The sequence below is a fragment of the Acyrthosiphon pisum genome, chromosome A1, assembly GCF_005508785.2.
Source record: "Acyrthosiphon pisum isolate AL4f chromosome A1, pea_aphid_22Mar2018_4r6ur, whole genome shotgun sequence".
Classification (NCBI taxonomy): domain Eukaryota; kingdom Metazoa; phylum Arthropoda; class Insecta; order Hemiptera; family Aphididae; genus Acyrthosiphon; species Acyrthosiphon pisum.
In genome coordinates, this window is record NC_042494.1 from 40,559,630 (window position 1) to 40,616,294 (window position 56,665).

The 56,665-nt window shown below is 31.2% G+C and overlaps 1 protein-coding gene across 1 annotated transcript; it reads left to right on the top strand.

The window, feature by feature from the left end:
• Positions 1-1,929: 1,929 nt before the first annotated feature.
• LOC100167481 lies at positions 1,930-48,786 on the top strand. Its single transcript, XM_008184939.3, has 6 exons — positions 1,930-2,390; positions 23,931-24,343; positions 36,683-36,790; positions 41,258-41,419; positions 46,567-46,826; positions 47,552-48,786. Exons 2-6 carry the CDS (start codon positions 24,003-24,005, stop codon positions 47,638-47,640), a joined length of 960 nt encoding a protein of 319 aa, XP_008183161.1. The 5' UTR covers positions 1,930-2,390; positions 23,931-24,002; the 3' UTR covers positions 47,641-48,786.
• The last annotated feature ends 7,879 nt before the right edge of the window (positions 48,787-56,665 follow it).

A 56,665-nucleotide genomic window follows, 5' to 3' on the forward strand; every position in this document is an offset into this window, starting at 1 on the left:
CATATAACAGAAAAATTCCGAAAACCTTAAATTTTTAGTTAGATCACATATTTTTTTTTTTTTTTTCAAATAATTTTAAACTTATTATCCTTTTCCTCATGAACGCGTAAACATAATATCACGTTGAAACTTATATTAAATACTTAAGTCTAATTGCCATTAAGCTGTGAAAATAAAACAAATTTCTAAGTTAACGCAAATGTACAACAATTTATACCTTATACTTTGAAACTCGCAACTATTCGCAAGTGAATCAAAACCAACATTTAGATTGATTAACTTATGATCCTCCAGCTTTCCATATTTTGATGTTATAAATTTCATTTTGCAATAAAAATACCATAACTATGACTCGATTGTCGTGATGGGTGAACTTTTACTTATATACCTACAGGTTTGTACGGAACCCTCGGTGCGCGAGTCCAACTCGCACTTGACCGGATTTTTTTTCAATATTTATGTATAAAAATGTTTCATATTAGGTATTGATATATTTAAAATGAAAATAATGTAAAAATATTTTTTTAATGTGGTAAAATAATAAGAATACCTTTATTTTTGTTAAGAAATTATTATTTTCTAATTATAAAAACCAATTAACTCTCGTACATCCATAGGGGTAAATGCCTACTGTACCAGTGTATACTTATTAAATGTGCTCTTGGCTAAAATGTAATATTTGTATAGGTACATAAAATATGTACTTATTAAATTAACAGTTCGTAGATACCTACAACACATTTATATCATAAAACATAAGCTATAATTTTTTTAGGTTTTAAAGTATGTCTTTTCTCATATCTTTTATGGTTTAATTACAAATACCTATGTTTAAAATATTAATATAAAACTTTAATATTTAAAAACTGTGTAATTATCATGTATTCTAGAGTTGTCTCGATGGATTGGCTACAATGGGCCTGAAAAACCAGTCTTTTCCCTCCCCGCGACAAAATTATTTGACTGGGAAATCATTTGAAATAATTTCTAGGGGAAGAGGTGGGCAAACTCGAATATATACTATGAAAATACAAAATATAATTATTAAGCCGTTTCGGTAGCAAAATAGAGACGCGGTACGGCACTATATAGACTACCAACTCGTATATCATGTAGTATAGTCGTTTCGGTGACCGAAGAGGCGAAGAACGGTGTTAAAATATGAGGATATAATAATAAGGGGCGGATCTAAATCTAAAACGATGGTGGAGGTGGGTGGGTGTTTGGCTACATTTTTCAGAAAAAATATAATTATTATTTTAGTACATGATATAAATAGACTATACCTAGATAAGATTTGATAACAACAATAACAATTTTTTTTATATTTTAAATTTATGGATTTTAGGAAGTATGAACTTTACTATTTATTATACAAATAAATATATAATATTATTATATAGCATTTCTTTCTAAACGGAGGGGCTAAATCTCCTCAGCCCACCTGGGTCCGCGCCATAATATGCATATAATATTCGTAGGTGGTAGGCGCCCAAACTGAAAGATAATATTATAAGTTCAGACTGGGCCACTGTGGTTACAATCTTCTGCAGACACCGCCGCACCAGTTCTTGCTTTTACATAGTAATAATAATATTTTGTATGCATATTACAGCAAACACATTACTATTATAAATGGATTGCGCAATAGTGGCGGTGAGGTGCCGAAAAAATAAATAACGTTTCGACTAAACCGCGTTTCGCAATCGGATCACGTATATGCGGCGGCTAAGATCTGCGCAGTGGGGCGGCGGCGGAGTCGCGGAGTAATAACACGGCTCGGCGCGAGCTTGAACTTGACCTCGTCGTTGTCGTCGTCCGTCAGCTGCCGGTCGTGGCGCTCGGCGTCGACGGCGGACGACCGAACCGACCGCCAGGCGGCGCCCCGGCGCAAGCTCGACGCCGCCGAGTTACGACCGCCACCGGGTGAAAGCTTACCGCCGCCCGGCAGACGTACCGCGCGTGCCCTGCCGACCGAACGTCTGATCGTGTCTCCGCCGCGACAGCTCCGCTTACCTGTGTGTCTGTGTATATGTGTGTGTGTGTGTGTGTGTGTGTGTGTGTGTATATTTAAATAAGCCCCGCCGTCGCACACTCGCTGGCCACAGGTTGTACCGTTGAAGATCTCCGACCGCGGGCACCAACTCCCGGAAATAACGTGCGGTAAACATCGCCGGCGATCATGTCTGTGCCGTCACCGTCGCCTGCGGCGTCAGCATCGCGATAGACGGTGGAAGCGTGAGCGTGACGAGGCTTGCCGACCGGGTCATTTGACGACGCATTGACTGACTACAGTGGTGCACACGTGACAGGGATGACGATGACAACGACGACGACGACGATGATGGTATCGTCGGAAAATGATTGAGTCGGCCGCTCTGTTACACGAGGTGAGCGCAATACCATCATGGTAGCGTCTTACGATTAATTATGTATTACGTTTACTGTTACGACTTGTATGATATTATGATGATGATGACGGTATAACATGATTGCGGTACTACGATGAGCGTGTACCGGTACGGTACGACCCGGGCGGTCGCGTTTGTTGTCTTTAGCCGGGACGCGCGAGCAATCGATCGCGTGCAGCCCTAATAATACCGCCCCCGCGGATACGGCGGCAGCCGCCCTCGTGTCGGCCACGTGACGGTTACGCAGCGGTGCTACGCGTGAGTTACGCGTACGGCGGTACACGCGCGTAGGTGCACGTAAAACGCGCGCCGCCGTCGCCATGGTAACCGCGTGTAGCCGGCCGGCAGTGGTGCCGATCTCGCAGATTTCTCGTGTTTTTTTGGGGTCGGTGCGTTATGGGGCGTTTCGAGGGGGTGATGTTTCGAATACAAACGGGGTCGTTTTTGCTCGGCGTACTGTGGTGATGACGAAACGCCCGGACAGCAGAAACACTGATTAGCATTATAAATTTAGTAATAATATCTTCGTCGTCATTTGCCCATTAAATCTTATCACCTAGATCTCACGTGCTATCATATTCTATATGTTTAAATGCATATTGTTACTTGCTTCATAGTACCCCTACCCCGAATGATTATGCCACCGGTGGTGAATAAAAATAAAAAATATTTAGGAAAAATAGATTTTGTTGTTGTACCTGTCGTTGATCGACACAAATTCGATGATAGCAAGACGTAAGAACTGCCACAAAATACTATTATATGATAAATGATAATATTGTAGTTGTACAACTCGCGTACGCCGATCGTACGTTTTACGTAACAACAATGACGAGTTGGGTTTCACGACACGTGCTATATAAATATATTGCGTGTGTGTTGTAGACGTATATTATTTAGTGTATACGATTTCTCGACGACAACGCCGAAAACCGGTGTCTGTGCTGGTAACGATCGCGACACAAACGGATACGATTAATAATAATATTCGTATTTAGCCCGCGATAGCGTGTTTGGATGGAATTATTATTATTCGTCGATTACCTATATAATATTATTATTCTATATTCCTGTTTCGCCGAAGCGAGACGCCGTTTATCGACGTCGTTATTGCACTGTCTGTGGTGTCTGTACGCGATCGCGTGCGTGGAGAGTCGTTCGACAGCTGCAGCCGGACAAGGCGATTAATTCGGATTGGACCGAAATCGGCGTTGGAAGTACAAAAGTCGACTACTAATAACTTGAAAACCGTCTGGTAACGGGTCGTTGTAACGGGCATGGGACGTGTTGGCGTGCCGCATACATATTTTGATTTCGCAACACTATAATATTATGCTCTAATCCGGTCGTCACATCTATAATAATAATAATGATGATAATAGCCGTCGAGGGACACATAATGATTATAATATTATATTAGTAGTTATTGTTCTCCTCGTTAATGTATGTACGATTTAATTTCGCCGGGAAACGATTTAAACGGACGTGAGTAGAAATTTAGAATACGGTTTGCTGCGTGTTGATCTTTGCAATTTTCTAATCGAGAAAAATAATTGAACCAATTCCGTGCACTTAAACGGTTGTTTATGTAGCACCGTTATTATTTCCGTCATTGCCAAACGTCTAAGCGTATATGTTTCAAGCCTTTTTTTCTTAAGTCGAATAAATGAATAATTGTTTACGTTCTGATGGCGACATTATTTTTATGGATGTTTTTCTCTCAAATCTGTGAGGTATTATTTATAGTATGAACAATAATTTATCATCATTGTTTACGCCGGTTGTCGTGTAATTTATTCCGAGGAATGTGGGCGGACAAAAGGTCACTACTGTTCACTATACCCTCACTACTGCCCACAAACGCTACAAAATGAAAATATATAATAACTCTAAGTATTAAGACAATGTAGGTAGGTAAAAACCCACTATTAGGGAACTGTATTAGAACTCACCTATTATGGGGGGAACTGTGAGATTAAGATTTCCTCGTTAGGAAGAAAAAATTTCCCAGCTCTCGAGGAAAAAAATATCCCCCCGAATACAATATAAGAACTCACACGGTATTTTTCAATGAGTGATTGAATATATATTTTTAAAACGTTAAATAAAATATTATGTTTATTTACAAATTAAATTAATAATTACCTATAAATACTTATATCAAATTAATATTGTGTTAGTTCAACGAATAATAATAATAAAAAATCAAGTTAATGAATCATTATTTAATGTAAAAAAGTAAGAAAAGTAAATAATGTTGAAAATAATGGAATTTACTTTTATTTAATAAACCTATACAACTATTTTATCATTTGCATATAATATTATCATTTTTAATCATAAACAATAATAACAACATTTTAATAATGTTTTGTATTGTATTACGATTTGTATAGTTCTATACAAAATTAAATCGAGTATATTATTAATAAAAAAAAAGAAATACTTTTCGATCTTATTATAAAATATAAATCATTAGTTGCAGTCTTAGATCATATTATACTGATTTATAAGTAGGTATACTATCTAAGGTTGAAGTTATATATATATTTAAATTATTTTTGAATATAGCTATTTAATGTCCTAATTTATCGAAATATTTTTTTTCTGGGTGATTTTTTTTCCTTTGAATTTTTATTCCGATTACTATAAAGGGGCGAAGCCCCTTCAAATCTTTTGTTTATCTAGATTTTAAATACCATAAGTTGTATGTTTAGTTAGTTCATACGACTACGTCTCGAGAACGATAAACACTGAGCGCGTTTTTAAAAATGTGTTGGCAATTAAATAAGTTTATTATTATTCCAGCGCCTGGATTAATGTTTCAGTGGTAAAAGGGGAAGAAGCAACACGATAATATTTTTAGATCATAATATAATATATAATACAACTGTAAAAAGATAATTAAGGCTACACGCTACGCACTTATCCGTTTACTTTAGGGAAAGCAGAAAGTACAACGACATAATTAGGCATTGTGACTTATGACGAGATCAATGTTGAATTTTTTAGTTAGTTCAATTCATAATAATCTTATTAATGGCACAAGCGATCCAGGTAGTTGTGTCCGTTTTTATAATACTCTTGTTGGAAACGGAAGTTGGATTTTATTTTCATATGAAAAACATACTAATGACTCAACATGTTTTTTGAATTTGTTGATTGCATTATTCATAAATAGTTTTAATTTTAGATAACTTTTTTAAAATGACCTAATTTAAAGTAGGTACATTGAGATAATTACTCCAATTAAAAATATTTTAACCATTGAACTCTGCTGTGGGAACTGTTAAAATTATTTATTGAATCGATGTGAAACCTTTTTCACGGCCTACACAAGTCAAAAGTTAATTGCATTACTTAATTATGACAATTATTACTTTATAGAAGTTGTTAAAAAATAAAATAATTTAAATACTATAGATGTACAATAACTATGGTAATTGTTATTATATATTTAAAAAAATATCTCCAAATTTTGAAACGTAAACTGTGTACCAATGTGTTTTATGTAGTGTCATCATTTTACTTTTATTGAATAACTTAGTTAAAAGTATAAAATACATTTAGGTTTAATAACCAGACAGATTAAAACTATACAGCACTTTTTGGTATTTTAAAATCCATCATCGTTTGGTTTGTTTATGATGAGAAAAAAGTCTAGTCTTTAACGGGATAAGAAGAGTTCAAAGCAAATATTTCTAAGCTATTGGTATCCGTTATCCAGTATACAACTGAACAAAGACATTTTTATACAAAACCTATTCGTCCTGGCTAATGTACATTAGACGGCATTTACATTATACTGCTTGTGGATTGTATATAAATAGTTTTGACCCTCTTTATTTGTACTACAGTCGAACATAAATAACACAGACGCTATAAACCAGTGTCTTTCAGAAAAATAAAAAAAAGTCGGTTAACTATCCGACAACCAAAGTCCTTCGAAATGCATAATGTCGTTGTGGTCGTACGATGTTGCGCGAGCAATATGACGTGCTGTTCATATCTCGAGACTTATTGTGTCTACGAGTTATCGCAACCGACAGACATAGACCATAGACTAAGTTAAGAGTTTAAGTCTACTTCAGTAAAAAGTGTTCCGTGCGCATTTTCTTTGACGTCTGCAGTTGCACTTTCCGTTCTAAACTGACTATAAACTACAATTTAAAACCGTTATTAATCAAAGTGTATTTGCAGAGGTATTTGTTTCGCATGGACACAATAGGTCGATGTAGCGCTATAATAATCTAGACGTTTTTAATAATACCTAATAATAAATTAATAATATAAAACTTGCTAATGTGCTGTTTTCAGGAATGTCTAAAAATAATAATAATATGTAGAACGTAGGTATACAACTTTACAAACTGTACGTAAGTACCTAACGTCAAGCTTGTACGTGATATAATTATGTTATTAATTGTTATAAATAAACCTGGCGATGAGTGAACGACGATCGCGTGGTTGTCGGACGATAAACATGTCTTTCGTCAAGTAGAAAAAAATTTAATTTCATCAATTGAGTATCTAAATTATAATACATCATATTATGCTAATCGTGTGAATAAAGCAACTACAATCATTTACAATTATTTCATGTCACAGCGGGGTGTAAACTGAGGTGTAATAAATAAATAATTATACGGAATAAAACGATATTTTCAGGCGAAAATGTGTAGATGTAATCAATATTCAACCATAGGTTATACCATCTAATAAAATGTTTGGGTATGATAAAAAATACGTCCATGTTATAAACAGTCGTGGGTATAGGGTTAAATGTTAATAGACGTCCGACAAATCTAGACGATTACTGATTATAGATAACACATTAGATTAAAATCGAATGATATTATTTTTTTTATTAAATGTCGGATAAATAATGCTTTGAAGTTATAAATATGTTTAATAGATAGGTATATCTAAATTTTATAGATCCAAAGGTACCTACTTGTATTCAATTAAAGTATTTTTGAATAAACCTATTTCCTATACTATCTTAGAATTTTAAATCCATTTATCTATAATTCTTTATAAACATTAAATACAACTTATTTACTTGTATAATTTAAGAGCCTGCATGGGAATATACCTTAGATTATTAATTGTACTTTTAAATGTAAATATTTATTATATTTTTAAATGTGAAATGATGCATAATCATTTGGGTTTTGTAGTAGGTACTTCTCTAGAGTTTATAACGTATTCAATAGCTTTCATGTGTTGTGTTTAAAATGCATTTTTTTTTTATAAAAAGAATAACAGTGGGGTTAAAAGTATACTTCAAAATACTTTTAAAATACTACAAAGTTAAATATATTCACAATAACTGAAATATAATTATGTGCTTTATTAAAGCTTTTTAATGAACCACTTATTATTAGTCAACTAATATATTAAATGTAATTTTTATTATGTTCATTAAAAGTTTCATAAAACTGAAGTATCGTAGATACTTAAACAACTTTAAACCCTTATAAAAGTATTATGAAAAACTAGTCATGTCACATAATTTGCTATTTTAACAAATTATTATAGTACTTTAAAAAAATCTCAATTACTAAAAAAATAAAGTGTTGTTGTTAAGAAATCATAAGAACTTTTATTGATTTTTAAATTATTTTAATTTTTAACATAAGTAACTAAAGTGTGATTTAAATTATTTTTTTGTTCTTTACAATTTACTATTTAGGTATAAAATGTATGAAATGTATAATTTATATATTATAATGTATAAATTTAGAACTGTAATTTACTTGATACTTAGTTCAACTAGAATCTTGAATCTATTTCACATTTCATCAAAAAATATTGCTTTTCGAATTAATAATGAAAATAAATATGTATTTAATTCATGTTTATAATTTTAAATCCAATAGTATGCTTGTGAAGGCTGTCCCAGTGTTTAGACTTTTAAACTATTGTTTTATTGATTAAATCTCTCGATCTACATATACCTTATCGTATTCATTTATATCAGTCATGAAATAAAAATAATAACTATTAAAAAAACTAAAATTGAAGGTGTACTGAATAAGTTATCTTTCTGCAAGTATCTTCAGTCTCCACACGTGTTTGATTTATTATTCGTGCCTAACTCTGTTTATTAACAAAATATAAGACGTATTAAAGTAGGTATATGATAATATAGTAGTGTTGCTCTTGACATTAAAAATATACCGACGGAATGTTTACATATCGCAGACCTATCAAAAATGTATGATGTGAAACAGTCGAACACTAGAATAACATATCGTATAAAGTGGATGGTTTTAACGTAATAATTTCCATATCGCTAATTATCTTTGCTCGTCTTCGTTCGATGTATTTATATCGTTTTGTTCCGTCCAACAGTCGTTTGAAATGATTTGCAATCGCTACAACACTTCACAGACGAAATCCGTAGCTTATCTGAGTTCACAGATCGCCAGATCACAGTAAAATATGTTCGACGAATGTGTTTATCAAGTAGGTAGGTACTCTCAGACACTTATTATTATGTACGTGTATACGATCGACAGTTTATTATTGGTACGCGTTGATTTTACTATCGACATTGCTCAGGTCGTTAAATTTCGAGTACTTTTCCCGACAAACGCTACAATATGATTATATTATTAATGCTGTTAATTTATCGCCACAGTTGATAACGACAATTACACATTAAAGTATTAAACACAATAATATTATATTTTTGCATGTTTAGATTATTGTTTTTTTTACGAATGCGATTTCGATTCGGATTGCGAGTGTAGAGTTGGCTGTGCAGTCGATAAGGGTCAACGGTGTTTCGTGTTTCACGATGGGTTTCGCGTGCGTTGTGTTAATCGTAACTACTTGTTAAATGCACCGCACACTTCCGCGTAGACAAAAGCACAATACAGATGAAGAAAGTAAGAGAGAGAGAAAGAGATTTAAGACACGATAATCTCATCGGTCCACCGTGTACGCCAAGAACAAAAGTATTATTATTGTTGTTATTATTATTACTATTATTATTATTTTTTTTTTACGATCCTGAGAAAACGAAATACACCGAGATGACCGTCAATTCGTCGACTCTTTTTTTTTGTTATAATACTATTCACATTGTGTACCAACTTAAATCGTCTCGGTATTACATAATATTATTATGCTTATGTACTCGTGTCTAAAAGCGTAAGGCGTAGGTTTATATATATTATTATACCGTTTGTCGTCACGTCGGAAACGATTTATTCGTCGGTTTAAAATATAAGTCTGACCATAATATATAACTGCAGACATTTGCAGTTGACGACGACGAGCGTTGGACTGAAAACGATCACAAATAATGTCCATAATTCAAAATGTGACGTATGCTATTATCACGTGCGCTTTTCTCGTCGTACTGTCGAGCCGTTTTATTTTCATCGGAAATGTTATTCATCGTTAGGTACTGGTTACATTTTGTCTCGGTAATAATAATGTACATAATTTAGTATTTTCCGTTTGTATTTGGTGGTTATCCATTTTTTATGAAAGCGTTAAACACTTTAAACAATGCCTTCCCGAGACTTGAAAGTATACTATATTTTATGCAACAGTCGCAGGTTAACGATGAAAAAAAATCTGATTTCACTGTTTAATAAAATTTAACGTTTTTATTATTTTTTGCAATGTACTCTACGTATTTTGTGCAGATGTGTCCACATCATGACACAATATGTCATATTGTATAACTACCATGGAGCCCACACAACATTTTAATATTTTCTAACTGGTAAAAATATTTTCAAGCCAATAATAGTATTATTATAGTTGTCAAAATATTTAAAAAAGTTGCGTAAATAATTAGGAAATATTTTAGTTATATTCGTTGTCCAAGAAATTCATATTTGGAAAATATTTTATAAAAAAGAATTGCAAAAAAAATTGAATCATATATTCAAAAAATATTTTCATAGAAGTTTTATATAAACATATTTAGTCAACATTTTTATGCAATCATATAGTTCAATATATTATGTTATCGTGAGAAGATAATATTTGTACAATATTATCAGCCAAATATTCGTTATTCAAGCACTTCAAAATATTATTATTTCCCAAATGCTGTGTGAAGAAGTCACATAATTGTGACCGGTTAAGGGGATTCGATACCGTGATTTTCTGTTTTCGTCTAACACACGCGTGACATAGTAATTTAGACGTGTTTTTTTCCAAACATGCCAATTGATCTAATGAAGCGATAAGAATTCTGAAAACAGATTTGAATTCGACATCAAGTCTACTTGAAATCGACTTTACCACATTTTTGATTTTTTGATTTTAGCTTCTCAAAAAATTGAAATACAAAAATATTCAAATATTCTTTTAGATTCTGAGTGGAACGATGAATGTATTGATTTTACAATGATGTGTGTTTTTTTTTTTTTATTTATTTTTTTATTTTTTTTTTTTTGTGTCTGTGTACACGATAAGTAGTCGAAATTATGCTACGATTTTCAACTTCAGTATCTTGTTCGATCAGAAAGTGAATATCGTTGGTGCATATTGGGGAGGTCAAAATTTAAATTTCCCAGTAGTTTTCAAAAGCGCCGGGAAAAACAAAAGAAAAATTAAGGAAAAACGGGAATTTTTACGCAAAATCGATTTTTCACAAAATTGAATTTGGTTTTTGGTGTAACTTTAAAAAAAATGACCGTAGATACATGAAATTTTGACTGAATGTTTATCTTAGCATTTTCTATACACCATAACATTTTCAAAATATTTTGATTTATTTTTGAGCTCTTTACGGACATTTTCATTTTCCATTTTTTTTTAGTTTTTTTTCTAAAAGTATCAATAAAATTTTATTTGTCGGATAAAAAAGCTTGAAAATTTAATAGACGGCTCCTAGTATATTGTTTCAAAGGCAGATGAAAAATATTAAAAATCGTTAGTCAAATTATTTTGTAGTTAAAAATTTATAAAATGTTCAATTTTTGTATCTAAGAATTTAAAATTTAAAACAAGATTCCACGTAAGTAATTAATTCTGTTACCAAAAAATCTAAAAAATACATTTACACAGTTTATTTTTATAGTAATTTTAAGTACAAATTTGGACGAAATTACATATTAAAAACCTTGGATAACTATTTTAGTTATTTTGTTGTGATTGTATAATATTATTCGTGGGTACTTGAAACTTCTAAAGTATACTATTATATATCTATGATAGTATCACGCTTTTTTGTTGCTGTATAACGCATTATATGTACCTAATAGATATTATGATATGATTAATTTGGAATTTATTATAGGTACCTATTATAGGTCAATTGTTTTAAATAATATAGACTATAATATAATATTATGTCGAGTATTATGTCTTATACCTAGACTGACATACCGTCTCCGCTCAGAATCGTTTTTCTTATACAATGATAGTATATCATTGAATTCAAATTTAATACCATCCATTATACAGTGACCCACTTATAACCTACTGTACAGCAGAGCGACATCCACTTACCTACCTTTTTTTATATGACTTTTTCTGGAATTTGGGAGATAATATCGAAAATTTGGGAAAGAAAATTATTATTATTATGTCTAAAACGTATAATGATATTATTTTTCGACAGTCCAATTTCTCGATTTGCATGGATTATTTTTGTGGTTAACAGCCAGTTGTGATTAGTGGTCGGATATTTTCACATGCTCTCCAAATACATACATATTATACCACTGAATAATGTATCTGCAGGCTGATATTATTATTATTATTATATACGGAATGTTTAAAACGAAAACGGCTGGCTATTATTTTTTTTGGAAATAATTCAGACACGTAGCTGGTATTATAAACGTCCAATGTTGTCGAAGACATATGTTTTGTATTAGTTAGTGTACCTACCTACCTATAATGTATTATGATTAATTTTGAATAAAACAAACCCCAAGACATGATAATTAAAAAAAAATCTTTATCCCTTGCTATATAATATAATATTATACCTAACTATAATGTATAAATTTATCACATTTTAAAAAGTATTGATTTATTTATTATGAGATTACGCAATATAATATGATAATATAGTGATACCAAGGAAAACTATTTTTTGGGATTCAGTTACTAAATTAATTAAGTTAAAGAATTTGTATTAGTTGTTTATCCATTTATTGTTTCAACGGATTCAACAAACTCAGTAGCCATTATAAACCTATACATTTGCCTATATAGGTAATAGGTACATATTACATATATATTATTTATTATAGGACTAAATTTAAGCAGTTTTAATGTAATTAAAGAATATGAGAATGAGTTTAATACTTTAATCATAACCCTATTAATCTGGACTTTATAGTGCTAGTCACGAGATTGTCTGTAAGTACTACGTTCAGGGCCGACGAAAGCTATAGGCGGCCTGGGCGACTGCACATGGCGCCAAACTTAATATTATTTCAATTTAATTTCTCTTTTGACACGCGTTATAATATCTTAATATCATAATCAATCTACACATTTTGCAATATTTATTCCCTAATTATTATCCAATTTAGTTTTGATTTAAGATACATCTGCTATATTATCTCATACGTCTTTATTGTATAATGAATAATAATTATTGTATGAATATAACGGTAGAGTTCTAATTCAACAATGCAGCGATACCGCTGATTTTGGTGTAAAAATAATGGCATGTAGGGCCTACATTATAGGCATATACCACCTCCTATTTATCCATTTCAATAAAATATATAGATGTTCATAATAATCGTAACCAAATTATAATATTTGAGACTTATGTATCCATATTTGTACAATTGCTTACATATTATACACTATAGATTTTGTATAAATTAATTACTTTTTTAGGACTATACATAAAACAATTAAATTTCTGTGTTTCACTATCTGAGACCATAAACATAAATTTCGGAGCATTAGTAGTAGGTATACTACCGTATACCTGCAAATCAACAATAAAATAACTCTTTTTATGTCTTATTTTTTTTTATAGTTAATGAATTTTTTTTTCTGAAAAATGGTGAAAACGAATTTTTTTATTGTTTTTACACATTTCATTATTTCAATAAAAAAATTACCTACACATTTTGATTTCAAATTTACAATCAAACCGTTATCTGAATTAAAATCTAGAAAAGTTATTGTTCTAATATGCTACTAATATTAATTTTGTTAAAGATATATAAGTAATAAATTTAAAATTACTTTTATGATTATATTAAAATTAAATCATAAATACAAAATACTCGCGCTATTTTTATTTAATCTTACTAATAAACTAAATTTTACTTTAACTGTGTAAAGGTGGTAGAGGGCGCCAAAACATGGCTTCGCCCTTGGTACCAATACTTCTAACGCCGACCCTGACTGCGTTATACATTCCACATTGCTTATACATTCCACAAAAGTATTTTTTTTATTGAAATATTTAAAATCATAGTTTTTAATAGAATTTAACCGTTGAAAAAAAAACACTTCTTCGTTAATCATAAATCATAATTTATTAATATTAATTGTAAATAATTTATAAACCATTACTATAGCGGCATGTCAGAGAAACGGTATGTTGGTATTGGGCTTGTAATATTATTACTAAGGTAAGTTAGGTATCTACATAGGTACACTATACAAATGCAAAATACTCATATTGTATTAAAATTTAAATACACTCCATAAAAGGAAAACAGGAAAGAGGAAAAAAAAAAAAAAAAAAACCCCGTACATGAAGCCGTTAGGTTTCTTAACATTGAATTTATGTATTGAATTACAATACAGTACCGTCGGAACACATTGACACAATCCCGGATGACGTATATATAATAATAATAATAATATGTAGACGCTATTTGTTATTCAGTAATTGCTTTCAATCGTGGTATAATTTATTTTTAAATTATTATATATAGAAATTAATTATGAAGAAATAAATTGCTTCATTGCCGGAACACAATTTGAACAGCGTTTTATTGTGTTAGGCAATGGTGAAGTAACTATAAACAATTGAGTTCAGATATGTCACACTACCTATATATCAGTTATTTTATTATAGGTATTTAGACTTCAGGTATAAAATTGTTCATAATAAATGTTTTTTAAATTAATGTATGCTTTAAATTAGCTGGTGGTGGAAGGCCTAAACGCGTGTTAAAATTAAAAGTGTTAGTTTTAATAAAATAAAAATAAAATAGTGATGCTGGTTCAAAAAAATTCGAGAAAAAATTGCATTATTAATTTGAAGTATAAATACGATTATTGCCAGGCTTGTAGTGCTTTTTTTATACACATAATATTATGTAGGCATATATTATGGTTGGCCTATCACAGAATGTATTGTACTTAGTATTTACTTACTAAATTATAGATATGAGTATATGAATAGCATACTCGTAAGCTAATCAATGAATATAATATCACAATAATTGTATTACTTTTTGAACAGTGCGAAAATTATAAGTAAATAAAAGTATTTCGCATAAGTAATTATTAAATATTTACACTAGTCGTATATTTTTTAATTTGTCGGAATGCAATTAGTGTACAATATAATTAATATAAACTTTAAACTTATAATATTATGTAGTTACAAATTTATAATTCACACCTTCTTTTATGTTATGTTTTCACTAAAACATCGACGCCCGACAGTAAGTTGCTATTATATTTAAAATATTAGCATGTTTAACGAGTTAGAAAAAAATGCTCATAATATATGGTCGTTAATCGCTATAATATGGAATATTGGAAAATATACCTACTTGAAAAATGTGACTAATGAATGCTATGATTTATTTTATTGTTTTTAGTGTACATGCACACATTTTTTTAGAATAGCACTATAATAATTAGATATGCGGTTATTGTTGATTATAAAAAGCAATAACAATCGATAGTCGGTTATTAACTCACGGGAGTTAACTATATCGGCACTGCCTATATAATATTATTTTATCATAATCGTTGGAAAAACGCCAAGGAAAAAAATTATAACCGATACGAATCGATATACTATTATACAATATGCGACCAATATTAAACCGTCGAAAAGCTTAACGACGCGCGTGACACTCCCCGTCATATATGCACAAGCATCTGCGGAGAAATTAGCCACGGACAGATATATAATAATCACCCTATATCCGGATAATATAGTATATTATACCGTACACGATAAGGAGGCTACACAGTCGACCGAGTCTGTGCACAAACGTTGTTATTAATTTTTCGTGCTTTTCCGTGTACAAAATGTTTATATGCCTGTGAAATCAAAAAAAAATTAAAAAAAAAAAAAAAGAGGAAACAAAAAAAAGTAGACTCATATACAACAAACACACGCATGGCGGTTATGCTTGTATGTAAACCAAAAAAAAACATTCTATTCGTATATACTTTGACCATCGAAAACGACCACCGACATCGCACACCGTCGGATAATCGGAAATTGCGGGTTACGTTTGGTTGCCCACAGCTGCTGCGGACGTCTGTGCTGCGCGCGTGGTGAATAAAACGTCGGCGGGCGTAGGTACATTAATTCGAAACTAATTGCATTACCACAGAAATGTATTCGGATCGCCATAAATCTTCTTCAAAAACCGAAGGTTAGCGAAAGCGAATGAAACAAAAAATGAAAAACGTCACCTGTTGCGTTATTATTATTATTGTTATTCGACGTGGTTCGATTGGATTCGAAACTTTTGACCGTGAAAACAGCCAAACAAAACGTATACAATCATTTCACTGTACCTATATATATAGGTACTATATATACGACTAATGACTCACGGAATCTTAAAAAGACGTCCCCGATAGATCGACCCTCGGTACACCGTTTTTATATATTATTTTTGGCAACAATTTAATACTACAGAGTACCTATTGGCCTATATTATGTTGTGTGCATCCGCGCAATGTCGCAATATCATAATTTGAACTACATATTGGTCCGTTAAAAATAACGATGACTCCGACGTGTCTTCACATGAAATTCAGAATTTTTTTCTCTATACGCTTATAAAAACGAATGATATATTTTATTTATACGAGACATAATCAATAATCATGGATAATAAATATAAATCGATGATAATAATGTAGTACCTACTACTTTCATGAACGTCTTTCCAAAGATGGTAAGCAATAAACAATAATATATTTATACATTGTACAAAACTCATTGTTTCAACGTTTAACTGCATTTCTGCAATTGTACCCATTCAGTTCGTATCTAATCATTTCTGTTTTACTGAACAGTCTGTTTTCTAAATGTCATATTATATTTCATAATTATCCTCATTGCTCTTGAAGGCATTTTACCGTTATCTAAATTGAATACCCAAAATTGTATTATAATATTATTAATTACTACGAATAGTCTGCTTTTGCAAGACCACGTAGACGGACTCAAACTAACTATTATTATTTAAAACACTGAAATTTATATATGCAAGACGGTCCATAAATATAAAATCAATATTCAAAACTGGTTAACTTAACCCAACCGGTTATTTAAAATATAAAAATTAAATCATGTAGCAAGCTTTCATAAAATACAATAGAACGGACGTTTCTTATAGAATTACCTAATTTAAATATGCATATCTAATTATATTAAATGCTTTGCGAATTTTTTAATCAAATTAAAATACTAAACGTAATTTTATGTTTTTTATATTAACATATTACTAATTTTTATTCAATAAATTGTTATAATATAATCGCAATAAAATGAATACCTTTTAATAATTTATCCAAAATATGCTAGAATTATATGACCAACTCGGCAACACTCTAACAGTAAGTGTAACTGATATTATTATAATATTATGATGACTACCTATTTATTTTTAATTGTTTATACCAAAAAAGTAATTAATATGGTTATTGCGGACTTTAATGTACCTCAGTTGATCTTATGTAATTATTATAATGTATAGGACACAAGTATATATATTTCAAATAAATATCAGGTATACAATACACAATATTACAGAATATTAATAATTTATCAATCACAAAACCAAAACCGTGGTCTATAATCAAAACGTGAATCCTTTGAAATCACGCGCATAAAACGCTGATTACAATGAGTATTTTCCAGAACGTTGTTAATTTTTTGTGGGAGCCCCCGTTTAACCTTGGATTTGGAATAGAATACGTCTGAACGTCTGATTCCTAAACACTCATAATATTATATGTTATATTATATTATATACGTGACGTGTTACAAAACTATAACTTTGTACACTTTGAGTTTTTTCTTCCGTCGAAATACATTATATTCATAGTATGATGTGTTTTATTCGTTCGCACAATAATTTTGTTTATTTATTATATTTCGCGCACATATATACGCTAAGTAGGTATAACAAATTAACTTTCATTACAATATAAACATAATATAATATAGTGGGTAATAAATCATACTACATCGACGGTTGTTTTGTACTACGCGTACGGGTACTGCTTCTTTTCAGCGTTATTTTTTTTATTATTTTCCAAAGGTGGTTTATATTGTTATTGTGTAGCATATTTTTATTTCGGGTCAAATATTGTTCATCCCCACTGTTAAATCCGCGCGCCGAATTGAATTTATAGGACCTTTGGTTACCAGTCCCGTTTTATTTGCACCATTAAAACGTTTCTATACTATACCTAAGTGAAGGTACAGTTTTAACTATAAACTTGACACAAGTTAGTATAGCTGCTTCTCTTTTTATGCAGGCGCGTCATTCCCGGGTTGAAGGAATAATAATAAGTTGGGGTAGAAAAACTCATTAATTTTGCAATGACTCATATCTATAATTAAAATAAACCATTTTTAAAATCAACAAATTATGCGTAGGTACAAACAATATATAGTATACTATATTATATTGTAAGGCAAATATTACACTGCAAATTCATGACATTACATGCAATTTTAATGTTTATAATATGTAACTTACACTATATATTTACATGTTTATATACCTAATCCGAAAGCGGTGCAGACAAATTAATGCTCAATGATTTGTCCAAGTGGAAGTGTAGCGAATTTTTTCGATTACATTCTGTATTTTATAATAATATATTGTAGAATTTTATATAATTATTTTAACACAGTCTGACAAAGTTAACATGAGTGTGTTGAATAATTTTTTATCAGACATGTTTATTAAAAATAAAAAAACATCTTGTAGATTATAATTATATCATAATGTAATTGTAATTTATTTAATTTAATTATCGCATGGTTTAAAATAGATGTTTAGTAAATAATAAAACTATTTTCTTACAATTTGCTTGCACTAAGTACATACTGCGAATACGTATGCAATGACTAATGATTTATGCGTTGATTTGGATTTTGAGAAATTATAAAGGGTTATAAATCAAGAGTTTCGAATAGTCATTATGGTTGAACAATTATGAAATCAAGCCGTCTCCGTTGTATGCGTTCTAAGGTACGTCCGAGTTATTGATTTTGAATATTATATTCATTAACAGTGTCGGACTGGCTCGTAAAGGCCCAGTCCGTGATTTGGAAAAAAGGGCCCCCAACTGGCAAATAGAAAATGTTTTATTTAGCCCAGAAAAAAATACGTAGGTACCTACCTATTTAAAATTCAATCATTCAATATATCAACTGGTTTTACTTTATTTTCAATATAGAATTTATATTGAGTATATTCTCAAATACTAAGACATTTTCTTCAGACCCAAAGTAAATTTACTACAAGAGACCAATCGGCCTGTTTTTATTACCAGACAGGGGATATCCCACCTATCCAGGTATCCAACTCCTAAATTACGCCACTGGGGCGTAGCCTCTACACTGGCTACACCACCTGTGACATCAAACATTATAAAGAAAAACACCGATTCAAATTGTGTCAAATTGTGTACGAGTACAATACTTAATATCAAAATATATAATAATTCAGTTACAATCAGTGATAATGCGAATACCAAGTCATACTCATACCGTCTTACTCTTACAAATGTATACAACATAGCAAAAAATTGTTTTACGCGGGAAGGAACCGAGAACGCCACAGTCATAACTAAGAAACGAAATTTTCACCACATAAAAAAAGAACTTTGGCTGTGCAATATCGTTTTTATTTTTTCGTTATCGGAACTTCAAAAAAAGTTATTAAAGTTTGAAAAACATAAATAATAATGGATTTTAAAACAATAGGAACATTTTTCGCATAAGTGATATAAAAAAAATAAAAACTATATTGCACAGCCAAAGTTCTCCTTTATAAGCGGTGAAAATGTTGTTTCTTCGTTATGACTGTAGCCTTCTCGGTTCTTTGCCGTGCCAAAACGTTTTTGCTATGCTATTGCTATGCCGTACGTGTGTAAGGCGGAGACAACATAGGTATAGGTGCGACGTCCTCTTAAAAGCCACAACAATTGTACACTGTTTATAATCAATGATGCATATTTGTATATAGACAGCTATTAAATTCGTAGAATGACAATGTCATTATTTTAATAATTATTGAGAACTTCTCAAGATTGTAAACAAAAATACGTTTTCTGATTTGAAAAAAAAAAATGTTTATTTCGTATTTCTATTTACTCTAAACGAAAAATAATAATATTAATAGGTACAAAATCAGGGGCCCCCAATTACCATAAAGAAGCCGGGGCCCCGTCCGCAATTGCGGACTAGCGGTCTGGGCCAGTCCGACTCTGTTCATTAATATAAGTTCGGAATACTCTGCGCCTACCTAACGACAACCAAACCCAACTATTGGTACGATAGAATGATTAAAATGTATAGATTATAGGTTGCATATACCTTCGATGATAATAAACGTAATGAATGACAAATATTGTTGATATTATATTCTAATAATTATTATATCAACACGGAAGTACGCAGTAAGTCGGTATATATAATAATATTATGACTAATGTGTAGGACCTTTCATATTATGATAATTTTCGCACAATGAAAGTGAAATGTAACTCAGAATTACGTAGGTAGTTAAAACAATTATATATTATTATGATCAATGCTCTAACATGTTATCTTACATTCGTATCGTTAGTTATGGTTTTGCATAATTTATAATTTCTCTTCGCAACCGAATACATCCCGTCGTGCTATGTTATTACAGCAAAGACAAACGTACCTAAGTAAACTTTTCAAGTAAAAGTTGAACACTTGAATTATTTTTAAACTCATTCGTTCCTACATACATTCGTTCACATAAACATGTACAATATTGTGTAAATTTCGGAATATTTCGTGCTTGGCGAACCATGAAAAGTGTACCTATACCCGGTAAACAATAAAGGAGACAATTGGCTTGGGACGGGCAAATAGGTATAGTGTATAATATTATAGACTATAGTTATATGTATGTGTGTGCTTGTGTGTATTATAGGCGCTTTTATGGGCGCACATACGTGACCAAATATAATTATTGAGTAGGCGAGCCGTGCAGTCCAATATATTAGGTATAGGTATATGTATTATTGTGGTCGAATTGTCCAATTAAAGAATTATATAAGGTAGAGTAAAAGAGACGATCGTATAAAAAATACGTGTGCATAATAATATAATATTATATTCGTGTTCGGTGTCAGATCTCGATGGTTGAGAGCTTAGTGGATGGAACTTGTTTAATATTAATACGAGAAATACTCATGTGGAAATATAGTGGGTATAATCGTATTCGTATACCACAATACATATTATAATAGGTACTTATTCTCAATTTTCATTTTATTATCCAACAGCCGATCGATAAAATAGTTGTCATATTAAAAATGTTAAAATGTGTAAAAAATCTAAAGTTGGTCATCATATTACGCTAATTGGCGGTGTATAATATAATTTTTATATTATTATATGCTCGGAACAATGAATATTATATAGACATCAGAGTATCGGAATATTGTCTAATCAGATACCTGGTCAACGATGAAGACGAGAGAACACAAAATTTAAAACCAATTCTTGGTTAAATCGACGCATTAGCTAGAAACTAAGTCAGCCATATATTTGACGAATTCATGCGTTTATAAACAATAAACCGATTATTATCGGATTTATATCGTTTGAAATATCCAACGGAATGATATTGAAGTAAAATCCAATACCAGTCTAAATTAATATATTTATCTTTATTGCGCATAATTTAATTCGATAATGTTAGGTATACTTATGTGAATATTAATGTCCAACTCTACGTTGAAATAATTTTTAAACTATATAGTATATTATAATATAATATACTATATAGTACTATGTACCTATGTCCTATATAGTCTATAAACCTATAGTCGGTAACCTATATCGTTTTATTATTAATAATTATTAGACACTTATTGAAGTTTAATTTTTTGAAGTAGACTTATTTTGTAGACCTATTTACAAATATACTATTTTAGTAGACAAAAAGGTTCTCGCAACCGTGTCATGCCATAAATAAAACATAATATATACTTCCATCAGTCAAACACTATTTTGTAATGGTTTTTTTACTTCCACGGGGAGCTAAACTATGGGGTGAATTACGTGATGTCGATCCCTATCGTAATGGACAATTTATCAGAAACTGTTAATCGCGCGTTGGGGTTCAGCCCTCGCGTGTAACTATACTAATTCAGCATAAATAATAAATATACTATGTCAAAAGTTTCAACATTGACTGACGTGTCTGTATATGTTCTGAGATTAATATTGTTTCTTCACACGGACTTTATACGCGGACACCGATCACTCGTTATATTATGCTTGACGTATGAGAAGATCACGCGAAATAATACGCAGCGTGTAAGGTACATAAGGTGTATTACAATATAAGCCATTAAGCCATTAAGGTATACAAGAAAGATTAGAAACGCCACCGAGACATTCGCGGAGAACGATCGTTTTCGTATAGGGATGGTTTTCAGTGCATAAGACTTAAATATATTATAATGTATCGTAGACTTATAGTATATTACACTGTCAGTGATCGGCATGATCCATTATGGGTGTAAGATTATACCTACGTATAGGTTTAATTCTTCATGGGCTTAATCTTGTGTAGGTACTATAATATATTGCTAGTCGTCGTCGTTTTATTATATCCAGCTGCAATTGTATCATTAGGTGCGTGTACTGTGTAGTAGGTATACACTTGATGTACAATACCTATTCTTAATAGAGAGATTTGTACTATAAGCATAATATTATAGATAGTACACAATTGTACGGTGTAACGACGTGTCGACGTTGTTATTACATGAATCGTGAAACACTTGGTTTTCCTATAGCACAAAAATATATGATGTCAAATATGACTATCAAATGTTACACTAATATAATAAATAAATATAGGTAATATGAACGCCTATACAAGTTATAGACAATTGTGCGGCGAACAACATCCAACAATATTCACTACAATTATTAATTACAGACTTGTTTGGAGTCCGACACACAAAATATAATTTGTTAAATATAGGTGTAGTATATAGATTGGCTAAATTATACCTATATAGGTTTTTATCTAGGTTTTCGATAACTACTAAAAAGGCAAAATTACTACGCATAACTGCAGGTTTTTTGGTAATAGATAATATTATTAATAAAAATGACCAAGTATAGAGAAATGATTGTTTTTAATGTTGTCTACACGTGCCGATATAATAAAGCGTGAATAATTTATAAAAGTATAAAATATATATATATTGTATAATGGTCTACGAATTTTTAAATCAAGTTAGAAGTTTAGAACAAAAAATATATATTATGGAACTAATGCATCGCATACATATATAAGATACAAATTTATTTTCGATTTTTAGGGAAGGGGAGCAAAATAAAATTTTTGCATCCGCCAGATGGACCCTCGTCCCACCTATAAATGCCACTTATTATTATGACCTGAACGATGCGTCGAGCTCATATATATAGTTTAATTATTACGCGTTACTATTCTTAGTTTAGAATATAGGAGGCTGTATGCCTGTAACCAAGTTATGCTCCACAGCTGTTTGAACCTAAAAAATTAAAAATATTCAACTCCAATTTTTTCCAATAAATTAAAATCTATTAAAAATTTTAAATGAAACAAAATACAATTACGTTGGCTTACATATTTTATGTATCATATTACTATAAAATATAATATCTTACGCCTATCATGCATCCATATATTATAGCAATTGTTTCGAATGTTGCTATGTATATATTGTATATGTATAGTATAGGTACTCAACTCACGTCATGTATATTACATAATGTAATAATGTAAAATATTAACTTACACCGTTATTTTTCGTAAGCAGATAGACGATACGCCTACGTAATGTCACAACTTGTCGCAGTTGTATATTACATATTTTTACATACCTATATATTATAGTATATGCCTACAAAACATAATATTATTTATACCGCGCGGTTGTTCGGATATATGAAAATATGTATAATAATACAACAATCGTAGTACCTATAATACACGATGTGCCTACTTGCAATGTCTGTAAGTATGCTTAAAATATTGTAATACCATCGTATATGGTTTGGGTGACTGTTTGCAGCCGACGGTTTCCTGCCGCCCGACGACGACCCGCAGCCGCACGCACCACACTGCAGCGACCTGCCGGCGGTGAATGCCCGTCAACTGTATTATGCTGTCGTACATGGCGCCATCCGTTAGCGACAAGCCGCCAACGGTGCCCAGCCGGCTGACGCTGGAACACAAGTCGTCCGCGGCCACGGCGTACCACCGGTTCAGCCGGCCGACGCCGAGTGTCGTCGCGTTCAACGTGCAGCAGCTGGACGGCCACCAGCCGCGCGAGGGGTTCGGCGCCCTGCCCGCCCCGCCCGTCCGGCGAACTATGGTCAAAGAGGACAGCACGGGCAGCATCGCATCCAGCGTCATCATCGACGCCGTGCTGCCGGCCACGCACGATAGTAAACGGACGGCCACCAAACCGGCTGCATCCAAAAGGTTAGTTTGTATTTTCGTCTTCAAGTTTAATTTTACGGATTACGTTCAACGGTTTTTTGTTTTTTAACTGCACCGCTCTGTCCGCAAATAATAGAAACGGTATCGATTCAAATGACAGAAAACTGTTATAATCGGCTGCTAAAAAATCTAAGCTCATGAGTTTTTGGTCTCCAATTAAAGATCTTTTTGATTTAATAATCAAATGACCTCTAATATAAGGTCGGTTGGTAATAATATGTATTTAAAAAAAATGTTTTTCTTTTTAATGTATAATATAACCTACGTAAAAGTTAAAACTTTATCGCAGTTGATGTAAAATCGAATAAAATTATTATTAATAATCATATAGTAAATATTACTTTCTTTATCTTTTTAATATTTTTATCATTTATTATTAATTAATACATAGAGGTAACTAATTTAATATATACAAATATCGTATCACGGCGTTTGTGGTTGTTTATTTGGTAGGTGTAAGAATAGGTCGTAAAGCATAATTCATCCTCCTAGGTCCAACCCGAGGAGGTGCTCAACGAGGATTTTAAGATTTACGATGGAAAATGTTTATTTATAAACGGTCGCTATTGGTTATAGAAGAAATAATTAGTAAAAATTAGTATGTTATATTATTTGGTTTCCATTGGTCGGATTGGTTAATCGGGCAGATGAGGTACAAGCATGCATCAAATCAAATTTTCGCACATTGCCTACTTGATATTCTGTAGCACATTGTTCTCGATCTGACGTAGTCGGATAGCCTACCAGAGAGGCTAAGTTGTATGCAGAAGGAGTTATTTTAAATAAAAGTTATAATTTTTTACGGGTAACGAATTGCATGGGATCAGCTACCTAGTAATATTATAAATAATAACAACAAATAATACAACTATTGCATACAATTGAAAATAAAACAAAATTGAATACAATACGAGAAAATTAAAATATTCGTAAAATTAATCTAATCATATATTTAAACATATAGGTAGGTAATGAATGTTTGTAAATCTCGGTAGAAAGTTTGGTCAATAACGCTAAAAAACGCACTTCCTCCTATAAAAGTTTTTTTTTTAAAAATGCAGATGTTACTGCGTATTATTTTTTCGTCAAACTGGACGTTTCTTTGATGTCGTTCAGCCCGAAAAAAAATCGATCGCGAAAATAATCTCCCTTTATGCGTACGTATATAAGTTGTCGTGTACGTTTATGAGTCTAAGCTGCAAATATTATATTCGATATTAAACCGTCGTTGCCCAATCGTGTACAGACGCAGAATTTTATGAAAACTCTATTGACTGTTATATGCGTCTGTCAGACTCTGTCTGTATATAATATATGTGCGTATAGCTCGTGAACTGACATACAGTGTAGGTTCTTCGTACAATTTCCTACGTGTAATCAATTAAATGTGTATTATATTTTATTATGAGGCGATACATAACCCACTCCACCGACTTTTGGTTATAGTAATTTACTATACAGCAAACACACATAGGTGTAGAGTCATAATATACTCATCGTCGGGTTTTTTATTCTGTTTATTACTACAACAATAATGGTCTTCTTTTATCTCGCGTATTTCGATGAACGCGTTCCGTTTTTGATTCCGTAAACATATATATATATAAATAACTATTAAAAAAAGTGTAATGCCACGCACCGCGACGGATTGGCTCTCCGTTTGCGAACACACTCCGATACGGTTCGCTTTGTGTACTTACATACAATATTGCGCTTATGCCATATATTATTATGAAAATTATTATGCACCGGTACACCTAAGACGTATAGACAGTGTGTACCTACTTATTTTTTTTTTAATAATGTGTATTTATTTATTATTAAAATATTACAGATGGTTTACAGTTTCAAATTAGTTTTGTTTTATTTTATTATTCATTTTTCATTTAGATATATTATTATTAAAAAAAAAAAAAAAAAAAACGAAGTATAGTTACCTATACGTTTCGTTAATAAATCAAAGTCATATTAACTTAAACTATTCAACTCTGACAACACGTCAAATCATTGATGTCCATTACCCATTTGCCCAGCATTGTAGTTAAATTATTAATAATTTCCTAATTAAGAAAGTAAATCAAGATTACACGATTTGCATGTACGTAAATAACAAGTCAAGTTGGTCAAGTTGCGTCTGGACTATAATCTGACTCAATTTACCGGTTCTTATCAATTTGGGGTGCATGTGGACGGCGTATTATACTCTAATTTATACTGAGTATTTATATCACATAATATCGGACATAAAATGTACCACAGTAATAATCAGATATCTGTATCCTGTGCTCGTTTAAAAAAACATTTAAAATTCCGCGTTTAATCGACAATCGTGTGCTCGGAATTGCTTGCAGTCTGCATTACTGCGCGTGTAGAGTGCAATTAATCGTCATTATTGTTATTATGTTCAGGCGTTCAGCTATCGTAACATAACACGCGATCCGATTAAGATTCAAGAGTGGTTCAAACGCGCATACGCACGCCGCGACCTACACACGAATATAAAATCCTAGAGTTATTGATGTCGATGCAAAAAAGAAAGAAAAATTCACTACTTTATAGATATTTTTAATCATTGTACTTGGGAGGTTTATTATATAATAGGGATATAGCCGGTTAGGTGTATGTTATAAATTATAATATAAGTAAATATGCTTTCGAATTCTCGGCCAAGTGCCAACCAATGAATCGTCACAACTTCAAATGTCCACTCATGATCCCGCTTGACTCTTGAGTCACTATGCTCTGGATAAATACAACCGCCCTCGCACCCCCAAAAAAATCGTAATTTTAAATACGTCACTTATAAAATGTAATGAACTTATAGGTATAAACAAAAGTGATACTGTGATCTGGTGTGGCGTGGTAGTTGTCCTCAGTCACAAAACGTGTTTTGAGTGCGAACATTGGCCGGTGACACTAATTCCCGGATGGGTGACCACCCTGTTTTAGTGACAAATCCTCGCCAAATATACACGATACACGTGTTCCGAACCAACAACCGTACCACTACAAATGCTAATGGCCATAGTTGCCAGATCAATAAAAAAAAGTGATATTAATATTCCCTAATATTAAATAATAATAATAATAATAATAATCATTATTAATTTATTAACTTTAACTATTTTATTGAATAATTCAATGTAGGTATATATAATAAAGTAGCGAATATATTTAGGATGAAATGAGTAGGTGGATATTAAAAATGAAAAAATGGTTTTTGTGACGTCCTTCCGTGTTAAAAATGTTAGTGTTTATAATTAGAAAATCGTTTATTACGTACTATATAAAATGTACATATTTAACATTTTTTCAAAGAATAACTAAATTTTGATGATTTTTAATATTAATAATCAGATGCTTTGTAAACACACATTTTAACCTTGACCTTTTTATATTAAAAGTTCTATCATCAGATTGGTATGGGTATATCATTCATACAGATAAGTGATTAGTACTTTATATTATAATTATAATTTAAATTTGATGGATTTGATTTAGTAGCACCAAATTCAATAACGTATCCACAAACACACGTACGCATGTATAGCGCAAAATCTTTTTAAGTTTTAGTTAGGAATTTTTATTTTTAGTTTTAGTAGTAAAAAATAAAAATTCCTCGGGTTTACAAAACCCATATAGATATTATAATCTATAATATACATACTATATTATGTTTAAGGGACCATTATATTAGCTTACTGTTGATTAATTAAATGTTTAGTGATTGTTTAATCTACCCGGTAAAAGTATCTCAAATTTATATGACGTATAGGTAATACAAAAATATATACAATGTGTAAATACAACATTTACATATATTGTACCTATATTTACTTTTATGTTTAACGTAGGTATTACTTGACACTAATATAGTTAAATAATCTACATTTGAAATTTGAATAGTAGGTATATTAGTGTGAGGTGGCCAGTAGTCAGTTTCCTATGTTTAATTAGTAAAAGTACCTACCCATATAATAATTAATAACTATTAATTAATACACTAGCAATAATTCTTCATCATCGAAAAATATTATATTACAACCAAAATGTTAGATCATGTTAATTAACAAAAGTTATATACTTATTAATTCGGTGTTAGCAGTAGGTATATATGATATGTTATTCGGTACTCGGGTTTTGGTTAATTTTACTGTTTAGTCACTCGAGACGATTCTGGTTGTATTATTAGCTTATACATTTTGGATTATTTAAGGTGTCTATAGGGTCCCAATGTCCCATAGGTTAATTCGGGTGAAAATCCTTGATCTAATGTGACCATATAATATTGTACATGAGATTAAATTTAAAATGCCAATTACCAGCTACGGCCTCTATAATATATAATATCATCCAGCACACAAAACTAATTGAAATCTAAATTATTTAAGTGTTTAAATTAGCTTATTGCAGGTACCATTAATTTTAAGCTTACGTAATATGATTTCAGTGGTTTGGTTCAGGTAGGCACCTCGTTGTATTACATATTTAATACTGTAGTTATTAATGCTAAAGGTATATTTATTCCTAATTTTATGATTTTGAGTTCGTTTTTTATATGAATAAATAAATATGCGAGAAAATCCAATTATGAACTTTTCCTTATACATAATACATATCTGAGATTTCCTTCCTGTATTAACACACCAAATTAACCTTTACAGTTATTATGATATTTGTTATAGAAAATTAATGTTTTTTTATTTTTAAAAATATTAAAATCTTAGTATACATACATTATTGATTTTCAATAGTTTGTATGTTGACAATGTAACCGTAAGTATTGTGTAAAAATACCGTCTACGTTTTTTCAATTCATTGTCAAACTATCCAGAAAACTAAAAGAGCGTAAAAAATGTTCACCCTTTAGTCTCTAAGGATTTCCGAGACCGATTTTGGTGCCGCCTATTGCAAATTATAGAATAGTATTTATGAAAAAAGGGACATACATTGTGACATCGTGTCGCTGTTACCTAAACCTATTAGGCACATATATTATTTTGTCCGAATAAAATAGTAGCATTTTTATTCTTACAAACACTATTTGTTTGCTTAAGCTTTTAAAGTTCAATATAAAAATATTCCCAATTAATATTACCTAATAATGGAAAGAACTACTCATATTTATTATTATTATTATTATTATTATTATTATTATTATTACCACCAACCCGAAAACAATTTTATGTTATATGATACTATAGTGTTTACATGTGCCTCCTCTTATTTTATGATTTGGACCTTGATATGATCGATTAGACCAACCGCCTAACCGTCTATTTCATCCTAAAATTTGAATCACTGAAATGGATTATAATCACTGAGTTAAAGAAAGGATATAATATTATATTCGCCTGTATCTTGAATATTGACATATTTTTATATAATTTGAATTAAAAATTATGAAATCCTCCAAAAATATAAATATTATTAGGACTTGGTAGGTAATATAAGTATATTATACTATGCCAATGGCGTATTTACGGGACGGAGATCAAGGGAATCAATTCCCCCCTCCCCCGAATAGGTTGTATATAATATGAAAAAGTTTTCGGAGTTCTAACTTAAGGCCTCTAACTTTAAAGCTACTGAATAACATTATTATATCCCTCCCAAGACAAAAACCTAAATACGCCACTATGCTGTGCAGTATATAATATACTATGTGTACCTATGTAATCTAACCTATGATTAATAGCTTATAAATAAAGGTTTACGTCTATACCATGAATAATTCAATGATTCTTTCATGATGACCAAATATTTTAAACTATTTTACAGTTTCTATTAGAAAACCATTGAATTATATTTGGAACACAAATAATAATTTAGTGCCAAAAAATCTGGCTTTAAAAATCTGGCATTAAATATAGGTACACGTAATATTATGAAATTTCGTAAAAGCTCCTGATATATCATAAATAACTTGTAATTTGGTATATTTTTCATCAACTAAGTAGGTTCCTATATTTATAGACCTTTCATTAATATACCGGCTTTCGTCACGTTCCCACCGTAAGGTACAAAATATATATGCCTATATATTTACACTAAATGAGCTGCATCAATGCGCCGTGTCGGCACGCGACTATCAATGTATTTGATATTGGATGGGGTGGTCTATAGTAAAAGGTCTATGGGTATATTATATCATTTTTTTTCATTTTAAACGGTTAGGTATATTTAGAAGTTTAGAACAAGTTAAAACAAATAGTATATAGGTAGTACTTATAGAAGTTTCAACATTTTTAAATTAATAATTTTAGTGAATACTTGACTATGTGTTGATTATAAAGTCACTGTAAGTATATTTCGTTCTACTTCAAGTAGGTAGGTATACCTACATTTTACTAAACATTTTCAAATTAAAATATGCCAAAGATATAAGAACTAAATTGTTTTAAAAACACCAATTTACTTTTTAAATACAAATTTGAATTATTAATAATAATAATACCCTGTTAGTTGTTAAGTGTTAACTATATTACCTAAAAAAAATAATATTTTTAATTATTATTTCATATTCCCATGAGTATTATTTCCTCAATGCATTATTACCAGTTATCAGTAGTTATTAAATTAAATTAAAATATTTCATCCGCCTACGAGTGAATTAAATATATGGCATCTCATATTAGTTTATCTATATATAAACAGAAATTATTTGCTAAAACCTCGTTTCTTTATTTACTTATTAGTAAAAACTATTGAGTTGTACCTAAATAAAAAATATGAGGTTTACAATATTTAATAGTTGTTTTTGGTGTTTTCTAATCAACAATAAAAATATTGATTATCAAAACTTTTCTTGTCATTAAAATATTATCAATAGGCTAGGATATTATTCTTTATGAAAAATACATAATTTTTCATTCAACACGATTATTGACAGGTGCAGTTCCTGCTCTATTCACCCTATCGACAATAAGTCGGTGTTATACAAAACTTTGCCCATTTTGACGAGTAGGTTCCTACCCCGCATAGCTCAAAAACTATTAAACTCTAAATTAAAGCTTTGGAAGTATATATACGCATATATATATAATAAATAAAACAGCCTGTATATAAACAGTGTATGTGAAACAACACTTGTGTTCGATGTAGACCGAACAAAGGCAAATGTCATATGCTAGAAAAAAGTATTTTTAAATGTTATATATAAGTACATTAGTCATGTTAAAAAATAAGCTTCACAATAGACCAAAACATTAAAAATGTAATGAATACTGTAAATATAGTTTGTTGTTTGAATATATAATAATTATACGTTAAAATTCTGCAGGTCACTAAGATTATTAAAAATAAGCTACCTAGCCATGTAAAAGTAATTTGGATAGTAATCTACTATCATAATATTGTAGGTATATACAAAAAAACTATACAACGTTGAAATTGTTCACACCAAACATTATATATTATAAGTTTTTTTTGAAAACAAGCAATTTTCACGAAATTCGGTCGTCAATAAATTATATGTTTAAAATTGTATTTTATGACGTATAGAAATATATTGTCGTAAAATTTGTGCCTTGACCCCAAAAAAAAAAAATCGTTTTATATTTGCATGCGTGTTTTTTTTATCCATTCAATTTTTTTTTAATTATAGACACTAAATTACTAAATACTTATGATCTTTGAACAACATTAAAATATGATTATATAATTTTATGATAACTAAGAAGTAATAACTATAATAAGTAATATATATATTTATAACTTAGAAAATTAAAATTGCAAAAAGTTGTTCCTAAGAAGTGTTAAAGTATTTTAAAATATGCCTATACACAATTTAAACGTCTCTTTGTTCAACTGCAATATTATTTCTAATATTATTAGAAATAATACCAATGACATTGTTTCATCTGCGTATTCTTTATTATGAGCTATGGTTATCCAATCGGGCTATAAGTTCAAATGGAATCGTAGGTAGGTATTGTTTTAATAATATAACCCGTTAAATTGTATTTACGCACATATTCCATATACATATAACGACCGGATGTATAAAAATGTTTTAATAGCAAATTTAACTAGATTTTATAAATAACTTTTGTTTATTTTTACAGCTTAATAATAGTTATTTAAGCTCAAAGTTTTATGTCATTTGTACAGCAGAACTGTGACGTTACATTTTCTTTGACATCAGCCCGCGGTCATTATACAAAGACTAATTTTTCTTTCGACATAATATTATTATGTATATTAATACACGTCTTAGTTCATCCTTCGTCGTTGTAGCCATACGACGATTTTATTATGCGTAAGTACATTTAGATGAACTTCGAATCGGGTTGCACAACAATATTATTTTGTCGCGGTTTTTTAAGCATGTCTCTTCCCACGCGGCTGTCCGCCCAGTGGTAATTACATCATCGTGCACTAGCGTGTTAGTTTTATTTTCGACCCATCGCCCTATCCGGAAGGGATCTGGAAACTGCAAATGGCCAATTTACGAGACCGAATCTGATCACCGAAACGTTAAATTACATTTTTATCAAATTACGAGTATCAGCTCTATTGAATAACGTTAGGTGCATAAAATAGGCACAATCGTGCAAGCGCACGAAACGTTGAACGTCATAAATGTATATTACGCGTCCTGAATAAGCTTTTTAATCTCCGGCTGTAGGAGAAAAATAGAACGTCTGATATTATATAATTATCATGAGAGTCTATTATGAATGCTGTCGGTTATTATTGAGTTGGTGATGTTTGGTTTATTGAAAATGAACATCTATCTAATCCCAGCTTAAAAGAAAAAAAATAATTATTTAATTTATGTAATTGTAAATGTAAAATTATAATTTCGATAACGAATCGATGAAATCGACAAAAAGTGTATTATTTTATTGGAGTAAATGTTCTACGTGAAAGTATACAAGTACAATGTTTATACCTGTATATATATACAAGGATAGGTACCAAAATCGTGATATACCTACTGCAGATTGCAGTAGAAAATGGTTCATCGCATAGATTCGGAATGATAGTTGGTACATACTTATATATATATATATATACGTGGTTTCGTATTTCTCACATGCTCTTTAAGATAATTGTGGGTATACTAAACAAATAGAAAAATAAATACTGGGAATATTTTTCGGAGAAAAAGATATAATAAGGCAGTTTGACCCATACGATTGGTACCATATAATTTATTATATGTATCTATTATTATATATATATAAGTGCGCATCCGTTTACCATACGAAGTACGAACGGTATAACTAATTTAAAACAGGATGTAAGTTAAATGTTAGGGTAAAACACATGATATTGGGCTAACGTTGAAGACAATAAGGTTTCTCGCTGCTAGATTAGTAATAAATCAATAGTCAAGAACTGAAATTTAATAAACATAATAATATTATAATATATATTATGCGACACATTAAGGTTGAATTTTGTAGCATTAGTAAGGAAGTGGGTTACACAGCGCCAATTTTCGACACGAATGAATATGAATAAAAAACGATATAAACAACGTCAAAAATGAACAGAAAAGTGCATTAAAATTTACTATTGTTGCTAAGGAACGCTAAAAACTGCACAACAAACCCAATTGAGTGCAAAAGAGTATATCATAATTATTATTGTTGTGGTTAATTAGACTTGTGTTGTATGGGTAATTATTGCCATAGAACAGCTGCATAGAATATAATATGAACTTATTCGTGTCGTTACAGGATTTACATTTAATTTATTTTTATGTGTTGTGATCTTTAATTTTATACCATTACAGTTTTTACTTTTTACTCAAACACGTTGGTCCAAATAAAACATATTAGCCAATAGACACCTATATATTTAATATTTTAGTCCGGATTTTATACTATAGTTTTTACAACGAAGTTTTAAAACCTAGTTAACCTATAACACATGGTTATTATAGTAATGGTACCTATATAAAATGTTACTTGTGTTATAGAGTAGTAATATTATGCTATATAATAAATTGTGGTAGGTACCTAGTAATAAATGTTTAAAATATATACAACAGGTTTTAAGCACAGAATAGATTTAATAAGTTTTAAACCCAATCAACATAAATCATTAATACTATAAACATTTCAAAATATGTGGGTGTCCGAGGAGGATATCATAAGAAAATAAATGATTTAATCAATTATTACTAAACCCACGTTATTCCACTTACGACATTTTGGCGTTTTTAAAAGATTTAACATATTTATTCCATAAAATTTAATTTTACCATGTGAAATAATTTTATTTTTAAGAACTGATAATTTCAAATTTCTTATATAAAAGTTTTCAGATTTCATTACTTTGGAACAATTTTAATTCAAAATTTGATGAATGTAGTTAATATGCATAAACATTTCTAGAATTCTCTCTCCGCTGCATTATAGTCGTTAAAAACAACAGCAATTAAATATCAATGAATTAAAAAAAAGATTATTTTAAAAATTTTACATTTTTGATAATATTACCTACCTAATACCTATATGAATTAAGATTCAAATGTAAACTGTGATTTCTAAAATTTAATTTAAAATTTCTGACAGAAGATTATTTTAAAATTAAATATAATATGAAGAATGACTATCTAAAAAATGTTGAAGTAAAATCAAAAGGTGCAGTATTCACTTGCAAAAATGGTTTCAGAAAATGTCTACGTGACTGAAGCTTGTAATTTATTTTGCTACCCAAGTGTTTAAATAAGTAAAAATTAAAATATTTAAAAATTTGTAAAATATGCATTGATGATTATTCACGAAATGTCAATCATACCAAACATAATGACACTATATATATATATATATATAACTCTAATTACATGATTTCACGAAAACGTTAATGTTTGGTTTAACGGATTTGAATGACTTCGATTATTCTGTGATTTATTTAAAAAAAACGTGTTTAGTATTCGAAAAATCATCAATTAGTGTACGACACCAATAAAATTTTTTAAAAAATCCTCCGAAGGTTGTGCATTGTGTTGAAGAAAATAACAGTGTAATAGTAATTTGATGTATTATTCTGCCCACGACTTAGCGCAATAACACTTATCAGTTATAATAGTGACAATAATAAAATCATGAATATTATTTAAAGAGTCGATTGTCGATCTTAATATAAATAAATATATCATAAATAGTATTGGGTATGATATATGTATATATTGTAATAGCATAAATTGTTTGCTTGACGCATCCCACTCTCCTTATGGTAATGTTACTAATCTATTGACTATTGAGCAACGGCAACGTACCTAATACGTATGGTACTATATACAAGGATATATTATAATATATTTTTTGATGCGTATTAAAAAAAAGTTGAATTTTAAGCTCTGATAGTATTACCATCGCCTTGAGGAGTTTTTAGACCATCGGGGGCGGATACGGCGTACTATATTGTGTATTATACAGTATCGATTTCATTTAATAGTAATATAAGTATTATGGACGCCTTGGATTTTATTTTATTTTAAAATATTTGTATACACCTAAGTACATGCGTTATTTTTAATAATAAAATCATATTATCCACCGCTAAACCAATTAAAAAAAAATATTAAGAATGATATTATCCTGTCACGCTCGTATATATAATATAGGTACGCGTGGAGTTCTACATGTCGTCGCGATGTTCCAATTGACAGTTTTTAACAAACCCGTAAGACACGATCGTGAGAATGTATCATTAATTTATTTACGAGTCGAGTTCTAAACACGCACGGAGTGAGACCATTCTCTTTCATTCGTGTGCATTGTGTTATATAGATACATTTTAATGTCGTTGACGCGTATTTATCGCACCGCGCCATATTATATAGTAGTGCAGATTGTATAATAATTTCTTTTGTTAGTAAATTCAAAAAGAACGAGAAGAAAACGTAGAAAAGAAACACGGAAACCATAACGGCCAGCTGACAACAGACAACACTATTTGTCAGGAAGACGAACTACTCGTGTGTCCCCTCGTCGAGTACCTGTGCCATCCTTTGCGTGTATATTATAATTATTATTACTATTGATCACGAAACGCCGTGACCCGGTCAGATAAGAAAATTCGGTCACAATAACCACGCCCGGGTACTCCGGTTAATGTTATTATTATTTTTTTTTTTACTATTATTATTGTTGTCATTTATTTATATAAATGCTTTTCCACCAACGTCAGTTTACTTTAGAAAATATTGTTATAGTACGTCTTGTTTACGTAAAATGAATGACGTAAACAAAAACAGACGAGGCTGTACAATCGGAGATGATTAGTTATCTATACCTATTGTTTTCATTAAATAGTTTAAACTATAATATATTATATTATATTATTATGTTTGATTTTTAGAGTTTCGTTTGGCAGTTCAAAAGGATCTATGGTTGAAACATTGATATACGATAGCCCTCCTGTTCAAGAAGAAACATTGGATATAAGTGATATTGACGACTCTGACGGGTAAGTTTAATTTTGGATATTATTTAAAATCTGTTCTACATAAATGTCATAAATATTGCGAAATTATTTTATTATTCTGGACTCATCATTAATCATTGTGTATCACGCAATCTGAGGTAATGATGACAGCTCAGTATTCTACTTCATTACAATTATTTTAATAAAATAAAAGGGGAGTGGCTTTTGAAAAGGATCTAAATATAAAGACATAATATTTGATGAAAATCGTATAGGCTAATGTGAAAAATTTTTATAAGAACGTTTCTTGTTCATGCGTATAAAAACTGTAAAATTAGGGGAAATACTTATATAGAACATATTAAGCGTCTCAGGGGACATTTTAACAATAATCGCTTTATTCCCCTCTGAAAAGAATTTTAATGTTTAACATGTCTATAAAAAAAACTCTTATTCTCAGAAATATATCTGCAGTCGGAAAAGTTTTATTAATTACTTAATTCAATTGTAAATGGGAATCAAAATATTTTGGCAACGGTAATCAGCGAAACAAATATTTATCATTTATCAATATCATTCATAAACAATGTATTGAATATACGGTTCAAACGTCATAATAATTACTACGTTAAATACTTACGTTCATTTACTCAACGGGAAACAAGGAAATCTAAACAAAAACATGAAATTTATTTTACTTAAAATTGTTTAGGTTTTTCTTATTGACTTATTGTTCGAAACTTTGTATTTCATAGATTCATTTAGTGTTTTGTTAAACATAATAAATAATTTAGCAACTTGTGTTGTAACTTGTAAAAGAGTAAACTACTTAACTAAATATATATTTTATTACTTTAATTTTAATATGTATTCTACATTTAAACTCTCCTTCTTTAGTTAATGCAATTTCAATTATTTAATGATATTCAATTTATTTTAATTATTTTTTGTCGTGCTTTTCATTCAATTACACTTAACACGCGAATAATTAAACTCAATAAAATTCTACTAATATGATATATACTGCAATTATTACAATACTAATTCGCATTTAAATTGATGTCGCTAAGATAATGATATTAATATATCAATTATATACGTAATATATTGATTTGATAAATTGTGAGGTCTAATCATATATTGAATAAATGTATTAATATGATTACAAATGATTACAAATGATTACCCGTACAAATACATAACCTTATTGTTCATTAAATAATATTTATAAAAATAATGTTTTAATTTTTTATTCGTTTGGTTCAGTATAATGCACGTTTTAAAATTATCTGCAAAGCTAAACATGTAGGTATATATAGTGATAAATAATTAAATATTTATCTATATAATATTCAAAGTTATTTTATCGATGGCACAATATAATGATATGAATAAAAAAACAAATTGTTTATCGAGCTGGTTTTGTGCATGCGTTGAGTATATAGACATAAATAATATAACGTGCAACTGACTATCCACTTACTGAATATTAAAAATCTCATTACCATACTTTCGTCTACTTGCAATTTGTTATTAAAACGTTTGAGTACAAATTATTCTTCACATTATAACCATATATAAATAATTACTTTTTTAATAACTGATATTAATATAATTTTTTATTAGGTATTATCCATTATTATTATTATGAGGCTATTAAGACCATCATCTTACCATACAACATAATATTATCTCTTATCTAAATTTTAAAAACCTCTTTCATCGCTATTTTGTTTTCTTGTTAATATAATAAATTAGTGAATTATACATTTTAATAATATTATTGACAATTTAGTTTAAACATTCTTAAATTTAGTTGATTTACTAGTTTTCAAACATTATGGTGAAAATGTTGTTTTTACATTATACATAATTGTGTACTAAACAAAAAAATATATATTTATAAAACTTGAATGTTTTGATTAATTGTTTAATTTAGAATCCTTCATATTAAGGTACAATATTATATTATATAACATTTTTAAATCTTTAATTTTTTTTTTAATTTATATTTTAAGCTATAATAATCAGTGTACCTATGTTTATATTATGTTTGAATTTGAGCTGATAAAATTATAAAATCCATTTATAATTCATGAAAAACATTACCATATTATATTTAGTACCATTTAGGGAGGACCACCCACTTAGTGAGCGGATGTGTTTTAGTTTGAACCGAGAAAAAATAGCAATGACAAACATTTATAATACTATAAAATATGTCCTTTATGCTGCTAAATATTAATAATGGAAAATACTCGAAGGACGTTATACCAAAAAGTTAAAACTTTAAAGCGGTCTATTAAGAACGATTTAGTGTTACGGAGAAACAATAATAGTAACGACAATAGTAACAACATTAAGTTCGTTGCGTTTCGGTCGATCGAAATCGTCGTCCGTTGCACATCAGTGCATCACTCTTCGAAAAGTGCAACAGGGCAGCAGTGCGAAACACACTGGGTGTGAGCCATTTGGTGCACTTTAAAAAAGGTTTTTTGCGCGTGCGAGAATTTAACATTATTATAAATAATAATAACGTATATACCTATTATTACACAAGGAAAGTCAAATATTGGCCGACACCGTCGAATAGTGCGGCGCCTGCCGGAGTGGCAACACTGCGCGCCGGTGGCTGCCGCCGAATCCTCTGGTTCTCTACCCGGTCCCTCACGACACTCGCTCCAGTGACGCCGATCCGTTTTTCGTGGTGCGCGTACGTCATTCATAACCGACTCCCGTGCAGCAGTCGTGCCGACAGCCGACGGCGACGACGGCCACAACAATAGTACGTCAGATGCACTCGGCTATTGTCGTCGTCTCCTCCGGATAATATCCGCTCCGCAATCGTCTTTTTTTTTGAAAAATCGTTTTTTTTATTTTCCACGCGCGCCGAGGAACCTTCGATCGTTTTTCATCATTATCGCTGTTGCGCTTTTTTTTTTATATTACATCATATTATTATTGTTGTTGAAAACTATCTGAGATCGCGCGCGTCTTTATTTGTGTGCGCTTTCGTCCGGTCACGCCCACGATCCGCGCGAATCGATACGACGACCACGGGATAGCGCCACCGAGAAATCCCGTGACTACCATATAGGTGAGTGTGTTATTGTTTGTGTTTTGTGTCGGTTTGTTTACGTTTCTTCCGCGCGAGGAAGATCCCTTTGAGCAGCCGCCGCCGTCGCCGCCGAACTCCCGTGGCGCGCGACCGTTACACAACGGCGTCCCGAGAAATGGAGGGGAGTTGTATTGGAAAAAAAACCATAACGTATTACGTTTGATTAATACGTTTTTCACGTTTCTATGTAATTGTGAACAAATAAGTCTTGAGAGGGTTTTGAACACCACCACTCCCCCACTGCTGCACTGTGTACGACATTTTGGTGTGGGGGGTTACGAAAGTGTCGATGACGCCATGACGATGATGATGATGTCATTAGGAAGCCGGTCCGACCGGTTTGCGCGCAAGCTATAATAATAATAATATAGTGACCGTTATTTAACAGCCTTCCCCGAGTACCCACATATTATTATTATCAGCAATGTGCGAAAAGCAAAAGTCCCATAGATGGAAACTTACTTTCACCTCGTACCCTATCTACCTATATTGCCTATACCGACGATACCGATTGAATAAAAAGGTCCGACGCCGCGATATCTCGCCAAACGGGAATTATTTTTTTTTTTTAATTAGGTCGAGTTTTGGCGCGTAAACATAGCACGGCTGCGTACACGGCCGCCGTGTTTTTGTATGGGGATAATATAGGTGATCGAATCGTTTTTACAACTTTTCACGTTGTGTGTGTGCTCGCCGCCGTGGGGCACGTACCGCGTAACAGTCGACAAGGTCAAATTCCTAGTGCTCTACAGCCAGCCTCGCGTTTATTATTACCGTACAATATTTATATGACCCGCGTTGTTCTATTCTGTCTGTATGTTAATTAACCTCTACCAGCGAGCTCCAACGATTATACCGCCTAAACCGTACGCCCGACACAAATACGCAATTAATAGTTATGATCAGCCCACGCCGCCGCCGCCGCCGCCGTATGGCTTAACAGCTATACCGTACAATGAGCTCTGCACTCGTTAAAACAAAAGGTGAACATAAATAATATGTTAACAATCGCATTGTCCGCCTCAGGTTTAGGATCACATTTTTCGTGTGAATATCGGGACGCGGTTTGTAGTTAGGTTCTCCGATAAAATGTGATGCGATCGCCACTGCGGAGGGCCATGTGGTAGCGATTCACCGTTTCGTTCTGCTCTGGAGACCTTGGAGGCACATTCGTGGGGTTTTGGACGAGGTCCAATTTGGAGACCGTCCATTTGAATTTTTTTTAAATCATGTTTATTTTCGCATTTCCTCCGGACGTCATCTGGAGAGAAGCGCGCACGCCTGGAGTTATAATTAGAGACGCAAATAGGTCAAACATCATAATATTATATTATGCTCGTCGTCGAAAACCGTCGAGCCACGAGTACAATTGTTTTTCTGTATGTTTTCAGTACTGTTGCGTCCACTAAGGTCCGGGTGAGCTTTTTCGAATCCGAGAAACCGTGTGTGCTGCCTTCACCGCCAAAATCGTTGGAAATATTTGGCGACAGCACGATGACCACATCAAGTCCTATACTACAAAGGTCAAATGGCCACGTCCAAACGCAGATTAGGTAAGTTACGATTAATCTTAAGCTAGTGTATTAGAGCCCGGTCCACTACATGAGTGTTTCGAACGTTCTAAGCGCGTATTACATCATCATTGTGTGGCTGCCATTATTTCGGCACAAGACAATACGTCGTGCAGTCCTGTGCAAATCCCATCATCTATTATTATAACGATTACTATTTTTATATAACAAGTGAATTCGTGGCCAATTTAAAATAGCGACCATTGTCCAGACGGTTGAACGACCCTCCCAGGGGCCTCCAATACTATATACCTATAACATACGTGAGAACTGAGAAGTGTTCGCCAAACCATTTTTAAACTCGATGCTTGATATTATACTCTAAAGTAATGACACACGACGCCCTAGACGCGGCAAAGACACGCTTTGATACGTTTTTAGTGTCTGCCGTCGAGGACATTTCGTTACGACCTCAAACAACGATTCGTTTTGCCAGAAGTCCAGTGTAGTAATATCTGCAGCTAATCATAATTTAGACGGAAAAAAACAAAATATTATGACTGCAAAAATTATTTCGACATTGATGCTTTATTTTTACTCGTTTTTAGGAGAAAAAGAATTTTTTTTTTAAATTTTTTTTTATTTTCAATTGAATTTTATTTTAAATAGTATATTTATAATCCATACAACAAACAAGGTATAATAAGTAAGTGTGGTGACATAAAATGACATTAATAAGAATAGGAATGCTCCCAGCAGCACCACCTGACCAGAAATGAAAAAACAAAAATTAATTTTAATATTGATATTTATCTGGATATTTATGTATATTTTTAAAAACACGATTATTAACTTTTTTTATTTCTTAATTGCCATATATATGATGATTGGTCAAGTCGATGTATAGGTAGGTACTTAGGAGTATAGATTATTCAAATTACGTATGCGTAAGGAAAAGTGATAGAATAAATGCATTTTATGCTGTACCTATACCATGAAATCAAACTTTCATACCTAGTGGTCTACAATTTCGTGTTTAAATTATTCTTTAACTTAGAAGTTCTCGTTTAAAGTAGTTTTTCAAATGCCATGGAATCTTTAAAAATATTCATATATATATACATAGCGAAACAATTGCCGAAAACCCCAAAACAATTTTACGGTTCCAAATTTACGTGCAAGTATATTTTATACTAAAAAATTAATTAATTTTTTTGTTTTCATTCTTGTATTTTATTTAACACATTAATTTTATTAATTTTATGTACACGAGCTGTATGCATATAATACATATTTATATATTGACAAATATATGCAAAAAAAAAATTGTTGATGATGTTTGGTATAAAAATATTCGTGTTATTAATTTAGTATGAATTGAATACAAAGATGAATGAAAGAGTACCTTTTGTATTAGAATGATATAACAGTCTCATATAATATACAGCTGTAGTAACGCGATACAACTAGTTTGGATAATTAACAATTATAGCAATTAGTCTAATGAACGATGTACATAATATACCACCCGTGGTTAAAGTGAGACTTCATTAATGTACCCGTATGCCTCTGTGGTATAGGTCAGTAGGACATGTGGAATTTTAAAATTTAGCAGTGCTGCGCAGAAAAGTATTGGTATTGTAATTAATTTGGACACTGGATTGGATTGGCCTAAATATCGATAAGGTATTAAACGGTTGTTCGTCGTTCCATCCTCGTACCAACTTCCAATCACGTAGAAGTAGCTACACCTACAACTCGCATAATATTTTTATTATTCATGCAACGTGTCAATGACGATCTGTCAGGAATGTATCGTTTATGGAAAACTTTTCTCGTGACCGACTTCACATTATTATTATACCTATTCATCTACAAAACCATACTTGAAAACGCGCACAACCCTTTGGGCCTACCCATCTACCCATAATATTATACGCGTCGTAAAATCTGGAAACAACATAATGTTATAACACTTCCCACCTGTAATATATTTACTACCCAGAACTATAAAAACGTCCTCTCCCCTCGCCAGTTGTCTATCTCTCTCTCCTCGGCGTACTCCTCTCCGCTACAACAACTATAGGTACTATGTGATACCGACACCGAGACGCCATCATAGCACAGCGCTTACGTCACCTGCTCGTTTATTGTGTACATAAAACACACACACACCGCACAAGCACGCCACAACAATCGATATCCGTTGCAGCGGCGGTCGCGGGGGCGACGACAAACGGCAATAGCAGCAGCCACCGAATGTGCAATCATGCGCACATCGTTCGTTCGGCGTGGTAAAAAAGAAAAACAGAGCCACCGTCGTCGACTATAACCGTTCGTTATCGATGTTGCGAGAAAGCCGGTGCAACAACGATACTATCGATTGTTGGCCGCCTCGACTCGGTATCCTAACAACGACGACAATTGCGAGGAGGGGACCACCGCTAGCGCGCGCGCGCCGACCGAGTCTCTCCTCAGTCCTCGTCAGTCCGTGTCCGCGACGCACGCCGGTTTGCCGTTTTCGCGCCAGCGTTCCCTCCATCGCCGACCAAAAAACTTCACCCACGGCATGCCAACAAGTATGACCGCTTCCCATGGCGGCGTGCTGTACTACGTGGTCAAGGTGCCCAAGGACGACCCGACGTTGGACTACGTGTCGGCCACCGCTTCGCACAAGTACCTGGAGGAGAAGCGCACGCTGTCGCCGTTGAACTTGGAGTGAGAATTCGTCTTAAATAATTCACGATTTCGGCAACGAAACGCGGCGATGTTGATATCCACGGGGTAAATTCGTTTTTTGCGATAAGTACAAAGATTCGGAGAACGCCGCGAGATATAAACGATCCACAACTCTAACTCTGCAAAGTTACAACAAAATTAGTATAACAACAATAAATATTGTGTTGTCATTGTACAGTTTTACGATCTCTGACACTCGCGCTGATGTCGATAAAAATAAAAATACCTAATTTGAATACCTAGTTACAGTTTTTTACACTTACGCCACCGGCGTTTCACTCGATACGAGCTCTGATTTCGTGTACACCCCCCCCCCCTCCCCCCAAAAAAAGTCACGTTAAATTAAACCGACTAACCACTATACCACGATATTATACAGAGTGTAACCGACAATGACTGTCAAAACGTTCAAAACAGAGACAACTGCAATTGCTTTTTTTCTCACAAACTAGAATGTCTTATTATTATTATAATTATTGTTACCTACCTACCCACCTATCTATCGTATATATTATTATGATGTGTTATTGTTTACGAATGTGACGTTCGTTTGTGTGTTGACTATGTAGTGTAATATACTGTATTATTACTATTATATTATTATAATATGTTGCTACTCGTGTGTTATCGTGCTTGATACTTGGGGTGTCTAGGTGAATTAAATATAGATTCAGGGTTATCGTGCGAACAAAATAAAACCGAATAAAACCAACATTTGACGACCATACGCTCGAGTAAGACTAATATGGGTAACAAATCAGTCTTTAAATTGTTCATGAATTCTTTTGTAAATCGATTTATTTGAGGTTTTGGAAAACGTCCAATTGTTTGTGTTCGTTTGAGCTTTTGTTTTGAAAACTCGTTAAGCCTGTGGCTATAGCCGTTTTCATATGGCTCATTTTTGTAATCAATATTTTGTCGTCAACTTATACAGTAGAACTATATGCGATATCACTCCATTTATGATCCATTATAATATCCGTGTCAGTTTAAGACTGACAGATTTTTTTTCTTATTTCGAGTATTTTACATAATGATTGATGACAATTAGACGTGGGCGAGACCTTTTGCTGTCCGAAATCGCTGTACATTATTTTGAATGCCAAACAACGACCACACCTTTTTAAAGGTCAGCCTTCGAGCCGACGAAATTATCCCAAAGTTTTACGAGTATAGGCTGATGGATGAATTACGGCTGGCAGACTTTGCAGCTCGTACTAATATTTTGTGACTTAACAATAGCATGACATTTTGTTGCGTTCCAAATCACTGAAAAAATTTCATAACAGCTAATTTAATTTATGTAAAATTTTATTTCGTGATTAAATTATATACTGCTTTATTTCTATCGTTTCCATTACTTTTATTTTTAATTTCAAATATAAATGTAATATCTATATTATTATTATTATTATTATTAATGAAACACAAATGTCACGAATTCTAAAATATTACAAACCTTGTTGGCTCTAACTGATTATTAAAAACGTATGTCATCCAAATATTTATGTGCTAGATTAAATTAAAAGGCTATGTAACAAATAACAATGTAATTTACTACGTTTATTTAATAATGGTAAAATATTTTATGTGAACATGTGTTTAAAACGTTTGAGTGTTCTTGTTGAAATTATGCATACCAGCGAAGTACAGAAAGTACTAACAAATAGAGTAAATTAAGATAAGATAATAATTTAATAATTTTGATTCTATGAAATAATTATATATTTTATTATGTTTCTATTTTTTCGTTTTCGTGTTCTTTCCATTGGAAATGTTATTTTACTTTCAAAAATACTATCTGACAGTTGTAGGTTCTTATGATTGAGATAGCGACGATATCATATTACAATATCTGCAATTTAATATCCACTCATACACCTATAAATTATCATAATGCATTAATGCATAATAACATTGCATATTGCGCCACGAATCGTGTTATTTGTCCGACAACAATACCCAATTCGCTTGTCGTTTGTAATGGTAAATTGCATTTTCGAATCGAATGTTTTGATAGTACCTACCTAATTATTCCAAACCGGCCGTATATTATATTGTTATATATAGTGTCGATGATCATCATCATTGTCAGCAATCGTATGTGAGATTTTTCATGGACAACCATGATCACGGTTCGATGAGCCGGCAATGGTCCGTGAACCTGGTGCACAGGTTCCCTCTGCTTCCTGTCATGCACCTCTTTATATAATGCACCGGCTGGCATAGTGTCATCGCTGATGGAATTCCTGCAGCAGCCTGCGATCGACTCGACGCGTTCTCTCTCATATATATTATTATCTGTCCCGCGCGACCGACGCGGTCGTATGAAAAAATATATTCTCACCGTTTCCATATTATTATCTATATTATTTATTCGTTCTGTATATAACCGTCTCTCGACACGCATGTGTATTAATCGAATTGCATTTTTTACTTTCGTGTTTCAGTTCGGACGGTTGGGATAATCCTTTCAGACCCGACGGCGACCTATCCAAGGAAGCCGACCAGATAGTCGAACTGATTAAAGAAGGCAAACCGATCACGCCGACGCCCACGAGCGCTACGTCGCCGCTGTTGCCCGCCGACCACAGCGGAGCGGACGTTAAACTACACGACCAGCAACAACCGGTGACGTCCACGCCGACAAAGGCCAACGGGACGTGCAACGAAAAGAACGCGGTGCCACCCAACGTGGAAGTCCAACGAGGTAATTACATACCCGACGACCTTTTTTTAGATTGACGGTTCTAGAACGACGACGGCGATCCGGTTAGGTTAATAATAGATACTTTAAAATCTGACAATGCAAAACGTATAGGTGTAAATACATGTAAATTTCTATAGATGTTTCGCCTTTATAATGCAATCGATATAATTACTTAAACCATATATAATCACCATTTCTGAATTATCCGACAATTCGTATATTATAAAATATTCTTTGTCTGGTAATACATTATATCGACTCATTACGCGTCTTGAATCGAGAGGAAGATAATATATACGCTGAGAGATACACTTGTGAATGGAAATCTAATGATTGTTATTCGGTGTTAATGAATTTATATATGCGCATTGATTGTTCAAATATTCTCAACGATATTGTGTCTTGTCAGTAGCACTTCTGGTACCTTTATAAATTATAGCGTACAAGTTTAAGTTAAGCCTAAGGTTAAGTACCTTACGTACATAACTACCTACAATTGTTTGATGATACGCAAATTTACCATACTTTTATTGGTAACCGACTACATGCGAAACGTCGATAGATACCTACTATATACTTGAGATTGCAGTAAAAAAAATGTTTTATTATCACGGTAGATAACCTTAATTCAAGTGAACAAAGCACATATAATAGTGGTACAAATATTTTCTGGTGATTTTGATCTAATTGATAAAATAATTATGTTTTTTTTGTTTCGTACATAGGAACTGTGATAAATGGAAACGAGCCTTCCCAAGTGGAACACGTAATATTGAAGAAAAAACCAAAATGCAGGTGTTGTGTGATACAATAACACGCAACCGGATATACACACGTTTTTATTTCTATATGTAAAACATAATAATCCAAAAATGCATAAACCAAAAAACAAGAACGAGCTGTTATACCTTCAGCTATGTTGTTCGTGAGATGATCACGTCCTCGCGATTCAAAATTATTTTTCAGAGCTATATTATTATTATATATATATATATGTTTGTACCTATGTTTGTATTTATAAGTATATATAAAACTTTACAATTTGTATTATAAAAATAATGACTTTTCTATATAAATACCTGGTATTATACGGTATAAATAAATGTCACATAGTTCCTTTTTATATATATTATGATATTTATTGATTAAAAAAAAAATGTAATAGTATAGCAATATTGCTTGTGACATTATATTATACTCGTGCATGTTATTTGGACAACTGTGGTTCGTAATGAAGACGGGGGAAAGCGAAAAAATGTAAATTTTCACGCAGTCATACAATATAGACGCAAACGCACGCTCAAAAATTTCATTTTACGAATTCACAATAGGCAAATATATTTTTTCAGTAGCTAAACCCCTACTCTTTCTGTGATTATATATATATTTTTTTTTTTGTTTTGTTATTTATTTTTTATTTATTACTGGCAGATATTGTTCTAGGGATTCAGCGAATTATAACATTTATTGTATACCATAAAAATATATTTTGTAATTTTCATTTTGATTTATTGGGTAAAGGAAAAATGTTATGATGTTGCGAACTTGGAGTGTTCACTTAAATATTTTTCATTAAGTATGGAAATGTTGGAAACCTATCGAAATTTTGACCTTTAAAGCGTTGACATTCTTTTAAATCGCTTTCACTATGACATATTTTCTAATTGTACATTTATCCTAAAAAAAAAAAACTATATATATTTAACTTGTTAAAAATTCTCTCTATAACTATGAAATATTCGTTTTAACCGATATAATTTTACAATTTTTCAAATAACTTCATACTATATTGTAATATACTATAATTCGTTGTAAGACAAATACCTATTTCAATAATATCATGATTTCTATCAACAAAAATTCCAACATTTCCAGTGTATAATTCTTAACAACTATGTATCATTTCTGAACAATGTCATAATAATAAATATATTTGTACTTGAGTACCTATTGTATTGTATATGTTATTTGTTATTTTTTGAGAACCAATTTTCCTATTTGTATAAGAACTTTTGTGTAAAAAATCCAAAACCTATGTTTGTATAGGCAACAGCAAAATATGTAATTACCTGTATAAGTGTCGATTCGAAAATAGCAATTATTCAATTTATAATAAGGAAAGCTACGTCATTATATGAACTAAAGAAAATCCCAAGTGTGTGGTATGCAAAATTCCTTGGTTCGAGAATCTCCAATTATGAATATTATGCACATTTATAATTAAATATATTTCATAAATATTTAATGTTTATCTGACGTAACAAATTTCATTAAACAGATTGCGAAATTAATAGCAGGCAACAGTCGCGTCGACGAATAATAATGATCAAAATTTGTAATTACCTACTAAGTACTAAATTTTATCGTTGTAAATCAATTCAACACTAACCGCGGTGCATTGCGATATTGTAATTAATATTATTTCCCGACAGCTGACTAGTTGGAGTAGTAGGTTAAATGGGGTATTCAGGTGAAACGCATTAGTCATTTCCCATAGTTGGAATGGTCGTAATGTTTATTTTGGGACTTGAATTTTTGGCCGGAAAAAATAAAAAATTGACCCAGTGCGCCTTGTGACACGTGTCAAAACAATATTTCCCATCTACTCGGCCAAGTATGTTATTTCTGCATCGTCCAACCAGTGTAGTAGGTAGGTAATACTTTTCAACGACTTAAGAAAGTGACTTTTGGACGAAAATAATAAACTATTTTTACCACTCTTACTCTATAATGTACGTTGTTAAGCGTGTCGGGAAAATATAATATCTAATATCAATGAAATAGTATTAAAATGTTACAATATAATTAATTGAGGAATACTGAATAGTGATTATATTATTGAAACTGCGACAGCTAGGCGAGGCTCCCAATTTTTTTCCTGAAATTCTACACAAATAATGAGTGTCGGGTTAGAAGTTTAGAACGTGTCGAGTGTGATATAAGTCTACCAGACTTATATTTATACACGAAAACAAAAATCGTGCATCCTTCATATAAATGCGTGACTTGATTTCGGTACGTTGGCTGATTTCATTTAAATTGCGAATGTTCCGGGTATCACGTGGAATTAATGGCGATAAATTGCTATGATAAGTATACCTATAGGGGAAAATACTATTCTGCTTTTCAATGGCAACACAAAAAATATGTAATAGTAAAATAATATAATGCCGAACACACTATAATAATATAATGTTGGTAAAAGTATGCAGAAATTGAAGCGTTTAAATTTATTTTCAAATTATCTATATAAGCACCTATAGTATAATATTATATATTTTAATAAAATAAGGTAAAGAAAAGTAAATTTAAGACTGTCTTTAACTTGAATAATACTATTATTCTGCAGAATTTTAATGATATTATAATAATAATAAAAATATAATTTGGTGTTTATACAATAATTTGTTGAAATTCATATTTATTTGTTTGCAGTATCTATACAGTCTTGGGTCTCGTGTTCAAGGATTTATTTTGAAGCCCCGAATTCATATTATTATTTTTATTTTTATTTTTAAAATATAATAAGGAAGTTTAAGTTACTCGTCTTTATTAGTTATTACTTTAAAGTTTTAGTCATTAACCATCCAAACAATTCAATATCAACGTCACCTACTCTACTAATGTAAAATTTAAATAACTGAAAAAATAGGCCATAGGACGTTTTTCTAGCAAAATTTGTACCTATGTAGCATATAGTTATACTGTGTTGTTACTATTAAAGTTACTAATTTTGATATTAGTTTATTATTAGGTACCGAAGGTTATTTTAATTTTTGGCTAAAACACTACATTTATTGTATTAATTCATATTTAATTATTATAATAGTCTATATTAAATATTTTATCATATTATATTATTATTAATAATTGTGGAGACAAAAACACCTTCTGTAGTAGAACAGTGTGATAGGTTCATAGTACAAATATTGAATAGCTTAAATTTTAAGATGAATCTAAATATTATTCATTGCATACCTAATATAGGTAGTACAATTTTAAATTTTATAAGTTCCCACAAATAATGTTTTTGAATTACAATGGATTAATACTAGCATCGTTATTCTCCGTTTAAATATCTAATTTCATTTAAATTTAAACTTAAAATTTCATACAAATCTGTGTTAGTTTATTTTTTAGAGTTATTCGTTACAATATTAATTATTTATGAGAAACGTTGTTTTATATTATTGTCGATTCTTCGTTAAAACAATTGAGCATTTTATTAATATTAGGTACAAAATAATTTGAAAATATTTGTGATTTTGATGAATTTTTGTCAAAATTATACTTTAAACGCTAAAACAAATTCATACTTGAGTATAGTTATACTTAATACTTTTAAGCTACTATTAAAATAATTTATTACAAACCTTTTACTACATTTTTATCCTGTTTGACGCGGTGAAACATTTTTATTGATATTTATAGAAAAAAACTAAAAAAATTTAAAATTATGAATGTCTATATATATAGCTTAATATGAGTACAAATATTTTAAAAATCATACCATATAATGGGCTTGTATGGAGAAAACTAATATAGGTACATTTTAGATATAAGAATAAGAAAATCATTTCATAATAAATCATTAATTTACCGGTGAATATCTAATGTCACAAAAATAAAACTTCGAACAATCATAAAAAAAAATTTGTAAAGGGAAAATGTAGGTATATTCGGTATCTTGTTTTAAATTTTCAAATCTTGAATATTAAAATCAAAATTTTTATGAATTTTTACCGAATATGAAACAAATCAATTTTTAATTTTATCTTTTGGTTTTTGTAGGCCCTCTAAAGCTGGAGGCCTGCGTGCATTGCACACCTAGCGCATACGACACATTTGATGCGGCACTGTATTTTCTGCAAAATCAGTTTTAAACATAATCTATTGTCTGCAGATATTCGTCAAAATTCTATGTTTGAACGCTTATAAATATTGTTTGAGGTTTTATGCTCCACCTTTTTATTCGAGCATTGACAAATATTTTAAGGAACTTTACGTGTTAACATTTTAAGCTTTTTGATCGAGCAAAAAAATTGTTATCGAATGTTATTAAATCAATTACTTATTACTGTCTAACCAAGGTTACCAAACAACTATTTTGTTAATAATATTAAAATTTACAAAAATGTTCGTATTTTTTACCTTCCGATTATTTTAGAAAGTACCTAATAAGTATTTTCAATTTTTACGTCCTTATTAAAGTACCAACTTGATCCAATTTGCTACAATGCCACCAGAAATTTCCATCGAAGTTGATAAAAGCTTTTTTTTCTATTAATAATGTGTTTTCGTACACAAAAATTTTCAAATTTTAAAAACACATCCACGCTCAAAATCTAAAACAAAATAAAGTATTTATAAAGTTAGTATCAACATATCATTTAAAATTTTCTATTAAAAATGTTAATAGTCCTCATATTGTAGCACGGATTAGTGCGCACTAAAGATATCGTGATTAAGTAAGATAGTTGAAGTATAGCACTGCCACCCTTATCACAAGTGCACGGTATAACACTGTATCCACTAATTTGGAAAAAAAAAGGAAAACCCAACGAATTTGATTTGCTGTATCTGCTGTTTCGTGTGTACCATTTCATTACATGAATACTACATATGTATTTAGTCACACTGTATCTAATATTGATGTGCTAAATTTTTCAAAATCAATGATAAATAATTATTGCATAATATACAAAAATCGATTCTGAACGACGTGACCTGCAGAAGTCGAAGTGGGGGGGGGGGGCATACCTCAGTAATTATCCCTCTCCCTTATAGTTGAACACTCGAACCACTTCGACCACTGACAGTATAATGTGCCAGACTAAGATTATTTAATAATTTATTTACAATACTTAATTATGCTATACCTTTAAGTAATTTATTCTTCTATTATAGTTAGGTACCGCACGTTAAACTAAATTTTATCAAAAACAAATAGCACACCATATTATTATAATAATTGGGGACTGCTATTATACCTAACTAGTTACTTATAATTAAATACAAAGTACCATAGAATCTATGAATGTGTAAATAGGTTTGTGGTATAATAGGGAAAAATTAATATAAATATTTTGAAAATGCAGAATTAAATTATAGAATGTCAAAGATCCAATTTTTTTAACATATTATACCCTTTAATATTGTTTATGAAAAAATTGTGGAGATGAATTCAGTGGCGTCATTTCAGTTTTCATTAGATAAAGGCAAAAGCCAGCTCCATTCACTCACAAGCACATGTTACATTTTTATCAAATTATCATTCCCACCTTACACCTTACACATTTAATATAAATATTAATAAATATAAATTATGTTACTTTTAATATTTTTTACTCTAATCGTTACAACCCTTTTCATTAACTAGTTATAACAACATATTTTCAAATATAAGGTAGCAACTAGCAAATTTCAGATATTTTATAATAACAATAAATTGTGCTAAAAAATTAAAACTCTGTAAACTATTATTTATTGATTAACAAAAGAAATATGTCAATATTAAAAAAATGACGGAAACAAGCCGAAAAAATTAAATTTTAATTAGGTACTAAAATTACTAAATTCAACACAATAGAAATAAAGAAAAATATATCGTATTCACGACTGCCACAAACAAGTCTGAAATCAATAATACATAAGAGTTCCGATTGGTTGTTGTTTTTAAAATTTGTATTCATTTTAGATTTTGAAACAAAACCATATGTAAATATGGGATTAAGATATTAATTATTATAATTTTTGTTCATAATATATTAATATATTCATTTTTTCTTCAAAAAACACTGCACACATACATACATACATACATAATAAATACATACACAAAATTCGAACTTTAAATGTTTATAAAAACAAATTGTGACTGGATTTTTAATATTTTTCAAATGCCAATATAGCAATATATTAAGAGCCTTGTATTAAATTTTTAAGCATTTTGACCCAACGAATACAATTTAATTGACATATAATGTAGAAAAAAAACTAAATAAAATTAGAAACTGAAAATGTCCGTATAACCTCAAAACAATTAAAAATATTTTGAAAATGTTATGGTGTATCGAAAATGCTAAGATAAACGTTCAGTCAAAATGTCATGTATCCACGGTCATTTTTTTTACAGTCACATCAAAAACCAAAATCGATTTTGTCGAAAACTCGTTTTATTTTAACTAGGTACTGGGAAATTTTTACTTTTAACCCCCCAAAGTACCAACTAGATTCACTTTTTTATCAGAAAAAGAGCTGTTGAAGAACATTTTACTGTCCTAAAAGGTGATGACACACAAATAAAAAATTTAAAAAACCACATTATTGTAAAGTCAATACATTCAATTTGCTTTTGAATACGGTAAAAAGAAAATGAATTTGTCGAAAACTTGTAGGTTATGTGAACCATTAAATTAGGTAACCTATTGCGAAAATTTTCTCATTTTTCTTTTGCTTATTGTCAGTTTTCCCCAATCATTTTAAAAAGAACTCGGAATGATAATCTCTCCCCCCCTCCCACACACACACACACACACACACACAAACACTTATATCTAACTTGAAGAAAAATGCAACCTGCAGAAACCACCCTCAAAATTGAAAATTTAATTACATTTTTACAGCTTCAAAATATGATGACAAACACAAACATTTTTTTTTTTTAAGACCCTAAAAAAACAAAACATTAGTCGCTCCGCTCTGAATCTAAAATTAACAACTAAACTGAATATTCATTATTTATAAAATTAAAATATACTTGTACCCTACGTTTGTATTTTTTTATATACTTAAGGTAATCTTCTGATACATTAAAACACCTAAATATTTTACCATTATAAATAAATGTAATAGATTATTATTTCTTATAATACGAATAATAAGACCGAGAGACGTATAATAAAATGGGCTATTGCTTACAACTATTATCATTTAAATGACGTCAACTATCATTCCGCGGATTCCTCCACTGCAAGTGCTCTATTAATATAATCTAGACTACGACGCGACTGAATAAAATATATGTACACACGACACACCGTCACACTTTAATGCATTTAAAGCTTTACCTATTCCGGAACAATATCTCAATCGACACAACGCACGTTGAGCTTTCGATTTGTGACGTATATAGGATTGACTTTTCACTGTCGAGACGAATAGACGACATTTTATACGAGTACGATACTCGTCGATGCTACAATGGTTCGATAAAGGTATTATACTCATTTCACTCATATGTTGTGATAAACCGTGAATCGTAATCATCACTGCCGACCGCTGACAGACACAAACCTGAAATGCAGGATAATAGTATTAATTGGTAGTGGGAGGGGGGCGTGCGATCACCCTGTGTGGAACTTTTTTTGTACGGACACGTTATCGCCTATATAATCGAAACTTATTTATCAGTTATTAAAGTTGACTTTATACAATATGTCAATATGTGCCCCTCTAAAATAAATACATTTTAAATATTTACCAATACATAATTAGTTACATTATTCTTAAGTAATGCTTAATACCAGTAAATACATATTAATAAGAGGGCTGTCAGCGCACTATTCGTTTTCTCTCTCTGGCCCACGCGCAACATAGACGAAAAGCATTTACGAAAAATCATTTTTTCTACGCGTTTAAGTAATCTTAGAGTAAAGTCGCCCATGACAAAAAAGATAGAGAATAATACTTTTGAGGGAATGACATATCGATTTGTCTAAATATTGTCTCAAAACAATTTAAACATCATTTAAATTTACAACATTTTTTTGTTTTAAAGTCGAATAGGTACTAAGGCAAATAACAATAAAATATAAAATAGGTATGTCAATCTCTCAAAAATAATATTATCTATCTTTTTCGTAATGGGTGATTTTACTCTAAGATTACTTAAAAACATAGAAAAAATGATTCTGCGTTAATACGTTTTGTCTAAGTTGCGAGTGGACCAGAGAGAGAAAACAAATAGTGCACTGACATCTTCTTAATCAGGGATGGATCCAGGGGGAACTAGTGGCCCAGACCCCCCGTCCTCAGACATATTTTTTTATAAATATAAATATTATATCTATAATATAAGAATGAATCGCAAAATATGTTGGTAAGCGCATAACTCAACAACGCCTGGACCAATTTGGCCAATTATTTTTTTTTAATTTTCGTTGAAGTCCAAGGATGGTTTTTACAGCGAGAAAAATTCGAATAATTGCTGGGAAGACCCTAAAAACACGAATGGATCATAGCAGGAAAAATGTCTCACTATCCATGACGTCATTGTGCCGTATTGCCGTTTATCATTGTTGATAACAGTAGACAAGCATTGAGTGCTTGTTATACAAAACGCGTTTGCGGCATTTTTAAAAAAAGGTATTTGAATAGTAAGTTTTTTTTTCTGTCTAAATAAGAAATTATTTAGTAAAGGTAGCTGATGCATAATTTTGGGTTTATCTATTTAAAACAATAGAAAGTACCAACTTTTAAAATAATAAAAAAATAATAAGTATGTTTAAAACAAGTTAAAACAAAAAAACTGAAGACAGCAGTTTTTTATACTACCTATAGCTATAAGCAGAGGCGGACAGCCCTTTTATTTTTAAAACAGCCCTTACTATAATATGGATAGTATAATATTGATCGTCTCCATGGCAATGTAATCACTGATCAAGAACATCATCTATGGTGGTCGATTATTTGTGAGCTCTCTGTTAATGAACGATTAAAATTATAATGATTTGGTAGATGACCATTCACATGCCATTACATTTTTCATTCATTATTCGTGTATGTATATTATTTAAAACGTACATTTTTACTAAAAAAGTTGAAAATTGAAACATCAA

Excerpts from the sequence above, each read along its gene's own strand:
- LOC100167481 (XM_008184939.3), top strand. The coding sequence starts at position 24,003 with ATGCCCGTCAACTGTATTATGCTGTCGTACATGGCGCCATCCGTTAGC. Across the intron at positions 24,344-36,682 it reads AAACCGGCTGCATCCAAAAG|AGTTTCGTTTGGCAGTTCAA; the intron begins GTTAGTTTGTAT and ends TTTGATTTTTAG. Across the intron at positions 36,791-41,257 it reads GATATTGACGACTCTGACGG|TACTGTTGCGTCCACTAAGG; the intron begins GTAAGTTTAATT and ends GTATGTTTTCAG.